Genomic DNA, 72,089 nt, shown 5'->3' on the forward strand with positions numbered 1-72,089 from the left:
CCAAAAGGGACGAAAAATGGGGACTAACGCCCCTGAAGAATATCATCACGAAGTCGATGGAGGAGCGCCAGCATTGTTGCGGTCATTTGTTGAGGTAGGGCCTGCCGCAGTGTCGTCCAAGTCTTCATTTTCATCAGTCTCACGCAATGAAGAATAAGAGCTGGCCACCAAGTGAGGAACTTTGACCTTCTTGAATTTCTTTGAAGGTGGCTGAGACCAGTCAAAGTCCTGCTTGAAGCCCATCTGCTTGAGATCTTCTTCACCGCAGAGGTGAGACAATACAGCCCAGGTGCGACCAAAAACTTCATGGAGGTAGTAATGGTTCTTCTTCACTGTGTTCTGCGTGTTCGTCATGTTCTGAAGAATTGAACCAAACTGTCTCTTGACCCATTTGTGATTGAGATCGACCTTCTGATGAAGACTGAGGAGAAGCTAACGATCAGTCATCACCCTTGGAGCAGTGGCTTGTGGATTTGGCTTTGAAGCATTTGCGGTAGAGTCATGAGTGCCAGAGTCATCATTGGTGGAGTAGGATGCTGCTTTGTGAAACTGTCCATCCAATGGATGTGTGCCTTCATCAATAACAGCGGCCTTGCCTTCTCATCAGCTGAGGAAATAGTCCGCTTGAGGACTTCAATTGGGGGCAAGTAGCTGCCATGGTTAAGAGTATCAGCCTTGTAGTTGATTGAAGACCTTGATCTGATGAATCTCATGATCCAGGGGGCGTAAGGCTTCAATTCAAACGGTGAAAGAGAGACATTGGCCATGGTCCTCATGAAGAAATCATGGTAGTTGACTAGAAATCCATGGATGATATTGAAAAGCAGATTCTTCATGATGCCAACAACCTCTTCTTCATCGGAGTTGTGGCCCTTGATTGGACTAAGGCTTTTGGTCAATATCCTGTATATTGTCCTTGGCACATAGAGCAATTCCTTCACGAGGAATTTGGTTCTTGAAGCTTGGGCAGGCTTCAGAGGCTTCATCAGCACTTGCATGTAATGATCAGATAGCTCAGGTTCATGGTAGATGAGTTGTGCGCCTTCAAGGGGAGGACTGACTGGTAGGGCATGAAGCAATTCAGAGGCCGGTGCTTTGTAGTGAGTGTTCTCAGTCATCCAGTCCAACACCCATGAATTCACATCTTCAGCGTTGCCGGTGATGTGCAACGTAGCATAGAACTGAAGAATTAACTCTTCATTCCAGTCGCAGATGTCAGTGCAGAAATTTAGCAACCCATCGTCATGAAGAACACCAAGGACTGGGGTGAAGCAGGGCAGTGATTCCATATCAACATCAGGAATATGCTCATGGTCAAAGATCTTGTCCTTATCGAATAGCAATGAGGAATAGAAATTCATCTGACTTGATGTCCAGAAGCGCTTCCTTCGAAGACGAGCAGAGTCATAAGGGTTGTAATTAGTGAATAATACATGCTCATGGAAGAAGTCATCAGCTTTGAACGTATGTTTCTTTGATAAGGGATTCTTCGGCTTGGGCTGAGGTGTGTCAGTCAAAGTCTTCACTGCCTCTGGAGTCACAGTCTCAGGAGCCACAGGCTGAGGAATTTCAGTCTCAACTTCATCAGTAGCAGCCTGGGTCTCCATTTCATCAACAACATTTATATCAGCACTAGTGGCTGGAACTTCTTCAGGAATGGTGAGCAGTGAAGCTTGAGGTTCATCAGACCCTATATGAATTTCTTCAGTCTGAACTGGGGACTGAGGAATTTGTTGCAGAGGAGTGAATAGTGGTGAATTGGGGTGATGAATTTCCCAGTAGTCATCATTCAGAATAGGTGTGGAGCACCCAATATCCATGTCTTCATCTTCTTCATCAATTTCCTCGACGCCTGCCTCTTCAGCTGTGAATTGAGCCATGGGCGATGATACCAATGGAGTGGACGTGATGTTCTCCACTTCAATTTCCTCATCCAACTTCTCTAACGAAGCAGTAGAAGGATCTTCTTCATCTGATCCACTTGGAATTTCATATTCCTCACCAAAGGGAACAATTTCCTTTGATGGCATGCTTGAAAAAGGAACATCAATTGGATTTTCAAAAGAGCTTGTCAAAGTCTTCACTTTCTTTGGTGCTGAAGACTCTGAGGTGGCAGGTGCTTTCCTTTTCTTCACTGCTGCTCGTTCCGCAACCTTGGTTTTCTTTGCTTCTGTTGCAGAAGGAAGGATAGGACTTGGCGTTGGTGCAAGAGAAGGGGAATCTGGTGCAGTTTCCTCAGGCGCAACTGATGCAGTTGCCCTGGCTTGTTCAGAGTCTCCAGGCTCAGCAGCAGATGCTTCAGTTGGCCTGTCTTGATCTTCAGGCGCAAGACCAGTGGTTGCTCTGGCAATTTCATCAGCGGCTGGAATACCATCATCAGCCCTGTTACTTTCAGTTTCTTCAGCAATCTGATCTTCATCAGCGGTGCTGGCATGTTCTTCAGTTGGCTGGGCAGATGCTTCAGCCTGAGGAGATTCATGTTGCGTTGGGGCTGCAACATTTGAGGTGAATCTTTCTACTATCTTGACAAATCTAACCTTGGCTCCTAGCCAATCTGCACGGTAGGCATCAAATTCATCACCGAGGTTTTTGATCTCAGCTTGTACATCCACAAGTTCATCAGTTTTCATTTTGACAACATTCTTCTTTAGAAAATGCTCCTTCTTGTACTGAGCTTTCTTCAGCTGCATGGCCTTCTCAAACTTCCACTTTTCTTCGCCTAGGAAGGCGGTCAACATGTGACTTTGTCCAGGTGTGAGCTTGAAGTCAGGCATAGGAGTGTTGGGGTCCTTGTGCGAGAGATCAATGAAGTCTAGGATCAGCTTGGGATCCAAAAGAAGAGGTATATTTGTGCCTTTGGCTCTAGAGGCCCTTTGCTATCTGTCTCTGATGATTTCAGCAAGTTCATCATCATCAGCTTCGTCTTCGCTTGACGGTACTTGGAAGGCAACCTGCTTCTTGTGAGGACTTGGTCTAGTGCCTCGTCCAGCAGTAGCCTTGGTCTTCGGCAAAGTGGGGCCTAACTGAGGACGAGCTGAAGAACTTGCAGAGGCTCCTGAGGCAATTGAGATGCATGTGGTCCTTTGGCAAGAGGCGAGATGCACATGTGCTGAGGACTTTGCAGGAGCAGCTGAAGATTTTGTAGCTGGAGGAACTGGAGCAGCTTTAGGAATTTGTCATGAGGGCATAGATGAGCTTGACCGTGAGGGCATTGCTGAGGAACTTGGTGGTTTGCGAGCTGGCTTCTTAGGCATAGCCTTCTTGGGCTTGCCAGCAGAGGCCTCAGCAGCGGCAACAGCAGAGTCTTCGTTGAACTTCCTCACTCACTACAAAAAAAAGACACATCCGTGACATTTTGGGCCGAACGGATTTTTTCTGTCATGCTTATGACACTTCTATGACGATAATTGTGACAAAACCCGGTATCATCATAGATGTGGTGGGCTCCTACTTCTATGACAAAAAAAATCATGACAGAAAATGGGCTTTTTGTCTTGGGCGGGCCGTAGACGCAGCTGCATAACATTCTTCGGGCCGTCCATGACGGAAAAAACCGTGGTAGAAGTGAGGGCGAGGAAAATATTGGGGAGTTCCCAGTTATGGTGGGTGGTCGGGGGCCGAGCGATGCACGTTTCTCTCGTACACGTATGCGCATGGGTGTGAGGCGTTGGGCTCTAACTGAACCCGAGCGAGGCGTTCGCCTACTGAACCCGAGCGATTGCACTGCAGGCTACGTGTTACTGAACCCGAGTGATCGATCGATGGCTGTTAACTGAACCTGATCGAGCGATTCCTTTGCTTCTGCTGCTAACTCAAGCCGATCGAACCTGATGCCTCTTGATGATCAGTGAGCATTGTTGGGGGGTTTGGATGAACAGTTCCCGGTGGGGGTTGGATGAACAGGACCCCATGGTAGTAGAGGCCATTGCCGCTAGATGAACAGTACCCCGATCGATCGAGCCGGTGGAGGGCTGGATGAACAGGACCCCGTGGAGGGCTGGATGAACATGACCCCATGGAGGGCTGGTTGAACAGTAGTCGGTGGAGGGCTGGATGAACAGTAGCCTGTGGAGGGGTGGTTGAACAGGACCCCGTGGAGAGGGCTGGTTGAACAGTAGCCGGTGGAGGAGCGCGCGGTGGAGGCTGGATGAATAGGAGCCCGTGGATGAACAGTCTCAGGTGGAGGCTGGAGGAGGTCGACGATAGATGAACAGTAGCCCGTGGAGGCTGGAGGAGGTCGACAGTGGAGATGAACAGTATCCCATGGAGTCCCTTTTGCGGTACGCCATTTCAACCGTAGCGCTCCAACACAAGTCCGTTTCCTCCGTTTTGTGGTACGCCACACCCCTCCCGATCAACAGGACCCCATTTCGACTGTAGGAGGTCCAAGAGAAGTCCGTTTCCTCCATTTTGCGGTACGCCAGACCCCTCCCGATGAACAGGATCCCCTTTGGATCATGGTCGGTCGAACACAAGGCCGTTTCCTCCGTTCTGCGGTACGCCGGGCCTCGTTTCCATTGGCTGTTCCGTGCAAGTCGGTTGGCTCCCGATGAACAGCACGCGTTTCGTTGCCTCCCGATGAACACGACGCATTCCGTTGCCTCCCCATGAACACGATGAAGATGCAGTTTCTCCATTCCGACCCAGCCATGTACACGAGACCTGGCCGTACGTATGCGCGAGTAGGCGTTCGAGACCCCGCCTGTATGTGCGTACGTGGCCGTATTTTTTGGCGTGTGGATGTATGTACGTGTACATGGTTTAGACGGGACATCCTGAACTGCTACGTGGGGGGCTCTACTATGACATGTGCCACTACTTACTCGGGCACGGTTCATACTTGCAGAGAGGCCGATCGACCAGTATGTACGTACATGTTCTGACAAGACACACAATGGTACGTACGCTTTGACCGGGTGGGTCCCAGCTGTCAGGGAGGATAAGGACGCACTTCCTTACGTGCGAAGATATAGCTGCTGGGTCCCAGCTATTAGGGGGGATTTTTTTTGCCCGTAATAAGGACGCACTTCCTTGCATGCAAAGATGTAGCTGGTGGGTCCCAGTAGTCAGGGGGAGAAAACATTATTTTCCAGGTAAAAAGGACGCAGTTGCATGCATGCGTCCATGGGCGTGGTGCGTCCCCACTGTCAGCCTCTCACGTACAGTCATCTTCCGGTGACTCTCGTTTGTTGACCATGTTGACCACACCGTGCCGAGCGCACCAAGGCCGGTGGGCGACGGCGAGGCCCTAGACTGGAACGACCCGGCGATGGGGAAGACGCGGCAGTGGAGTTGCAGATGGAGAGGAGTGGGAAACTTGACTGGTTCGGGTGCGCGACAGCACTGCCGCCCACGGAAGACAGGAGCAAGAACAGAGGTTGAAGAAGGCGCACAGCTGTTGGATTAACATCCAATGGTCCAGCTACTAGAATCATTTGTTGATTAAGTTGACAAAGCCCTGCGTACACGCCTTCTTAGTAGGCCCACAAGTCAGCCACCAAATCTGCCGGGTCCCAGCTATCATCGGGAGGAATGGTTTTTTGCATAACAAGGAAGCACTTCCTTTCGTGCAAAGATACAGCTGGTGGGTCCCAGCTGTCAGGGGGAGGAAAAATCTTAATAAGGAGGAACTTTCCTTGCGTGTGACCATGGACCTTGTGGGTCCCAGCCGTCAGGCTCTCCATGTATAGTCCTCTTCCGATGACTCTCGTTTGTTGACCACGGCACGCCGAGCGCAGCGAGGCGGTGGACGACGGTGAGGCCCCAGACTGGAATGACCCGGAGATGGGGAAGACGCGACAGTAGAGTCGCAGACGGAGAGGAGTGGGAAACTTGACTGGTTCGGGTGCGGGGTGCGCCTACACTCGGCAGAGAATAACATGAGGTGCGGAGTGGAGGGATGGCCTGGCCGTCAGCGGGGTAGCGTTTCGCTGCGAGGCGCGCAAAACAATGCCGCTGGACGCCGGAGGTTGGAGCAGGCGGTCCTGGCAGCGCTGGGGGAAGAAGACGAGAGATTGAAGAAGAATGCCGGTCGTTGGATGTAAATCCAACGCCTTGCTTAGGCTTCGACCTACTGGCCCACATGTCAGCCAGTCCATTTGGTGGGTTGGGTGAAACAATGATGTAGCATCTATGCAGACCGTTTATATATATGGTAGAATTTAAAGCCCATTTGCATTTTTCTCGAAATCCGCGGACTTGCTGGGCTGGGTGAAAATATCATGTTGGGCTGGACGGAGAAATGTTATAAAAACATAAACACATGATCGCACGTCTATTACTGCATTGGTCAGTAAAATCTTTGCAAGCTTATATATGCAATCACTAGGAGTTAACTTGCCAAGTTATATATAAACAATTATTATTATTATTTTATAAGAACTTTCAATTTACGAAATAAAATATCATTTTAATTTGATGAGTTAATAGGACGTGGGGTATTATTATTATTTAGGCTAGACGTGGGACAGTTGAGTTGGTTCTAGGGAAAAGTACTGGGTGAAAACTCAGTTTACATCGAAAAAGAAAGTGGGAGAAAATTCAGATATAGGATTAATGAAAACGAAAAATAAAGGAAGTGGGAAGGTCTATAAAATGGTTGGACGAACGACAGGTTTAACGGAACCTTATGTTGTTCCTATTATATATATGTAATAAAATAAGATTTAAATATAGGTTCAATTTTGCATTCTTATAGAAAACATAGGTTCAGTTTTGCATTCTTATAGAAAAATAGAACTGAGCTGTGCGTCGTCTTGAAAAAACAAACATAACTTGGGCTGGTGATGTTATAGACAAGCTAGGTTGGGAGGCCCAGAGGCCGCTTGATACCTGTTGGATCCAAAAAACGTTGAAACATGTCGTGGGCTGCCCATGTTAAACAACAAAACCTAGGCCATAGACCTGGTGGGCCTGGGACTGTCAGCCTCTCGACAAACAGTTGTCTCCCGATTCTCTTCTCAAAAAAAAGTTGTCTCCCGATTCCTCTTGTTTTGCTGACCATGTTGGGAACGACAGAGGGCGGCGCCGCGGCGAGAGCACCAAGGCGGAGGATGACGTCAAGACCTCGGACTGAACGAACTGGAGCGAGGGAAGACGCGGGCGGAGGGGAGTACGAGGGTTGACTTGTTCGGGTGCAGGGTGGGCCGGTGGAGCTGCCGCCGCCAGACAATGTGTGGGAGTAGAGGGATGGCCTGGCCAACGCCATAGGCTATGATGGCCAGCCGCTGTATAGGAAGAGGACGAAAGATTGAACAAAATACGGAAATACAAATGGATAGGTGGTTGGTCCCATATGTCTATGTACGAGACCTGCTGGGTCCACCTGAGAAGGGGAATATGTTGGGAGGAAGGAGATTCAAACCACGGCAGCCGAGTGAACTAGTGTTTTTTGAAATGGACGAGTGAACTAGTTACATACATAAGCAAATAGCCACTAAACAAAGCAAACAGGTTAATGGGTTCTTAATAGACATATTTTGGACAAAACAGATAATTAAGACACATAGGCTAATGCATGAAACACTCAGATGATAAAGGTGCTTAAACAGATAAAGTACAACATCTGGCACGCTTGATCATGACGCCGCGGCTGTCCGTGTACCCGTCGGTTACGGGAAGCAGACACAGCCTCATGTCCAAGATCCGCATGTACATGTCGTACCATGCGTATGCGTCCTTGGCCGCGTAGGTTATGTAGGCTAGATTCAGAGGTACCTCCCATATGTTCAGGTCCTTGCACTACTAGGAAAAGGGCTATAGATGGAATGGCCACTAATGGCGCACCAGACATGTGGTGCGCCACTACTATATAGCGGTGGCGCACCATGTGCTGGTGCGCCATTAGTGTGAAAGACACTAATGGCGCACCAGACACACGGTGCGCCACTAGTAACAATTTTTTTCCCAAACATACTAATGGCGCACCGGCCTCATAGTGCGCCACTACTATATTTTATTTATTTATTTTTATTTTTGCAAAACTACTAATGGCGCACCAGTCTATAGTGTGCCATTACTAGTTTAAACTAGTAATGGCGCACTGTTCCCCGGTGCGCCATTAGTGTATATTTCATGGACACTTGATCTCGATCCCCCTCCATCTCGATCGCTATCCCACCTCGCCAGATCCGGTCCCCCTCGCCGCCGAGCACCCCCCGCACCCTCTACCCCGCTCCACCGGCCGCCGCCGCCGACCCCCCGCACCCTCCCCCGCTCCACCGCCGCCGACGACCCACCGCACCCTCCCCTGCTCCACCACCGACGACGACCCACCACACCCTCCCCGGCCCGCTCCACCGCCGCCGACGACCCCCCGCACCCTCCCCGGCCCACTCCACCGTCACAAATGAATGCAACTAAAATTGCAAAAAAAACATATTCTATTTGGATGGCCCTGCTAACCCTTGACCATAAATACTTGAGATGGATGTAGCAGGCTTAAAGAAAGAAATGTTTTTAGGCCAACTCCACTGGGCCTGGCTGAAAATGCACAAGTGTGCATGACTAACAATATTCTATTGTAAAGCTAAACAGGAAAGAGGAACCACTCATCCTAACCATTTGCTCTCAAAATTACCACTTCACTTCTTACTACTGAAAATCTTAGACCATCTCCATTCACCAATTGCTCAAACCAGTTCGAAGGGCGTGTTTTCACCACACTGTGGATTATCTTATTGGACCCAACAGAGATGATGTAGTTTTGAATTATGAACATAGGAAATGTCGTCATCGGACGACGAAAGTCTCCCGGGGGAGTGCGACTGGTGCCACGACGGTCGAGATCTGTGCGACAGGCCTCACCTGGACGATGATCGGCGCTTCAGTATTAAGCTCGAGGAGACCTCCGAAGTTGAAATGGTACGCAACGACGACAAGTGTTTTTTTCATAATAAAGCATGACTTCAACTATTTCAACGTGTAATTTCATCTTTTACAATTCGAGTATAGTTTATCCCATGCCATGCAAGACGCTATGTCTTGGAGAGGATGGATTTTGAAGATCATGAAAATTTTGAAACAAAGAAAATTCACCTAAGGACACATCATGATGTGGATTTTGATGTAAATCTGTATAATGCTGAGAGTGTAACCCATTTTGGTTGCAAAAATTGGGAAGCGTTTTGCAAGATGTATGGTTTTGATGAGGGTATGCTTGTCACCATGGATCTTGGTGATCCTGACATCGACCAAGACAATATGGACATTTGGGTCCTTGTTGATACGCCTCCAGTTCTACCGCTATGTGAGTTTCTCAAACATAGTTAATTATTAACTAATTTATATTGTTTATTTCAAAATAGTTGACAACTTATTTCCATTGACAGCTTATTTTGATTGTTCACAAAATGTGCGGAACATGGTAGACAAAACCCACCACACCGATGGCTCCGAGTTAACTTATCAGGAGAAAAATCATCTGGTCGGATTTTGTACTGATCTTGAGAATTACAATATCTACAATCAAACTCCTCAACATTATGGTCAATACGTGCCACTAGTGCACGTGTTGAACTACGGTAACTACCATGGAGATACCCTAATAAGATTTTTTACTATTACAACATCCGTGCATCTTTTGCATACTTCTAAAACTAGTACATCATTGCTAACTATGAAGTTATTACTATGTTTTTCAACAGAGAATCCCAGAGGATTGTGTGCCTCATTTGATGTATCAGAATGGCAGCCTTCGTGTTTTGAACTTATATCCAGGTCATCCTACGAATCTCAACTGTCCATACCGGATTTCTAGAAGAAGTGGAGACATGCTAATCAGAGAATGGAAAAAATGTATGGACAGTCGTAAGGAGGTTCTTGGAAGCAAAAGGAAGCGCCGCGCAAGAATTGGAGATAGGATGATCTCCATTCTCCATAATGGAGAGTCAGGGTCTATATTGTTTTATGCTATTTTACCTTAAATAGGGTATTTAGGTCCTGCCTAATACTGATGATCATGTGCTAAGAACAATTAAGTAGGGTTGGTTCGATGACTATCAGGATGATGATCGTATGACTTGTTATTAATAACGAGTAGAAGTTGTATGATGATGATTAGTAGGACTTGTTAGGATTAGTATTACTTTCGACAAACTCGCTACTCGCGGTCTCGAGACTTGTAATGTTCTATCTTTGTTCGGTCTTTTGAATTCGGAGACTAATATGATGAATTGTATTCGGAGACTAATCTTCTATTGTATTCGATGAATCTGTTGTTGCTGTGTGGTGCTGTTTATATTATGTCCAATAATATATTTTGTAATCTGTGCAAATATCAGAAAAGAAAAAAAATCCCTAATATACATACTAATGGCGCATCACCCCAATGTGCGCCATTAGTATGCCAAAGGATACTAATGGCGCATCACCCCGCAGTGCGCCATTAGTATGGCAAAGCACATGGGTAAATATGGCCCCCTGGGAGGCATACTAATGGCGCACCGTGGCCTATACTAATGGCGCACTGCCTGGTGCGCCATTAGTATACCAGATACTAATGGCGCACCAGTGGTGCGCCATTAGTAAAAAATACTAGTGGCGTGGTACTAGTGGCGCACCAGTAGTGCGCCATTAGTAGGCAAAACTGGTGCGCCACTAGTAGGCCTTTTCCTAGTAGTGTTGGTATTGTTGTCTTCTTTCATGTTGGCGTATTAGGGGTCGATGATGGTCTCGACGAGGTCAACCACAGAGTCCTTCTCCTGCCCATTGCCGATGATCTTGTATTTCTTCTGGATGTCGACAAGCTTGTTGCACCAGATGGCCGAATCGTCGCGTTCTTCCTTCTCTCCACCATAGCGAAGGTGCAGCCAGCGCTGCCGATGAAACGAGCGAATGCTCCAGAACCTCTGATGGCCCTACAACAGTGGTAGACAAGAACCTCGCCCCGCACACATACCTGGGTGACGGCGATCCGCTGGTCCCTGTCAGGAGACGAATGGATGGGCACAAGGTCTAGTCCTGCGACCTTGTGCTTTCTCGTCCTGTAGGTACTGCTTGAACTCGGCGAGGCAGAGCTTCACCAAGTCCGAATCATTGGTGTACATCACATTCAACTTGGTGCAGCCATGGGGCTGAACAGCGAACTCAAAGGTGAACTCCTTGCTAAAGTCCATATCTAGCCGGCTCACCCCTCGGATCGCCATTGGATTCTCTTCAAGTGGACGAGTGGGTAGGCGGCGGCAGCAGGTCGTTTTCAGCTCTTGGGGAACTGGATTCAACAATAAACTGAGTGTGTACAGGCGACAACAGTTACTACCCCTCCCTCCCCCGCTGCACGCCCGGCAGAAGATGCACCCTCAGCGCATTCAAACGCCTCCATTAAGAAACCTACTGCGGCCACACGTCGGTTCACGAGCGGGTCTGTATTGGTACTGTAATAACAATAGTTACTGGTCACTTTACTTAAATTTAATTAGCTTTAGTAGAAATTTATACTTAAAACAAGCAATGCATTGGCTAGTTCTATCAGTGCCACATGATCAACATGCACAACAATTAGAATTATTATTCTCAGGACGCACATGATCAGCACATTTGTCGCACTTTCACACAGATAATACTACCAAGTTTGAACTGTTTGTTATGGTTGTTGTCCTCTGCATCATCATGTCGTGTTTCCCAGCTTGCAAGATTCGGAACCAACAAATAAGATCCAAATAATAAGTGCAACAAAGATGCCTACACATCTTATTGATTCCCAGCTTGCAAGATTCAGAACCAACAAATAAGATTCAAATAATAAGTACAACAAAGATGCCTACACATTTCATTGATTCCCAGCTTGCAAGATTAGGAGCCAACACATTAGAGCCATTTGATAAAGTGAATATCGGGATTAAATCCATCTTGGCTAGCCGTGTCATACAACCGAAGAACTTGGCGAATGCTCTTGACCGTCACAACATATGTAGTTGAGTATTCATGTTTGCACAACACAAATAAGAAGAGCGTGATTACTATAATAATGGCACTCCTTGAACTCAACCTGCAGCTCCACTCGGATGAGGCCAGCCTAAAGTTCCATGATTCAATGCATGCACCTTTTCTGCAGTTCACCTGAAATGAAGCAAAGATTGCATCATTCAGCTAGCAAGAAGTACTTGCTCTCGTGAGCTGGCAGGTTCTTCTTTAGTAGTTGCACTAAAATTGAGGAACATTAAGGTTGGCTGTCCGGCTCATGTAAGGTGCAACTATAATTTGCTTATCCTTTTGTGAAGTTCCACTAAAATAAAGTGCCATTGTGGTGACAGTGACGGCTCATCTTGGAAAGGCTAATAAAATGTTGCACGAGATTACTAGCAGAATTTGACGGAGATTTTGGAAACCCCAATCACCATTTTGTGCAGTTCCACCAAAATTAAGAGATGTTGCCCACGTGATATTTTAGTTGAATTGCACAAGACACTCATTCCAAAAAAAAGTGTTTTGTGCAGTTCACCAAAAGGTCACAATAGCAACAAGGTGAAATGGATATCCCTATCTGCACAAAAAGATATAAAGTAAACAGTTGCTAGTCAATAAGAATATATGAAACATACACGAAATGAAAATAAGCATCTTAATTATGTTCACGGCAATCACGCAAGGATGGTAGAAATCTTAAAACGTCAGCAATGCTTCATGTTACCAGAAGCATTACGATCAACAATGACATTCGTCAAATATGGGATTACTTCAATGGTGGCATTGCTTGTTTACCAGATACAGTAAATCAACAGCAGCTAAAGAGTTGGTTTAAGGGCATGGGACCGTGGGGACACCAGGACACTCAGCAGCGTAAAGGAGCAACTTACTTATCATACTGGGGAAAAAGCAGGAGTAACATTTGTAACACAGTTTAATTGCATCATATCACTGGAGGCATTAGATTAACAATAACACTGGTTAGACATGTCCTTAAGGTAACAGTGTGATCGCTTCATTTTACATGCGCCCTTACATTAACAACAGCAAAAGGTTGGTATAAGGACATGCGACAGTGGACGCATCAGCACAATGTACCTACAAGGAGGCATAAAGTGGTGATGCCGAGTTTGTTCATGCTCTGTGAGGGCAGCAAATCTAATCCTAGAGACCTTTTTGCTATATGAGGGCAGCAAATCTAATCCTGGAGACCTTTTACTATGTGAGGGCAGCAAATCTAATCCTGGAGACCTTTTACTATGTGAGGGCAACAAATCTAATCCTGGAGACCTTTTACTATGTGAGGGCAGCAAATCTAATCCTGGAGACCTTTTACTATGTGAGGGCAACAATTTTAATCCTAGAGACCTTTTACTATGTGAGGGCAACAAATCTAATCCTGGACATATTCTGTTGACTTGTCCACCAGCCGCCACTTTCTATCCTTTTTTCAACCAATAATAGATTTGTTCCTTATCCAGTTTGTACTGCGTTTTCCCGTTATTTCCCTTTTCAACCAAGAGACCAGTTGGGTATCCTGTCTCTACTACTTTCACCATATTATTTCCTCTTTGAATCAAGTCCGAGATTCATGCTACAACTTTCCCCCTTTCTTCGTTGTTTGAACCAAGTCCTAGATTCGAATGCATGAAGTAGCTTTACCTCAATAATACTAAAAATTTAGGTGGCTTTGGAAGAGCTGATGGGAGTAGAAAAAGATGCACATGCAGACACGTGGGGAGCTGGGGCAGTAGAGCAAGGCCGCTTTCGAAGAACTTATACCTGAAGGTCGTCGGGATGTCGGCGGCGGCAGGTCGGATCAGCGCACAATACGTCAGGGAGGAAGAAGGGTCGGAGGACCTCCCGAGCCAGCGCTGTGTCGGAGAGAACGACAAGGGCAGAGGATTGGGCCCCTCCGGCAGGTGTGGGTTTCCTCCCTCGCCGGAGATGACCGCGTGAACGATGCACCTAGTCCTCTACACACACTAGCTGAAGGGATCCGGCCGGATCTGTGACCAGCGGTGAGCAGAGAGAAAATGTCGCTACCGCTGTCTTGTTTAGATCTGGAGAGGATGAGAGAATGAAGAGATCAACCCTAGTAAAGCAAGCGCTCGGGCCCCTGCGTACATATATAGTGGAGTGATTATCTTTTTCTCTCCACAACAAGCGTTTCAATTTGTGTACATGGCATTAAAGAAAAGAAACTCTCTATTTAAGGTGACTAAGTGTACTACTCCTACTTACTACTACTAGTAGTAGTATTGTTCACTTGTGCTCCCCGACCCTCCATTCATTGAACAACCCCACGGGTGAATAAACATATAGTACTAGTATTTATACAGAACGAACAAGCTCGAACTATTTTCGCGTAGTTAAAAGTTGAGGGCGGGGCTTTTCCCGGGTAGTACGCGCGGCAGTTTTCGCATAGGCAGTTTCACAGAGAGGCGAGGAGGGTGAGGGAGTAGCGGATTAAACTTACTTACTGCTGGAAAGGTCGGGCTGTGCGATTTGACGGCGCGTTACTGCTGGAAAGACTTGTGATATGACTACTCACTATAGTCGTGAATTACTGGCGGTACGACCGGGGTGATGCCCCCCTTCCGTTCCACACTCTAATCTGGTGCATGACACGTCGACCCGGATGCTGGCTCTCCCACATGTCGGCGAAGTACGTAGTCTAGTAAGGAGCAAAGAATCATGAGGTATATACTAGTAGTACTACTACTCACGTCGGAGGAGTGCGAACCACGGCAGCCCAGTGAACCAGCAGTGCAAACCACGAAAGCCCAGTGAACCAGCAGTAGAAAACAATGTGGTGATATGGCCATAAAAAACAATGTGCTATGGTCCAGACTGTAGCATGTACAGTACTACTCCTCTTTGTTTGGATCCCTGAGTTAGAGCTAGTTTGGGTTGAAATAGGCTCAAATTATCCAAATAGGAGGGGTTAGTTTGAGCTAGTTTGCTCTAACCCAGCTAAAAAAATAGCCCAATGGAGAGGTTCTAATTGGGTTAGTTCTCCTCGGGCCCACTAAAAGAGAACTAAAAAAATCTCCCCTGCCCGCACCAGATCGCTCCCTCTGCCCCCCCTCGCACGACTCATCTTTGTTCCCCATCGGGCCGCTCGCCCTCTCTCTCCTCCGGCCTCCGCCGCCCTCCTCCAACCGCCCTCTCCCTCTGGACTTCGAAGCTCGCCGCGCTCCCCCTTCACCGGTCGTTTTTCTCCCTCTGTCGGTGGCGCATCTACCAGGGAGGTCGCGAGAGGGGTGAGTTTGTTCGTTCCTTCTCTGTCTCGCAGCCATATCATTGATCTTGCTCGCTCTAGCGCTAATTCTGATTTGGAGTAGATCCTGATTAAACTTGGTATAGATTTGTGGTGCATGCATGGAATTGTTTGATGCTGCTTGAGGAGGTAATAAATCTTTCTAGAGGCCCAAAGATTCAATTCACCTTCCTAGGTATTTCAATTTCAGGCTTGCATAATTTCTAGAGGCCCAAAGATTCAGTTCACCTTTCTAGGTATTCCAGTTTCAGGCTTGCATTATTTCTAGAGGCCCAAAGATTCAGTTCACCTTTCTAGGTATTTAAGTTTCAGTCTTGCATTATTTCTAGAGGCCCAAAGATTCGGTTCGCAGTCGTCGGCAAGTGGCCCTGCTACCCATGCCGGTGTCAACCTCAACTCGCAAGCGCCGGCGTCGGAGGGGTTCCCGGGGCTTGGGCTCTACAGAGCCTTCCCCTAGAGCGACGACGACGAGCTCCTCCTTGGGTGCGTGAGGGGCTCCGAGCTCCCTCCCTATCGTGAATGACTTCCGTGATGAGTTAGCTCATGCTTTGTTTCATGGAGTGTATTTTTTGTGAAGCTTGATTGAGGACTTGTATGTTTAAGTGGGATATCTCATTTGTATGGGCAAAGTAATATTTATCATGTTTTGCATGCTTGATTTGTAAAGATGGTTCGCTTATGTCAATTGTGAGCGGGAGGAGGCCACACAAGAGCCGGCCACACCAAATCCGGCAGGAAATAGGGTCCAAAGTAGTCAAATGATTGAGAAAGAAATTTATTGTCAATCTAACCCTGCCATCCATACACCTCTTTGGTTTAGAGTTAGTTCAGGGTTAGAATCTAACTCTAACCTCTAACTGAGTTAGAATTCTTCTCCTCTCGGTTCATCGCCATCATACTTTCCCCATTCTTGTGTTTTCAGTATCCTGCGAATCAAAGAGGCCCTTAGACTGGTTTAGGTCCGGTCGTTTTTTTAAACATGCTATGTCCAAAATTTAATGAACGTGCTCCGGTTTCTACGAAAATAATCCGGTTTCATGTAGTAATTCATTCATTTATTTATTTATTCTTCTAAGGGGGGAGTTGCATGTAATTCATGAGGTGTGAAATGTAAAGTACCCTGGCATATGCTCCGAGTCGTGCATGCACTACGACCTAGATGCTCTATGTCCCACATGTCGGCGAAAGGGAGCACGTGGAAATAGCCTAGGAGTACATATAGGAGGATAAATGCGTGAAAAATATGTACGGTGAAGCGTAGCTGCGGTTCAAAAAGGAGACCTAAAGTGATGACAGGTATAGGTCGCACGCACCCAACTAGTGGTAGTACTAGACATACGACTACTTTTTCCCTAAAAAAAGAGGTATGAGTGCTCAGTACTCCTATTCTATCAACACGAGTCCCACTTGACAACAGCGTCCGTGTTACAGCTAGCTCTTCTCCCTCGTTTCTCTCTTCTAATTCTAAACTCAGCCGACGCCCGGTGGGCAGGGTGGGGATTTGCCGATGGTCGGTTTGTTCAACTGCGGCCCCACCTCACAGTGAAAACGTTATGACTGGAATAAAAATGCCATATACTCCCTCCGTTCCTAAATATAATCCTTTTAGATATTTCAAATGGAATATAACATACGGATGTATGTAGACATATTTTAGAGTGTAGATTCGCTCATTTTGCTCCGTATGTAGTCACTTGCTGGAATCTCTAGAAAGACTTATATTTGGGAAAGGAGGGAGTACTATACTAATAAAACATTAAGGCCACGAGGCGATGCAGTGCTGGTTACAAGAGGCAAGAAGAAGAGATGCATCCATCGACGACGTCCACCTCCTCGACTTAGGGCGCCGGCCCACCGAACGGTGGCTAAGTAGCAGCGGCTTTCGTGGCCAGGTCGACGTGCTTCTGAACAATGGCGTCCAAATATTCCAGCCGCTGGAAGAAGGCCAACGTCTTTCTGTCCTCGCCGGCCTTGTAGTGGCCTATGTAGACGATTTCCTCATAGACGTGGATGTGCATGTCGACGGTTTCTTGCATGGCGAGGCGCTGCGCGGCGAGCACGACCTCGAGGTGCACATTCTTCGACGTTACCTCCGGCACCTGCAGGGCCACTAGGGCTTGAAAGAGTTCATCACCATGGAGGCCGATGATGGTGGCAGGCAATGAGGAGCCTGGGCGCGTGGGCTGGAGCAGTACGGCAAGGTCGTCCGAGCGCTTCTTGACGGCAGTGAACTTGCGGATGGAGTTGACCATCATGTCGTCCACGCGAGAGGCAAAGCCAGTGTCAGCGAGGGCTACGATGCCGGCGGTCGCCAGCACCGTCTGGAAACGCTGCGCGGTGCGGCGCTGCAGGCCGGCGCCTTGGATGATTTGGCACAACCGACTGCCACTCGCGTCCATCGCCTCCATAGGTGCTTGTGGCTTCTAGTCACTTGGTCTTGGATTGGAGTGAGCAGTGTTGCGCAGAGACTAGGAGTAGATGGATTGGAGTGGTGGGGCGCCTTTATATGAGAGTCCAAACTCTGTTGCATTCACATCGTGCTGGCTCTATTCTGCTTCTCCAATTAATTACCTCTGCATGTAATTCAGGATGCATCATTGACCGTTCAACGTCACGGGAACCGCTACCCTCTCCCTCCTTGGCATTCAAGCACCTATGGAGGTGACTGCCGCTCGCGTCTATCGTGTGTCAGGAGACGTTCCCGTCGATGACGACATGCCTATGGTGACGTCGTAAATTTCAAGATGATAGTACTATACCTCCTTTCCTGTTTATAGGGCTCAATTCAAAAATCTCACCAACCAAGGTAGATGGTGAGTGGTGGAACATTTTTTGTAGTTTGCAAAACCACTCAATTAATGCGCTTGTTTTCCTCAAAAATTGTGTTTACCAATGCATTAATTGCAATGCATGCATGCATAAAGTACATGCATTGGTCAATTTTCTCTTAATACTTGCATGCAATGATTTATTGCACCTTGAAATCTGAACATGTGATGGGGAACAACCAAATTGAGACTTATAAAATGGGAAAACTAAAATTTTGAGATAAGCCCTATAAACCGGAAAGGAGGAGTATGCTGGCCCAGTCTTTCGGAGGTGCTCATAGGGGTAGGGTGTGCATGTGTGCATTCATAGGGGTGAGTGTATGCACGTGTATATGAGCGCTTGCGTCTGTACTGTGTTAAAAATACGTAAATGTGTGTCAAAAAGAGACTAGTCAGTAGTAGTATACTCAATATTGTGCACCGCGATCAAGGCGGAGAGGAAAACGAGAGAACTACGTATTTATTTACGGTGTAGATTCACTCATTTTGCTCCATATGTACCCCGTCTCGGTGTTGTCTAGTCACTTGTTGAAATCTCTAGAAAGGCAAATACTCCTTTCTGGTTTACAGGGCTATACTAGCAAGCAAGTACTACAATAGTGGGCTCAGATAGCAATTTTGTCTCATGCAAGTGCCTGGCTATATGCATGCTCCAAGGTTTGCAACTGCCACATTCGGGTTGCGCTTGGCTCTTCGCCTCTTCGAGAAGACGAACAATGATGTTACTACTACTGCTTCTCCAGTATCGAATCCACTGCTGCATGTCCGTCCACCGCGAGCGGGAGGGATAGCTTGTTGTAGTACTATAAGCAAAAGCATGTCCTCGTCTGCGAGCCACCGCGCGCATGGGCGAGAGAGAAGGCGTGTAGTAGTAAAATCAAGCTTCTCCTCGTTGTACGAGTTGACGCGACACATCATAGCACTGGCCCCACATGGTTGCCTCTAAACTTGGCTGAAAGACCCACAGTGTACAATATATTTGCTGCAACCTCTAACATTTGCCCCACCACAAATTAAAATATATATTCCTGTCTTGACTAGATGAGCATGCAAACTACAATCACCAAGATGACAAGTAGGGCCAGAAGATTATTTTAATCAAAAAAAGCTTCGAGACGACCGCATAGCATGGAGCCGACCCCAACGATTTTAAGCTTACAGGCACGATACACGCTATCCTAGACTACTCTACACATGAAACTGCCACACGAGCGTCCGGGCTGCGCTGGGCTCTTTGCCTCTTCGGGAAGTCGAACAATGATGCAGTACTATTGCAGTGGAGGAGTACTCCAGTATGCTTCTGGCCATCTGACACCGATTGAACTGCTGCATGTCCACCGCGTGCGGGAGGGATAGCGTGTAGCGAAAGCTTCTTCTGGTCCTGCCAGCCACCACGCTCATGGGCGAGGGAGGGACGCAGCTTCATTGACTTACTGCTCCTACCTTTGCGTGTATGACAGGTGGCCCCAACATGTGGGTGGACCACCTGTCATGCAGCCAAAGGCAAGTGCATTTAAGGCACCGAAGCTCAGTCCGCGAGGGAGAGGGCATTGTAGTAATCAAACTTCTTGGTCTTGTACAAGTTGACATGACACATCAAAGCACTACACCCGATATATTTCAATAATTTGCGTTTACCGATGCATTAATTACAATGCATGCATGCATGTCATGACTCTCCTTTTGATACTTGCATGTGTTTATTGAATGTACCTTGAAGTAGTATGAATATGTGATGGTAAAGCTTTGTAATGCCCCGGCCTTAAAGTGAGAGATGGTTATGCACGAGGAGGGCGAGATCATGCAGACGGAATAGGACCCGACGATGGAGCTCTCTATGGTCTCGATGGACCTCACCTTGCTCCACTGCCCATTGTGCCTCCGCCCCTTGAAGACTCCAGTGTATGAGGTTTGAATACACCTCGTCCGTTCGGCTGATCGAGCAAGGTGCATGTTTCTTGATTGATGTGCTGTTCGATTGATTTGTGCAGTACAGGGAGGGCACCTGGCCTGCGCGGACTACCGCGTCGAGCGCCCCGGGAACCGGCGGCAATGCCAGAAGTGCGAGTGCGGCGGTGGCTTCGACGTGCGGAACACGGTGGTGGACGCCATCCTCTCCTCGGTGAGGGTGGAATGCCCGCAGGAAGGCTGTGAGCTCTACGTCACTTACCACAAGCTCGCCGATCACCAGAGTGTGTGTCCGCTCACACCCTGCAAATGCCCCGTGCCCGTCTGCGGCTACGAAGGCCCGCCGCCGGCGCTCTCCCACCACATCAGCACCGTGTATCCCATGCCCGTGCATAGGATCCAGTACGACAAGGCGCTCTAGCTGCAAGTGCCACTGTCGGAGCCACGACTCTTGCTTTTCGCGGAGCAGGACGGCCGCGTGTTTTTCTTGGTCGGCGGCCTGCTCGACATCAGCGTGCATATCACCGTGTCGGTCGTCTGCATCAGAGCGAGGGCGTCCCCACTGCCACACTAAGTGGCCAAGCTATGAGGGAACGGCCCGCCGGGGGAGCCCAAAGGCAGGACCGACGCCGTCAAGGTGGAAATGGAGGTGACAAGTAGCAAGGATCCCGGCGACATCGCCATGCAGGAGCTGACCTTCTTCAGAGTTCCGCCCAAGCTATTGGCCGGGGCTAAGCTGGTGTCCCTCCACATTCAGATTGACAAGCTCACTTCCTAAATGATTCTATAGTGCCTTCTGTTTATCTTAGCAATATGCTAATATAGGGTTTAGCTCGGTCTACTTTAGCTTAAGAGATGGTGGGTTTTGGTGGCGATGCAGCAATTACTTCGACATTAGATCAGCAGTTAAAGTAATTTCCAACAGTCGAACGGATATTTTGTCTCTATTGGATATAAAGATCCTTTGGGTAAGAAGTATAACACCTTATATGCTTGTTTGTTCAGGAAGTGTTGCATACTTGTGCGAGTTGACGCGACACATGAAAGTAGTACTACTACTAGTAGTACTCCCTCCGATGCTAATTTCTCTGTGCATGAGTCGAGGTGCAGATACCAAGGAGGGCCTGGTTGTGTCTATACTTGGACAACTCACCTGACTGCGCACCAGGCAGACGAAGCTCGTGTCGTGTTGGTGCCGTGTGCGGCCCGCACATTAACCATAACCTCGCGCCTCTAGCTTAGCCTCCATGTTTTAAACTTCTCAATCTCAAGGCAAAGGAGCAACGTGAACCTATGATAGAGCCAATCGGATGGTTGAGAACACTAGTGTCGGTGTACAAAAGTAGGGGTCCCTTTTTGTACCCCTTTACTTGTGCGCGGGCAGTCGCAACCCCATGCCCCGGGCCACACTTGGCGGGGCAGAGGAAGGAAAGCCACAAGACAACTAGAGCAACGCCAAGACAGAAACACGAAGAGCAGAAGGGCGAGGTGAACCCTCCCGGCAAGGCCCTTGCCGGGGCGGCCTCCACAGCCCCGACAAGAACCTTGCCGGGGCAACTTGCCCAACACCAGCAGGGCTGTCACCCTTGAGCTTAAGAGTTCCGACGCCCTCAACCACATTGGAACCAAGGCTCGGGAGGCGCCTCCATGGTGGCATGCAGATCTTTGTGAAGACCAAGAACATACAAGACTAGGTGAGAATCAGAAGATGGAGATCCTCGGTAAGATCCTTGCCAAGGATACCCACGAGACACCCCGGCAAGACCCTTGCCGGGGACGCCCACGACGCCGTGGCAAGACCCTTGCCGGGGCCTCGGCAAGACTCTTGCCGAAGGCATCCGCGGGGCCACAGCTAGGCCCCCACCAGCCAAGACTCCACCGCCGTTTCCACACAGCTGCCAGCCCATCAACTAGGCGAGCACCTGCGTGGCGACGTGCGGCCTCCAGGCCAACTCAGCAAGCACCTGCGTGGTGGCATGCAGATCTTCGTGAAGACTCTGCCACCGCGCCAACTCAGCAGCCAGCCAGCCAGCGTGGCACTACACGCCTCGTCTGCTCGGACACGCGTCGAAGCCAGGCGAGGCGGCGACAGCTGGGATGAGCTTCCTTGACGTCCCCGATAAAGCATGAAGGACACGTCGGCAGCGCATTAAATGTGTTTGTCCTACGGTGCCAGGAGATAGACTCGACTACTGTACAACTTTCCACCTCCTGTGTGCCACTATGGCAGCCCCTTTTGACTATAAAAGGAGGCCCGCAGTGTACTGAGGAAGGATTCGGACTTTTTGGACCCTACACGCTTTGTAGCTAGTCCAAGAACACCAGATAAACAAAAACCAGCAGGAGTAGGGTATTACGCATCACTTGCGGCCCGAACCTGGATAATCCCCCTGCATTGATCTTCTAATCCCGCTCTTTCCACAACCCCGCGCCCGCCAACCATAGCAAAAGGGATTCTACGTGATCCCGTAGGTGTCGTTTCCCCCGACATCTTTGGCGCGCCACGTAGGGGGCGCAAGCTGTGAAAATCAGGTTTGGAGGTTAGCACACCGACTTCATCATCACCATGGCCCCCAAGAGAAAGGGGATCACAGCGTTCGGTTTGTCCAGGGCCAGCCTGTCCGCGCCAGCACGAGCAGGCGGTCGGGTGGCCACGGATGGGGCCGGAGACGTGGCCCGCGAGCATCCACGACATTTTGGCGATCAGAGCTAGGCGAGCGGCATCGTCCGAATCCGAGACGACAAGCCACGCGTTGCTGGGTCCGGGGGTAGGGCCGTGCTACCCACGGGCGGCGCGGCAGCCTCTACGGCACACCAGCTGGCACCCACGCCGCGCCCTTCCCAGGCCGCGCGCGATGAGCAACACCATGATGCCGGAGCCCCCGAGCACCACCGCGGAAAGAGCCCTGTGCGCCACACGCAGGACGAACCAGGCCGGCGTGCGCGCTCAGATGCCGGTGCAGGCGGCGTGCGACCGCGAGACCGCGACAGAGCCCCTTCTAACACGGCTAGAAGTTAGAGCGCGTCACGGTCTACGCAGTTCTTGCCGCCGCCTACGCCAGCAGAAGCGCTGGCGTGCGTGCAGCTGCTCCTCGACTTCCCCCCTGCTGCGGAGAAGCTCGACGAGTGGAGAGCCACCATCCGAAGCCTTGTCAGCTTCGCCAACAAAGACGAGCCGCTCCCAACAGGACCCTCACACCGGCGTCCTGACGAGCCGGTGCATGCCGGCGGTGGGGGGACCAGAGATGCTGCAACCACGGTGCGCTCTCCCCCCCCCCACGGCCGCGACAACAGCCACCGCCCGTCGACCTGACGTCTGTGACAACGTTTCCACAGCGTCGTCCGACGCGCGAACCCGCCGCGACCAACGTCAAGTCCTTCGGGAACGGGCCCAGGAAGACGCTCAGACTACCATCGAATGACGACAGGAGACGCGCCATCAGTCAGATCGGCGTGCGGGGCCTACTATGGACCACCTGGTGCCGGGGGGGCCCGGCGACCTGCCTTACGAGGTGGGTTGTCCAGCCTTTACCCGAGAGCTACGACAGTTCTAGTGGCCCTCCCACCGCACGTTCAAGCCCGATGTTGGCGAGAAGTACAATGGCAAGACCCACCCGTCAGAGTTCCTCAGCATCTACACCATCGCGATGCAAGCTGCTGGAGCTCGCGACGACAAGGTGCTTGCCAATTACTTCCCGTTGGCACTCAAACCCAACATCATGTCGTGGTTGATGCACTTGCAAGTGGATTCCATTTCTTCTTGGTCAGATTTGTGTCATGAGTTTGTTGGCGCCTTCACTGGAGGCCACCAAGCTCATGGCCAGGCAAGTGATTTGCATATCATCCCCCAGAAAGAAGGTGAAAAACTGCGCAAGTACATACAGAGGTTCATCCAGGTGCAGTACAACATCCCAGATGTTCATCCCGCCGCTGTCATCAGCGTGTTCCATCAGAATGTGCGCAACCGCAAGATGCACGAAGAGTTCACGATGAACAAGGTCAAGGACGTGGCCGAACTTTACGTTCTGGTCGATAGATGTGCTCGAGCTGAAGAGGGGAGGAAGTACCCCAGCAAAGATGCCGGTGCGAAAACCGACTCCATAGACGAAGATACCGCCGCCCCGACAAAGAAGGGCCGGCGCCGCAACAGGAAGCGCAAAGGCAAGAATGTGCTTGCCGTTGAGGGATCCGGCGAGCCCGGCGCCGCCAAAAAAGCCAAGGCTGATGACCCCGGCAAGGAGGTTGCCGGGTGTGCCGCCTGCTTGGCCCTGGCAGCCGCCGGCAAGCCAGGAGGCTCCGACAAGCAGTACTGCAAGATCCACCGCACCAAGGGCCGTGACCTCCAGAACTGCCGACAGGTTGAGCTTCTTGCAGAAAAGCAGAAGGCTGAATATGATAGGCGAGACAAGGAGAAGGGTCAGGATGGTGCTGAGGTGTCCGGCAAGAAGCATGGCGGCCAAGGGGGTCGCCGCGGCTAAGATAACCAAAAAGAGAGGCCCGCTCAGGGCCGCGACAAGAAATACGAAGATGATGATCACGACGAGGACGGCGAGTCCAGCGAGAATGAGTTCCAGAAGGCTACAGAGGCCATGTGCGTCGACGGTGGCACCTTGTTGCACACCTCACACCGCCAGCTGAAGCAGTGGGCGCGTGAGGTCACTGCGCCGGAGCCATCGTTCGATGCCCAGAAGCCACTGAAGTGGTCCTGCACGCCCATCGTTTTTGACACCGAGGATCAGCCTGACCGCACAACTGCAGTCAGGTATTTGCCGTTGTTGGTTTCACCAACAATACGCAACCTCAAGGTGACCAAAGTGCTGGTTGACGGTGGGGCCGGTCTGAATTTGATCTCACCCGCTGTGACCAAGAAGCTGCAGATTCCTGATGGAGATCTCGAGGAGCCGGGCACGTTCTAAGGGGTTAACCCGGGAAGGAGTCAGCCGAAAGGTAAAATCACGCTGCCAGTTACGTTCGGGGGCGAGCTGAACTACAGGACGAAGAAGATCGTTTTTGATGTTGCCGAGATCCCCCTGCCGTACAACGGGATCCTTGGCCGCCCAGCGCTGGCCAAGTTCATGGCGGCGTCACACTACGCCTACAACACATTGAAGATGCCGGGGCCGCTGACCATCATCACCGTCCCCTCTGACAAGAAAGACGCGCTCATCTGCACCGACCAACTCTACCGAGAGGCAGTTGCAGCAGCTGCCGCCAGGGCACTTGCTCCTGTCGCTGAAGCCCCGGGAAGGAAGAAGGCTGGCAAGACCTCTTGCACCCACTCCGGCAAGCGCACCTCTTCGGAGTGCTCTACTCCCGTTGAGGACGTGCCAGAGAGCTCCACCGGCAAGAGCAAGAAGTCCATGGCTGCACCACCAGAAACCAAGAAGGTGTCCGTCAAGGAGGACGGCACGGGCGGGGCTTTTACTATAAGCTCCACCCTCGACAGCAAATAGGAAAGCGCGCTCATCGCCTTCCTGCGGGCGAATGTCGATGTATTTGCATGGCAGGCATCTGACATCCCTGGCGTTCCCAGGGAGGTGATTGAGCACCATCTTGTTGTTTGTCCTCACGCGCGGCCCGTCAAGCAGAAGGTCAGGAAGCAAGCTTTGGAGCGACAAGAGTTCATCATTGAAGAGATCAGGAAGTTGGAGGTGGCAGGCCTGCTAAGAGGAGTACTCCACTCCACGTGGTTGGCCAATCCGGTGGTGGTGCGTAAGGCAAATGGGAAGTGGAGGCTGTGTATTGACTACACAGACATCAATAAAGCTTGTCCAAAGGATCCTTTCCCTATACCACGCATCGACCAGATTGTAGACTCCACTGTCGGGTGTGACCTGCTGTCATTCCTCGATGCATATTCAGGATACCACCAGATCTTCATGATGAAGGAAGACGAAGAGAAGACCGCGTTCATCACCCCATGTGGTACGTACTGTTTTGTACGAATGCCTTTCGGGTTGAAGAGTGCTGGTTCAACATTTACCCAAGCAGTCCAGATTGGTTTTGAGCCCCAGCTACATAGAAATATGGAAGCTTATATGGATGACATAGTGGTCAAAACCAAGGACAGGGCCACGCTCGTGCAAGATTTAGAAGAAACATTCGCAAATCTGCGCAAGATCAACCTCAAGCTCAACCCAGAGAAGTGCGTGTTCGGTGTCCCCTCGGGCAAACTTCTCGGGTTCTTTGTGTCTCAACGCAAAATCGAAGTAAATCACAACAAGATCAAGGCGATCGAGCAGATTGAAGCACCGAAACGGGTCAAAGACGCCCGTAGGCTCGCTAGCTGCGTTGCTGCCCTGAGTAGCTTCATCTCCAAATCTGCTGAGTGCGCTCTCCCCTTTTTCAAAGTTTTGAAAAAGGTGGGTCCAGTAAAATGGACTCCGGAGGCAGAGTCATCACTGCAAGAATTGAAGAGGTACCTCTCCTCCACGCCAATACTAGTCGCGCCTAAACCACGGGAGCCGTTGCTGCTGTACTTAGCAGCAACGAATCAAGTGGTCAGTGCTACGTTGGTGGCGCAGAGGGAACTTGAGGGAGGAGCAGCAGTTGCAGCAGAGCCGTCGGTTGGCGAGCCGGGGTCCTCCCCGGCAGAGCCTGACACCGGCAAACCAGAACCCCCGGCAAGGCCCGGTCCCAGTGAGGCAGAGTTTGAGCGGATGGGCGAAGTGGGACAGAAGAAGAAGATGGTGGAGCACCCAGTGTATTTTGTCAGTTCCCTCTTGCAGGGGGCTAGGTCAAGATATTGTGGAATGCAGAAGCTGCTTTTCAGCCTCCTCATGGTCTCGAGAAAGTTGCGCCACTATTTCCAAGCGCACGAGATCACCGTCATCACCCTCCTCCCTTTGCAACGGATTTTGCACAACCCAGATGGACAGGGAGGATTGTGGAGTGGGCATTGGAGCTGTCAAGCTTTGGCCTCAGGTTTGAAAGTACTTCAACGATCAAGAGCCGAGCTTTGGCAGAGTTCATAGCAGAGTGGACCGCAACACCCGACGAGGAGATTCAAGAGTCCACCCTTCCCGGCTAGGAGACGAGCAGTGAGTGGATTATGTACTTTGATGGAGCTTTCTCACTCCAAGGTGCTGGTGCTGGCGTGCAACTCATCGTACCCACCGGAGAGCACCCCAAGTACGTAATCCAGATGCACTTTCCCTGGGAAAAATCAATGAACAATACGGCGGAGTATGAGGGGTTGCTTACCGGTCTCAGGATCGTGGCAGACCTTGGAATCAAGAGGCTCATCATCAGAGGTGATTCGCAGCTCGTTGTCAAGCAAGTTAACAAGGATTACTAGAGCCCGCTGATGGAGGCCTACGTGAATGAAGTGAGGAAGTTGGAAGAACGTTTCAACGGCCTACAAGCAGAGCATGTTCCCCGAGCGGAGAACGGCGTTGCCGATGAGTTGTCGAAACGCGCTGCCCTCAAGTTGCTTGTGGAACCAGGTACCTTTGTACTTCAGTTAACTCAGCCATCCGTTGAGCCATCAGCAGGGCAGAACAAGCGAAGGAAGACAAGCCCCGACAAGTACCTCCCCGCCGAGCTCCCAGGAGCCGCCGGCAAGGAGGTTGCCGGGTACCCCAAGCTTGCCGAGGGGCAACTACCTCCGACAGGGCCCCAGGCCCTGACCGTAGAGGCAGCTGCCCCTGCGGCCGAAGATGTGCCTTTTGTCCTTACCGTCGAGCCCCAGGCTCCGGCATGGGCGCAGACCACCGTCCATTTCCTCCAAACAGGAGAGCTCCCCGAGGAGCAGGAAGAAGCAGAGAAAGTAGCCCGTCGTTCCAACATGTACCAGTTTGTGGATGATACCCTGTATAGAAGGAGGCCAAACGGTGTGAGGCTGAAGTGCATTCCTCAAGAGGACGGACTAGAGCTGTTGGCAGAGATACATGGAGGTGTATGTGGCTCCCACATAGGGTCAAGAGCCCTTGCCGGCAAGGTTTCTTCTGGCCCACAGCCCTCCAGGATGCAGCTGCGCTAGTAACCAAGTGTGAAGCGTGTCAGCTCCATTCGAAGAAGCTTCATCAACCAACTCAAGCCCTTAAAACAGTCCCTCTCTCCTGGTCATTTTCGGTTTGGGGGCTCGACATACTGGGCCCCTTCCCCCGTGCTGTTGAGGGCTTTGAGTACTTGTACGTCGCAATCGACAAGTTCACAAAGTGGCCTGAAGTGGAAGCAGTGAGGAAGGTGACGGCACAGTCAGCCGTCAAGTTCTTCAAGGGGCTAGTTTGCCATTTTTGTGTGCCGAACAGGGTCATCACCAACAACGGCATGCAGTTCACAAGCCGCACCTTCATGCAATACATGCAGGACCTCAGTAGCAAGGTTTGTTTCGCTTCAATGGCACACCCACGGAGCAACGGCCAGGCGGAGAGGGCAAATGCTGAAGTATTGCGAGGCCTAAGGACAAAGACTTTTGACAGGCTGCACAAGTGTGGAAGGCACTGGATTGATGAGTTGCCGACACTTCTTTGGTCGATCAGAACGACGCTGAATCGAGCCACCGGCCAGACACCCTTTGCCCTGGTATACGGGGCAGAAGCAGTTCTCCCAACGGAACTCACATACGGGTCACCTCAAGTGCTCGCTTATGACGAGCTTGAGCAAGAGCAGTTGCGGCAAGATGACACGGCGCTCCTTGAGGAAGATCGTCTTCGGGCGGCTGTGTGAGCTGCACGCTACCAGCAAGCCTTGCGCCGCTACCATAGCCGCAAGGTTCATGCCCGAAGTCTTGAGGAAGGCGACCTTGTTCTTCGGCGCATTCAGTCAGCCACCAACAAGTTGACACCGAAGTGGGAAGGCCCTTACCGGGTAATACGAGTCACCAGGCCTGGCGCAGTCCGCCTGGAGACTGAAGATAGTATCCCAGTGAGCAACTCCTGGAACATCGAACATCTTCGTAAGTTTTACCCATGAGGCGCGGTTGCCGGGCCTCCCGGCAACCCACCTTTTGTATGAGCCTTGCCGACAAAGCATGTAACCCTTTGTACAGAGCCAGGCGCAGACCCTGAGCATAAATAAATGAAGCGCTGACGCCCTAAGTTTTAGCATGCATGCTAGGTTAAGTCTCTCTCTCTCTCTCTGATAGGGTTGATAGTGCTCAGCAGCAACTAACCCCTAGCATAGAGGTCGTGTGTGTGTCTTTCCGTCCTTTCCAGTCCTTTCTTTGGTTCGCAGGCTGCACAGGCGTTTCTGCCAATCCATTTAAGGGCAGGGAGATGGATCGACATCCTCGACCCCGGCAAGCCATTGCCGGGGGCTGCAGATTCAAGTATCCAACCATGGCAAGCCAAGGTTGCCGGGGGCTGCAGATTCAGATAAGTCTTTTATCCCCTGTTATGCATTTCCGTATGGAACTGGGACGTATGAAGCCTCGTTTATTCCTAGGCCACCGTGCTCCCCCTTTCCTGTGCGCAAGAACTATTCTCTGGGCCGGAACTTGGTTGTAGTTGCGGTGACAAGGAAGCAAACCAAGGGCCTAATCGTACTTCGCCCCTGCCTCCGCCGAGAGTGTGAGTATGGTCGTGCCATGAAGTGAGGGGACGGCAAGGCCTATTGCCGGGCGACAATGTTTATCTTAAAAATAACAAGGATTCATTCCTTGGCATGGGCCTCGCTCACGCACAAAGAACCCGGCAAGCACCCTTTTTCATTAATACGTTCCAAACAGGTACAGTTCGTACGGAATGTAAACATGAGTAAGGGGATTACAAGGTTTAAATCTAACAAGTGCCCGCAGGCTTAAAAACTAAAAAGATAAGTGCCCCGTGATCCCCGTTCTTGCCCCTTTCCTCCCAGGTGCGGCAGGTGAAGGCAAAAAGGAGGCGGCGGGGAACACACCGTTGGAGAGCTTGACGGGGAAGACCCTCGGCAGGGCGCGTGGCCGAGGGAGGAGGGCGGCGCGGTCAGTCGGAGTCGGCATCCTCCCGCTTGACGCCCTCGTCGTCGCTGTCGCTGTCCTCCTCATCACTCCCGCTTGAGGAGGAGTCTTCATCATCGGAGGAGCTCTCCACGCAACACCTTAGGCGAGTTCCCAAGTTCCCAAAGACCATGATGGAGAGCAGGCCGTTATCCATTAATTTGAAGTGGAGAACGAGCCCCTCCGATAGGGTGTGGACACGAGCGAAGGTCTTCCATCCACGACGAAGATACATGACGTGAGGGGCGGGGAAGTCGACGTCGACCCGCATGCTGCCATTCCTGCAGCCCCTCATATGCAGCCTCAAAGCCTGTGGCGGGTTGAGCTCCATCTCCCGAGAGAGCGGAGTGGGGAGACGAAGACGACGACGCACTGGCCTGTGCATCCTGGTGAAGAATTCACGAGGCTGGTCTCCGACATGGATCTCCATTGGCGGAGGGGCCGCTGGCGGAGGCGAGGCCGGTGCGCCGCCCCGTCCTCCTCTTCCCCGAGCGCCGCGGCGGCCTCGGCCTCGCCCCCTCCCCCTTCCTCTCACGGCCGGCTCCGCTGCCGCGAGCTCTTGGGAAGGAGGGGCACGCTATCGAGCAGAGACCCTCGTCGCCGCCATCGGAGTGCCAGCGCGCCCTCTCGCCATAGCAGAAGGAAGGAAGGAGCCAAGGTGGAAGGAGATGAACGATGAAGGATTGAGGGTGCCATCCCCCTCCCTTTCATATAAAGGGGCGGGGTCGGGGCTTGGCCGCCCCACTTAACCAATCCGGCTGCCAGGGGCGCAGGGAATCGAGACCGACCCGCTGCTCCAATCAGCGACGACCTGGTTTCCCGCCTCGCCATTTGAGGCCTGTGCCCCCCGCGTCCACCGCCTACCATCTTTGAGGCATTGGGGACACGTGGCGAGCAAGCCAAAATCGGGAAGACAAGTGAAGCGATTCTTTTCCACCCCGTGATCGTGGGGCACGGGCGCCTTGAAGGCCACGACTCGAGTCCACTTAGTAAATGAGCCGCGCCCCTGCGTTTTCCTCTTTTTGTGGGGAAGGCGCGAGCCGCCTCTTTACCACGGTGTGATGCATGTGTGCAGCAACCGCCCCACGCACGACCCCCACGTCACGCATTCAACGCAGGTCATGGGGAAGCGCAACAAGGAAGGGAGTTGACGGTGTCCTGGACTAGGGGGTACTCATCACGTCGTCTCCCGATCAGTTGGATTGGGCCGAGGACCCCCATGGCCGTATGCTCATGGGCCAGTTCGGACAGCTGCCGCATACAAGGAAGATTCCACAAGACTTGGTGATCAAGACACGGACTCCTCCCCACCGGTGTATTCGGCTAGGACTCTTGTTATCGTAGGCCTCTGGTGCATTATATAAACCGAGGCCAGGCTAGTTGATAGATCATATATAACAATCATACCATAGGCTAGCTTCTAGGGTTTAGCCTCTACGATCTCGTGGTAGATCAACTCTTGTAATACTCATATCATCAAGATCAATCAAGTAGGAAGTAGGGTATTACCTCCATCGAGAGGGCCCGAACATGGGTAAACATTGTGTCCCCCGCCTCCTGTTACCATCCACCTTAGACGCACAGTTCGGGACCCCTACCCGAGATCCACCGGTTTTGACACCGACATTGGTGCTTTCATTGAGAGTTCCGCTGTGTGATCGGCAAAAGGATCAATGGCTCGACTGCAGATCAACTGCGACGTCGGCTTCTTCGTCACCGGCTCGGCTGGTCACCTTCGCTGGACCGAGGGCTGTGCCCTACCTCCGATCGTCATGTTCGGATGAGGGCCTTCATCAACATCAACTCCGATCTCTATCAAGATCATGGAGGAATCATCCAGGGAGCCCGGGGGCTCAACGTCAACATTGCCCTCGGGCGACCGTGCTGTTTTTCTGGATAGCGAACTTGTATCCACCGCCACCGCCTCCTCAAGTGTCGTTTTAACGATTGCTTCGGTGAAATTGTGCGGAATTGAGTCCACAACAACCCTGGAAAAGTTCGTTGAGTTCCGATGGAGGAATCTCTGGCAATCCGCGATATACCGGAGCCCTGTCAAATATGGACGGGAATCTGGACGAGTTTACGGCGTGGTGTCCAGCTTCTAGCTCGGACGTCCTTTGGAAGATCCAACCGTTGATCGGCTGCGGAATTCCTATATATACCACCCCTCAAAATTTCAGCTCGATCCGACCGTCCAAACTTCGGGAACCTTCCGATTAGTGCATCACTTTTCGGATCTGTTTTCTGCGCAAAAACGAATCCGACCCGAGTTCGTCTTTTTTATGAACGGGATTTCGGACATCCTTTTTGAAGGAAGTTTTGTATGGGGTATTGTGTTTTGTTCCCGAACACATCCCACTAACTTTAAAATCTTTTGAACATGATCTTCACCATCATGTTGGTGTCAAACCAGTCCGGCAATATTGCTCCACGGCTGCCGACCTGCGCTAGACACGTCGTCACTTTGTTGAGCCGAGCTCAACTTCTTCGGATCATCATCTCGGCGAGCCGAACAGGAGTTCGGCATCGCGAAGGATAAATCATCGCCAACATCGCTGCCCCATGGATTACACGGAGCAGGCACACCGGCATCGCCGCACGGTCACTTCATCAAGCCGACATTGACCACGTCACGAGTCACGACCTGCATCGGCAGGGCCGCACTGTTGCTTTTTCAAGCCGATGTCCATCACGCCGACCTACTTCGACTCATCGGCTGACATCGAGGCTTCAACACCTCGGCTGGACCGGGGGCTTTGCCATCTCTTCATCAACCTACTCCGGAGACTTCGGCATCACCAGTCAACCGGCTTTGTCACCTTAGCTGGACCGGGGGCTTTGCCTCGGCGAGCCAACCTTTACCAGCATCGCCATGCCATCGCTTCACCGCCCATCAGGCAATGAGAATGCGGATCGAGTCCCAATTTTGGGAGTTACTTTTCTTTGGATTGCTACAACAAATAAACCAGGTGCTATTAATCCTAGTATTTTTTGCTTGTTTGGGTTTATTTTTCCCAAGGAATTATTACTTTGGTTTGTCCATCATCTGTACACAGGTCTATCAAATGATGGTCGCATTAACGACGGTTGCGTGGTGGTTCGGTCAGTCTCCGTACATAGTCCGGCGAACGCCGCATCCGGAACCCGGACCGACCTGTGAATTCAGGCTTTGCCACACCTTTACCGCATCACGCCGACGCCCTGCATCGACATTGACTTCGGCACCAGGCCATATTTCTTTTATTACTCACTTTGCATAAATTATTTATTATGCAACCTTTTTTAATTTATCATTATTATTATTATCTCCGGTTTGCACTATTTTTTGTGCACAGGTAAATGATTCGGGTCGGGCAGTCTTGTCACCTCGGCGCACTGACATACCACGTCACCTCGGTGGGACGGGGGGCTTCGTCAACACCTCATTAACCCACGCCGGGGACTTCGGCGGCCTGCATTGGTCGCGCTATGTCACCACTTCGTAGTGCCGAGCTCTTCGCTCCGCCACCTCGGGACCGGCTTGGGGGATGGAATCTTGTCCCGCATCAAGCTCGGACCGCGTCATCAATGCCGAACACATTAATCAGCTAAGTCGCTTTCATGCTCAAAGTTTTACAATTTTTAAATTGTGTTCGGTTCGACCAAGCATTACACTTTTTGACAAAAAGTTGTTTGTGAAAAACTTCCTTGTCATAACTTTGTTTGTGACACACAAATTTAAATACCCAGTTCACTTGGGGGCTTCCTTCATGAAGCCTTTCCTCTTGCATATAATTATACTTGTACGGCTTCATTCCTTATTCATGTATTACGCCACAATATGCACCATATTGACTTAAGCGATTTGCAAGCTGGGTTGCCTCGCTCCTGTTTTTACCCCTACATTCCCGATTGTTCAGCTAGGGAGTAAAGGGAGCACCTCTGCGATTGTCACGATCGGGTCATCTGAGCCGGACCTCAGACTGGGTGAAGCCAAAAGCTAGCGCTCTTATTGTTTTCAATTATGGTCGGCACACAACGGAACTCATGAGTACAAAAAATCTATTGCACAAGTCTCATAGTAACAATGAGCACCGAAGAAAGGTATCGGTGGGGGTACTATTTTCTTCGAAGATGCTTCTTACACTTCGTCAATAATATAGCATAAGTTCCCTGAGCGCGCTTTGTCTGTTGCAGCCTTATGGCCTGATTGCCTGGTTATCGGAAACACCGTCGATATTCTCGACAGGTGGAGTACATAACACTTTTCGGCCCTTGACCGAAGAGGGAGAAGCCGACGGTCGGTTAAGACGCGTTTAAAGTTCGGGTGAACACAGATATGACATAAGTACTTCGGTACATACAATCATTATACATAAAATTCTTTTACCCAAGTCACATGGGGGCTCTTAAATTTATATGAGCTATAATAAGTGTTCTTCTTCTTAGTCGTTGCAAAGTTTTTATTATTATTTATCACTCCTTTTTTCGACACGAGTGTGTGGTCACTAGCCGGGGAGCATAATTTCTCTGTCAAAGCCGCTAGAGTTTAGTTTGCTAAACTGGCCTAACGAGAAGTACTCCGCCTTCGGGATAGGAGGTTGAAGCCGTAGGCTGACCCACTTGAGGTCTTGAGATAAGATGTGTCATGATAAAGCACGACAGAAGCACCTTTTTTTCTAAGACCAATTTTCGATTTGGCACCGAACACTTGATCTAGTTCAGGCGTCCAGTTTTTACTGAAGTTTTCGGATTTCCAAGCCTATGGCACTTTTAAACTATTTGTGTGTTTCCAGCATTAGTCTCGTAGTGCGGTGCCAGACACCTTTAGGGATTCGGCAAAAACATTCTCGGACATTGCTGTATATGCATCGGTTTCGAATTGCGTCTTTGGTCAATAGTTGGGTTGCCCGGCTCCTGTGCTTGCCTCCTACGTTCCGCTTTGTTCGGCTAGGTGCGCAACGGGAGAACCACTGCGATTGTGCTTCCAGCTAGCATGGTTAAGCGCCTCAGTGGAGAAAGCCGAAAACTGACTGTCACAATAAGCGTAAACTGGTCAGCGATCCGATGACTGTGTTAAATGACGGGCCGTTCATAATATTGGCCGAAGTGTTTATGGCTTGACCTCGACTATCGCCGAACACTAACCGGAGGCTAGTAACTGGCCTTCCAACTTTAAGCTCCTATGACTAAGTGAAAGTTATAAAGCCGGCATATCTGATTGCCCCGTTTCTGCTAACACAACCGCCTCCAGGTACCGAGACGTCGGCTAAGGGTTGTTTTGTTAGTGCAGAAACACCCTGCGTAGTATCTACCAAGGGGTAGAAGCCGACGATGGGCCACTTTCAACTGATAAACGGTCGCAATGGAGTCAAAATAATGATGCAAAGTACTTGGATACATAGAATCATTACACATAATCTGCGATTTTACTCTGGATATCGATCCTTAATTCGGCCACCCGTGCCCACATTAAGGCTCGGGGGCTACTGGGCTTCGTGCTCATTATTTATAAATATTAAAGGGGCACATCGATCCCCTAATCTGGTGTTGCCACCCGACCAGTGTCTCGGGGCTACTGCATTTTCCTATTCAATGCAGAAAATCCAAAGGGCTCAGTGTTCGGCTTGATCGAACTATGGGAAAGCGCGTCTTCGGACAACAATAAGTACCATCTGGACCTATCTAGCATCAAGCTAATATATCACGGCGACTTCTCACGACCCTCTCTCAGGGGCCCGTCTGCTGATCTTTATTATATATTACACTGCGTTTCTATTCCTACGTATGCTGCCGACCTAGGAGTTGATCCTCAGGCCGATTTCGCAAATCGACCTGAGTCTCAGGGGCTACTAGGATCAGCAGTTTTATGTTTTCCTTCAGGTGCATCTCGGGTTTTAGACCGACACACACCTTGAGGACTACTGGATATACATATACTGGCTATATATCTCGGCAGAGAATAAATTGCACCAATCAAAAATATTCGCAAAAAATCAGCCTGCGGTCGGGGTGGTGCACCACTTTGGAAGCAGTCCGGCATAAAGCTCGGGCGCCAGTGGCTGGCTCCATAGAGGGCATTTCCGGCATTAGGCACAACTAAACTCCTTCAACTTTTAAGAACCAAGGTGGTCTATGACACCTCGGATACAGTCCGGCGTTGGAGCTTGGATATAGTCCGGCGTTGGGGCTCGGATACAGCCCGGCGTTGGTGCTCGGCTGCAAAATATACCTCGAATACAGTCCGATGTTGGGGCTTGGACGCAAGAGGACACTGCCGCCCGGGAACAACTTCAAACCCGAGGTGTGGCATAAAAATAACAAGGCATTGATAAAGGCCGGAAACTTAAAGGGGCTCCTTGGATACCCGACGTGTAGACTCGTCGAATGCATTTCGGCGATCCTCAAGATCGAAGATGAGAAGATTTGTTGAACCAGTTTTCAAGACCAACAACCGAAGATGAAGAACAGTTCGGAAGAATCGAGGAGCATCCCCAACTTGAAGACCGGTTCAGGGGGCTACTGACGGTGTCCTGGACTAGAGGGTACTCATCACGTCGTCTCCCGGTCAGTTGGATTGGGCCGAGGACCCCCATGGCCGTATACTCATGGGCCAGTTCGGACAGCTGCCGCATACAAGGAAGATTCCACAAGACTTGGTGATCAAGACACGGACTCCTCCCCACCGGCGTAGTCGGCTAGGACTCTTGTTATCCTAGGCCTCTGGTGCATTATATAAACTGAGGCTAGGCTAGTCGATAGATCATATATAACAATCATACCATAGGCTAGCTTCTAGGGTTTAGCCTCTACGATCTCGTGGTAGATCAACTCTTGTAATACTCATATCATCAAGATCAATCAAGCAGGAAGTAGGGTATTACCTCCATCGAGAGGGCCTGAACCTGGGTAAACATTGTGTCCCCCGCCTCCTGTTACCATCCGCCTTAGACACACAGTTCGGGACCCCCTACCCGAGATCCGCCGGTTTTGACACCGACAGGAGTCACTGCGGTAAAAACTCCGCCGCGCGTGCATCCGCGCACTGTTGTTGGCCTGGCCCAATAACGCCCCGCGCTTATATGTGTCCCAGGCCCGGGGGCTCCTGTCGGTGTACAAAAGTAGGGGTCCCTTTTTGTACCCCTTTACTTGTGCGTGGGCAGTCGCAGCCCCACGCCCCTGGCCACGCTTGGCGGGGCATAGGAAGCAAAGCCACAAGAAAACCAGAGCAACGCCAAGCCAGAAACACGAAGAGCGGAAGGGCGAGGTGAACTCCCTCGGCAAGGCCCTTGCCGGGGCGGCCTCCACAGCCCTGGCAAGAACCTTGCCAGGGCAACTTGCGCAACACCAGCAGGGCTGTCACCCTTGAGCCGAAGAGTTCCGACGCCCTCAACCAGATTGGAACCAAGGCTCAGGAGGCGCCTCCATGGTGGCATGCAGATCTTTGTGAAGACCAAGAACATACAAGACTAGGTGAGAATCAGAAGACGGAGATCCTCGGTAAGATCCTTGCCAAGGATACCCACGAGACCCCCCGGCAAGACCCTTGCCGGGGACGCCCACGACACCGTGGCAAGACCCTTGTCGGGGCCCCGGCAAGACTCTTGCCGAAGACATCCGCGGGGCCACAGCCAGGCCCCCACCAGCCAAGACTCCACCATCGTTTCCACACAGCTGCCAGCCCACCAACTAGGCGAGCACCTGCGTGGCGACGTGCGGTCTCCAGGCCAACTCAGCAAGCACCTGCGTGGTGGCATGCAGATCTTCGTGAAGACTCTGCCACTGCGCGAACTCAGCAGCCAGCTAGCCAGCGTGGCACTACACGCCTCGTCGGCTCGGACGCGCGTCGAAGCCAGGTGAGGCGGTGACAGCTGGGACGAGCTTCCTTGCCATCCCCGATAAGGCATGAAGGACACGTCGGCAGCACATTTAATGTGTTTGTCCTACGGTGCCAGGAGATAGACTCGACTATTGTACAACTTTCCACCTCATGTGTGCCACTATGGCAGCCTCTTTTGACTATAAAAGGAGGCCTGTAGCGTACTGAGGAAGGATTTGGACTTTTTGGACCCTACATGCTTTGTAGCTAGTCCAAGAACACCAGATAAACATAAACCAGCAGGAGTAGGGTACTACACATCACTTGCGGCCCGAACCTGGATAATCCCCCTGTGTTGATCTTCTAATCCCGCTCTTTCCACAGCCCCGCGCCCGCCAACCGTAGCAAAAGGGATTCTACGTGATCCCGTAGGTGTCGTTTCCCCCGACAACTAGAATTCGTAGCTACAGATGCGTGTATGAGAGAGGACGAGTGCGTGCGTGCACCTCTTCTCTTCCTGTATAACGTACTAAACTCAGAGTACAAGTGTATGTGCATGGCATCGACCTGGGGAGCAAGAGATGGTGCGTGCGAGAAGTCCCGAGAGATAGGTGTGTGCATGGGAAAGAGGGAGAGAGATGATATGTGTCGATGTAATGCGTATGAAAAAAGACTAGTCTATAGCTCACATGAGGCTATTCCTGTCGAACACCCCAATAACCGTAAGGTATGTATCCGACGGTGCCAGTTATTGCACGTACACAGTAGTAGAAAAAGAAGTACCATGGCATATGCTACACCACGGCCGAGAACACGTGCCCACGTTACGCCATCCGGGAATAGTGCCGCACTTCGAAACTAGAACCGTCAATAAATTTTGAGCTTGCGTTCGTCACATTCCAAATTACTACCACGCTTTATTTAATTGAAAACCTATTCACATCAATCACAACATAAACAGTTTCCCACTTAGGAGCGTATTAGTACTCGGTTATAAATACTACTATGCCAAGATGACTGCACATTCCTCCTCAACTCCTCATCCACAAAAAACAATCAAGTCATTCAGCATCGTTCCCTTGCGTCTGCCATGGCCAGCGTGAGTTTTGGGTTGAGAGATTTCCACCAGGGAGAGGCATCCACTAGGGAGAGGCGAGCACGGAAGAGGAAGCATGAGAGATGTCCCGCCTCGCCGCGAAAGCAGCCGAGATGTCCAGTCGCGCAGCAGTAGCAGCACAGAGGTCCCGCCGCGCCGTCGATGTAGCAGACTGGTTCGGCCGCGCCGCGGAAGCAGCAGAGATGTCCCACCGCGCCGCCGAAGCAGCACGGAGGTCCCGCCGTGCCGCGGCAGCCTGGGAAAATTTCTCGCGGGCAGGCGAGGACTCTTACAGACGCATGCATGCGATCATCCATAGCCAGATGGATCAGATCTCCGGCCGGGCGAGGTTGCAGGACGAGGCTACCGGCGTCATCCGGCAACTAGGGGAGAGCAATGCGAAGCTCCGGGCCGAGCGTGACCTGCTGAGGGCGAAGATCGCCGGAAGGGCGAAGCAGGCGGAGGAGACCGCTACCTTGTTGCAGAGGACGGGCATTCGTCAAGAAACTTATGGACGAGAATGCCATGCTCCGCATCGAGCACAAAAGGCTGGTGGAGGGATCCGTGGATGCTGCCAAGCAGCGTATTAAGGACATGAAACTGATGAAAGAGATCATCGCTGCTCGCCGCAAGAACTAGTCTCCGCGACCTACAATGCATAAAGAAAGTAGAGATCAGTGAGCCAGATCATTGTATGCGTCTTCCTTCTTCTTTTGCCCTTGTGTATTTCGAGCGTAGCCGCATGTGGCTTTTTTAATTATCTTCCTAATTATGTAAGACAATTATTATCCACTCTCGTCGTCCTTATATATATTCATCAGTCTTGCTATAAGTCGCAGTAGATGCTATATAGGTTCGTCGGATCTTACATCAAGATCCGTGCAAAATTTTCTTTTCAAATTTTCTTTTCTCTCTCTTAAATCTCAGTCAAGTGAGACATAACCATGCCATTAAACAAAGGCTCGGGCACCATTAATGGAGACCTTGGGAGAGAGGTGGACGGCAGATGGAGGTCAAAGGCTCTCCTCCCGATAAGCATGCGCAGGGGTCTGATCGCACGCCTCCCATACTCAAATAGCTACCCTGCCCGACGCCTCCTCGCTAATAAAAAAAGGGGATGTGTGGCGGCACGTAAATGGTAAATAGAACACCCACGGTTTCAATAATACTTGTGTTTCTGATTGTAACGTGACAACACTTGTTCCAAAATGACTTTGTTGATTGTTAATGTGTGCGCCTTCGCAAATCAGACAGCAAAATTACCACAGCATGTTGGTGCCATGTCATGACACCAAGCCAAGTTTCATGATTTTCATGCATGTTTTGGATTTACAGGAATTATAAAAACAAGTTTCTCAATGTTTCTAGCCGAGCCACGATGCCCAGATGTTTGAATTTGATTCCCATTTCTTGCATGGGGCCTAGAAATTTACCCGAGGATGCACATGTGATTTTTCAACCAACTTTGGTGCACTGGAGCATGTGCTTGTATTTCAAATTTGAATTATGCACACAAAGGTGACACCTTCCCTCTCAGAACCACGAACATTGAGAAGCTCTGGTTTGCAAGAAACTTATACCAAATCTTGTTCCTATTCTGCCAATTTTTTTACCACAACATGGTAGCACCATGACATGACACCATGCCAAGTTTCATGATTTTCAGGCGTGTTTGGGAATTACAAGAATTTTAAAACCAAGTTTCTCAATGTTCTCGGCCGAGCCACGATGCCTAGATGTTTGAATTTCATTCCCATTTCTTGCATGGGACCTAGAAATTCACCCGAGGACACACATGTGACTTTTCAACCAACTTTGGTGCACGGGAGCATGTGCTTGTAGTTCAAATTTGAATTATGCACATTAAATGACCAGAAACGCAATTAATGTATAAAAAAGGCCAAACGAACCCGGAATAATTCCAAAATTTGACAGGGCACTCATGTAGTTCTATGTTGCCTCTGTAAAGAAACTCAAGGGGGGCGGCGTATATTGTTTCGCACTCAAAGGTGACACGTTCCCTCTCAGAACCACGAGCCTTCTTGAGAGAAGCTCCAGTTTGCAAGAAGCTTATACAAAAACTTGTTCCTATTCGGCATTCTTTTACCACAGCATGGTAGTACCATGACATGACACCATGCCAAGTTTCATGATTTTCAGGCGTGTTTTGGATTTACAAGAATTTTAAAACCAAGTTTCTCAATGTTCTCGGCCGAGCCACGATGCCCAGATGTTTGAATTTCATTCCCATTTCTTGCATGGGACCTAGAAATTCACCCGACGACACACATGTGATTTTTCAACCAACTTTGGTGCACGGGAGCAGGTGCTTGTAGTTCACATTTAAATTATGCACGTTAAATGACCAGAACTCAATTTATGTATAAAAAAGGCCAAACGAACCCGAAATAATATCAAAATTTAATAGGGCACTCATGTAGTTCTATGTTGCCTATGTAAAGAAACTCAAGGGGGCAGCATGTATCATTTCACAGTCAAAGGTGACACGTTCCCTCTCAGAACCACGAGCCTTCTTGAGAGAAGCTCCGGTTTGCAAGAAGCTTATACCAAAACTTGTTCCAAATCGGCCCATTTTTTTACCACAGCATGTTAGTGCCCTGACATGACACCATGCCAAGTTTCATGATTTCCAGGCGAGCTTTGGATTTACATGAATTTAAAAACCAAGTTTCTCGGTGTTCTCGGCTGAGTCACGACGCCCAGATGTTTGAATTTCATTCCCATTTCTTGCATGGGACCTAGAAATTCACCAAGGACACACATGTGATTTTTCAACCAACTTTGGTGTACCGGAGCATGTGCTTGCAGTTCAAATTTGGATTATGCACAATAAATGTCCAGAAACTCAATTAATGTATAAAAAAGGCCAAACGAACCCGGAATAATTCCAAAATTTAATAGGTCACTCATATAGTTCTATGTTGCCTCTGTAAAGAAAATCAGGGGGGAGGTAGCATATATCGTTTTGCACACAAAGGTGGCACGTTCCCTCTCGGAACCACGAGGCTTGTTGAGAGAATCTCTGGTTTTGCAAGAAGCTTATACCAAAACTTGTCCCAATTCAGCCAAAAATTATACATATGAAAACAGGGTTTAGATTATCCCGAACATCTCGCCACCTATACCAATGTACTCTGATTTGAATTCAACATAAAATGGATACAAATATTTGAATTGGAGATCGTATGTTACATGTAGTTCATAGTGAATATGATTACTGCTATATGCATGTTTTTTTGTTATCAAGATAATATTTAAATGATTGTATAACTTGACAACAATCGTATTCAAATAAGGAAAATTGATTCAAATTTAGTCCATATGGTAGACGACAATATATATGTTCATAGGGTGTTGTAAAATGTTCATATATGATGGAAGATCAAAATGTAGGACTATATCCATTATAAACCGCAAGGTCACCTAACGATATATTTGAATTCAACATGATGTGGATTCAAAAATTGAAATTCGAGATCCTGGCATTTGTAATCATATAAAAGGGGACATGACTCTTTCTTTTGGTGGGAATTGATTTGTTCTTTGTTGTTGTTGAGGGAAGTGCGAATCGATTTGGTACTGTACAGGGTAATCTTGTTCTCCTGATTTTTTTTACATTTTTATTGTAGTTTTTTCAATGACATTTATAGCAATATAGTAAAAGGGGACATGACTCTCTTGTGTCTTGTATGAATTGTTTTTTTGTACACATTAAGTTTGTTCTGCCGAAAGAAATCCGCGCCTTCTTATCCTGAAATTTTCAAGCTCGAGTATCTTTTGTCTCATCTGCTTTGAAAGTCCCACCTCTTCAACCCGCGCCGCGCCTTGTTATCTCGAAATTTTGACGCAAGCGAAAACTCCCTCCTCATCCGAAATCGTTCCTGCAGCCCAGACACGTGAAATCCCCCTTCTACCCCTCAGCCAGAAATGCCGGCTCGACGTCGCGGTGTCAAAACCGGTGGGGGTATGCTGGTAACTTACCCTACATTTCGGACAAGCGCGTCCCTAAGCCATGGCTCCCCACTACCTTCCCCTTCGTCCCCCCATTCATACATCGAGGCCGCCAAAACCCACGAAACCCCACTCTCCTCGGTCGGCCTCCCGACCGCCGCCCAGCCGGAGACTCTTCCCCGACGACGTCGTCCACCGCAACAGCTCGCCGTCCCTCATCTACCACACCATATGAGGATCCTTCGACGATCTCGTCGTCCCGCCGGATCAGCCGCCCCGTCCTCCACCTCCAAGGAGCTGCCCCGATGTTTGCCTCGTCTATCGCGCCACCTCCATCCCCACAACGCCGTCTTGACCTGCCCCACCGGAACCGCAGCACCCTCACCAATTCCTTCGATGAAGCCGAGGCCAACTCGGCTCCACCAAGGAGGTTCTGCACTCACCGCTGCATTTTATCTTTTGTTCGATCTCACGGGGCTGCCAGTGCTCGATACCGAGCAGCCATGGCGGGTCTCCATCGACGGCACCGTCACCGACCACTTCATCCATGGCGTCTCTCCCCCATGTCATTGCTTCCTCGGCGGTGACTTCCACACCGGCACTAGCTGCAGCTGCTCCGGCTCTCACTTGCGCTGCAGCTCTGTTCTTGCTGTCGGTCACGCTGCTGCACTGCTCTTGCTTTCGTTCATGCTGCTGCTCTGCTCTGCTATTGGTGTTGGTCGCGCTGCTGCTCCGCTCTTGCTCTTGTTCGTGCTGCTGCTCTACTCTTGCTCTCACTCGTGCTGTTGCTGCTGCTGCACGACCTCCGGCAGCTACAGGAGTTGCTGCTTTAGCACTCGCTCGCAGTTCTACTGCACAACTTGCTCTCTGCTAGTGCGTTCCCTGCTCGAGCGTCTGCTATTTTAGATCACTGCTTCTCTGCTACTAGTGCTCGAACGCCCTAAACATCTATTGCAATGCTCTTCTACTAGTTCAATCAGTTTCGACAATAAAATTCAGTTTCGACTGTAAAGTTCAGTTTCTTTAGTTAAGTTTAGAGTAAACAATATTTACAACATCTGTCAGAGCGGCCGTGGTGCGGCTGATGCGTTTTACATCTAGCACTTTTTGATGATGTATTTTACATCATCTATTGCAGATGATATTAGAGTCCCACTTCAGATTAACGTTGTATGTCTTGTCCTGCTTCAGCCTCGCCGCCGTACACCTCACCGGAGCTGCTCCAATGACGGAACCGTCCATCACAGCGGAGCAGTACCCTCGGTGCCATTTCCAGAGGCCTTAGATCTTCTTCCCCGCCTCCGACAGTCACACCACCATCACCATCCTCCACGTCCAACCCAATGATGCTGAGGTCGACAAGGCAGAGGTTGTACAATCGTTGCATCACTTTGTTACTCTGCATTCATGTCAATCCCTCAGGGATCCTTTGCTATGGAACTACTATGGTACTACTATTCGTGCATTTGGTTAGGAGTGGAGCAAAGCAAAACTAGAGGATTTTTTTCCTTTGGTGTCTCTTTCAAAGAAAAAATGTAGGAATTTTAATATCCAGTTGGACGTCCTTTTCAAATTAATATGCATGAAGAATAGGACTAATTGCATTACTGGCATAATAAGATTCTTATTTTGCATTTTCACGTGGTTTGACTTTAATTTGGCCATGTTTCTCCATTCCTGTGTTCTTCCAATTCATGTGAACCAAACACCGAGGTTCACAGAAATCCTATGTTTCCAAATGCTCTGTTTTGCATGTGCATTCCTATCCTATTCCTGTGTTTTCCTGTCCCCACGTTTATAGAATCCTCCATTTCTAAGGAGCCCTTACAGATTTACTTCATTTTCAGATAGGCGTCAAGGAAAACTCTGTGTGTTATGTCCTACTCCTACCGTGCCGTCATCCACCCCACCTGAGGTGCACCATCGACAGAAGCGTTCACTGCAGCAGAGATTCCCCCTGCAGACTTTCTTTCGCCGCCTCATATCATCTTCCCCGTTGCCGGCAGCCACGCCAACTGCAATACTATCATCGACTGAGCAGATGAACCTGAGGACTACACAGTTCTGGAAGAGAGGTCGCAGTCTTTCGTGTTTGCTTACGTTATACATCAGTTATTATTACCTGCTACTTTATCGTTCAAACTTGAGTTTTAAAATGCCCGTGGGTCTCATATCGAGGCAGCAACGAATAGTATCTATCTACTATCTGGTTCATCTGGGGTCTTCTATGTGGTTCATGTTGGATGGGCAACAAACAGTAGATGATCCATTGTCTATCTTTTTAAACTGGAGCTATAATCTACCTGCTATCATTAGTTTTGGATCTATCCACTCGTTTGCTACCATCAGTCTTGATTTCTGCATGCACCCCTTAGGCCTTACAAAATCTAACTAATTTTTTTATTATGCATGTCAGTTATTGTACACAATCGTACTGAACATGTAGAGAAAAGGAGAAGAGCGTTGCGTGGGAATATAATGTCATGCAGACGCCGCTCCATGGTGGGCGAAGTGGGCCCCCCCTCCCGCCATTCCAGATTGTATTCCAAAGGAAGATAACTGTTTAGATGGGAATTGAGAGGGAGCCGACCACTCATATTTACCACCTGAGGTGTTTGCTCCAACCTGGCATGCTGATGTTGGTCATATCATGCATATGGCGCCTTGCATTGCTTACATTATACATCTTATATGTCATCAGCTTAGTTTAGATTTGCTTTGTGTGAATGCCACCTGTTAGGTTTCTATATCATACTCCCACCGTTCCTAAATATTTGTCCTTTTAGAGGTTTCAACAAGTGACTACATACGGAGCAAAATGAGTGAACTACACTCTAAAATATGTCTATATACATCCGTATGTGGTAGTCCATTTGAAATATCTAAAAAGACAAATATTTAGGAACGGAGGGAGTACACGGGGATTATGCAATGCCATCTTCTTTAGCCAGGCATCATATACGTGAAGCATGCAATGCCATCCTGTTTAGCCAGTCATCGTATATGTGAATTGTATCGTGCCATTTTCTTCATAATGTATTCCATTTGTCAACAATGTTTATACATTCATCTACTCTTCCTGTGCATCAGCCATTTGAGTCGGTCATGGGAAAATCTGGAGTGAAAACAAGGTCTTCTGAGCAGTCAGTGCTACCTGTCGATGCAGATTTCTTGCTAGTTACAGATAGCTCCTCAGAGGAGGATTCAGAGACAGATGACCAATCGTATCCCCCCCGAGGTGCATGCTCTAACTTGGCGGGTTATATTGCTCATATCATGCATATGGTGTCTTGCATTGCCATGCCATCTGCTTAGATTAGACATGCTTTGTGTGAATGCCTCCTATTTGCTTTCTATATCAGATATGTGAATTATGCAATGCCATGTTTTTCAGCAAGTTATCATATATGTGAATTATGCACCGCCATGTAGCCAGGCATTGTTGGGGAACGTAGTATTTCAAAAAATTTGCCTACGATCATGCAAGATCTATCTAGGAGAAGCATAGCAACGAGCGGGGAGAGTGTGTCCACGTACCCTCGTAGACTGAAAGCAGAAGCGTTTAGTAACGCGGTTGATGTACTCGAACGTCTTCGCGATCCAACCGATCAAGTACCAAACGCACGGCACCGCCGCGATCTGCACACGTACAGCTCGGTGACGTCCCTTGAACTCTTGATCCAGCTGAGGCCGAGGGAGAGTTTCGTCAGCATGACGGTGTGGTGACGGTGATGATGAAGTTACCGGCGCAGGGCTTCGCCTAAGAACTATGACAATATGACTGAGGTGTAAAACTGTGGAGGGAGGCACCACACACGGCTAAAGATCAACTTCTGTGTCTTTGGGGTGCTCCCCTCCCCCGTATATAAAGGAGGGAGGGAGGAGGCAGCCGGCCTAGGGGGCACACCAAGCATAGGGAGTTCTACTAGGACTCCCAAGTCCTAGTAGGATCCCCTTTCCTATTCGGAGTAGGAGAGAAGGAAAGAGAGGGAGAGGGAGAAGGAAGGAGGGGCTGCGCCCCCACCCCTTGCCAATTCGGTTTGGGCAGGGGGGAGACGTGCGCCACCTTTTGGCCCTTCTCCCCTCTCTCCACTAAAGCCCAATAAGGCCCATTACTTCTCCCGGTGAATTCTCATAACTCCCCGGTACTCCGAAAAATACCCGAATCACTCGGAACCTTTCCGATGTCGGAATATAGCCTTCCAATATATGAATCTTTACCTCTCGACCATTCGAGACTCCTCATCATGTCCGTGATCTCATCCGGGACTCTAAACAAACTTCGGTCATCAAATCACATAAACTCATAATACAAATCGTCATCGAACGTTAAACGTGCGGACCCTACGGGTTCGAGAACTATGTAGACATGACCGAGACACATCTCCGGTGTAACATCCCAATTGTTCAATTTGGATGTTATACATAGATCATCATATGCATATCATATTTTTATTTGCAATTTGGTTGTGATCCTAGAAATCTTAACCAACTCAAGGACCCAAGGAGAGAGTTGGAGGTTTCACAGATTTTCATATTTGAATTTAGTTCATATTTGAAAAGAGGATCAATTTGATTTTAACATTTTCTCTCCAATTATTTGCAATAATAAAAATAAATGAGAGAAGATAATATGACATCTTCAACAGAAGAGAAATATTGGAGAAGAAATTTTAAAATAAAATTATTATTTTTTATTTGCTATTTTATTTGGATTAGAGAAAAAAATAATTTTTTAAAAATTGCATTTTAGTCCAAAAAATGTTCATCTTGTCCTAAATATTAGGTTTGGACGGTGAAAATTATTTCTGGAATTTTTTTAGATTTTTTATATTTTATTAGGATTTTTGTTCGCGGCGAAATTTATTTATTTAAATAAACTTCTTCCTGGGCCGGCCCAGCCGCAGCCGGGCCACGGCCATCGCGCCGTCGCCTTCCTCCAGCTCGGGGCCGGAGTCCCGAGTTCGCCCGCCGCCGCCGCCACCGCCGCCGTGTCCGACCAGGACACGGGGACCCCGCCCCTCCCGCTAGCCACCCCGCCGCCTCCTTCCCCCCTTTAAATAATGACCCCGGGGACCCCTTGGAGCCCGAGTCAGCCGCCGCGCCGCCTTTAGCCGGTGTCGCCACCCGCCTCTAGCCGCGCCGCCACTGCTGCCCCGCGCCGCGTAGCCGCCGCCGCCCGCGCCGCCCTACCCCGCAGCCCCGCCGTTTGCCGGAGCCACTGCAACCGTCGCCGTCCGGATCCACCGCCGGTTTCCCGTCGAAAACCGTCAAACCGGTAAAAACCGTGAAAACCCGCCCTAGTTTTTTTTGTTATTCTTTTAGATCGGTTTTATTTTTTAGGGTTCGCTAATTTGCGAACGTTCACCCGAGTCTCTCTGTTAGCGAACGTATTCGTTCGTTAGGTTCTGTTAACGAACGTTCATTTGTTAGGCTTTTCTTTTTAGTTTTATTTTCGGCCAGGGACCTATCCGCGAATATTTTTCTTATAGTTTAGTCCCTAAACTTCCAACCCTCGTTACTTTTTGCTCGTTTGTCCAAATCTAGTGAAACCAGCGCCAAAATCTTCGTCTTGTTCCCCTCTGTCTAGATAAGCAACTTGAACATGATTTTGAAAATTTAAAATTTGGTTCCAAGCAGATTTGAATTTGGACTTCGTTTGATCGTAGTTTGAGTTTCGTAGCTTCGATTCAATTGATTATTTTTGCAAATCGAAGTTCTTCTCTTGAACTTTCTGTTCAGATCTTTTCTCTTGGTTTTATCTTTGCATCTTATGCTTGAGTGCTTATGTATGCTATTGTTTGTTCACGACAGAGTTTCCGGAGTGCGAGGCTTGCTACTACGAATCTCTAGGGTTTTCCGATCGTCAGCAAGGCAAGTAACACTTTGATCATACCCATTTATTACCCAGTTTTTGATGAAGCACGGACTAGCAAGATGGTAATTCGTGCGTGTAGATGGCCCGATCTTTCACAGCGATACTCGATCAACACCTCGTCTCCCCGTTCCTCCTTGTAACCTCCAAGAACAATTTTCACCTGTGTACAAAAATACACAAACGAAAATAATGACCCCCTCGGATCAGCACGTATGTGTCGATGTGATGATCAACCCTCCGTTGCTAGTAAATTTCCACGATGGGAAAATCACAGATAATACACAAGATATGGTCGCCCATAACTCGGACGTTTTTCTGTATATCTCATACTCGGAATAAAACTCAAAACTAATCTCCTCCCGTACACGGCCGTAGCCCGGCCCTTAAAATAGCCAACTTACGCCCCTTCCAACAAGCAAAATAACTAACAAGAATATCTTGCCTAAACAAGTCGTACAAGACTTGGACTATGAAAGGAAACAAAAATAAATCTTAGCTAACTAGCCAAACTGTGACTGATACTCCATATAGAAAACCTTCTAATAAAATATTCTAGACAATCCTGTACGCATGCATGTACTTTTCAGATTGCATGCACCATGGACACCTTGCTCCACCGCAATTAAAATTGCACCGATCCTGACCCATCCTGGTGGAGTTCTGAACGTTGGTCGCACCTCTTCTGGTTCTAGTTCATTGCTCTTCATCGGTTGAACAATGTTGTAGTGAACCCCTGACGCCTGTACACATTTAACCCCTCGTGGATGTATATATTTATTTTCATCTTTTATTGTCGGACCGCATAATGCTCGCAACTTTCCGTCTGTTCCATGATGAATTTTATGTGGCACCACACTAGGTCTGCTCTGAAAAGCGGGTGTCACCGTGGTCCTATCATCCTCTCGCCCTTGAAGCGAAACCGTCCCTGGTTTCGTATCAATTTTCTGCAGCTCCTTCTCCGTAGTTTGTTGCTCTACCTTGATTGCCTTGTCTGCCATCGGTTTCAACATGTGTCTTCTTCCATCATGCATAAACATGTAAGTGTTGGATTTCCCCGCATGTACATCATCATGATCATACTGCCATGGTCTTCCTAATAGTAACTGACACGCGTCCATTGGCAAAACGTCACAATCAACCTTGTCAATATAATCTACAACCGCAAATGTTACACGTACCTTCTGTGTGATTTTTAATTTACCGGAATTCTACAACCACTCCACATGGTGCGGATGCGGATGCCGCCACATAGACAAGCCCAAAGTTTGCAGTAGATCTTTGCTAATGGCGTTGGTGAAGCTACCACCATCAATGATCATCTTGCATGTACGGTCTTTGATTTTGCACTATGTTTTAAATACACTCCATTGCTGCCCTTTCACATCACCGTCTTGTACCTTCTGTACCAAAAGATTCAGCCCCTCTGCTGGTGCAACAACTTCTTCCTTTCTTTCCTCCTGTTGCTCTCTTCTTTTTAGCAAACGATTTTTCCAATCTGCGTTGAACACATCCGTTGGCATGGGAATAAAACAGATTTGCTGGCCTTCCAAGATACAGAGTAACTATTTTTCTTGGAATTCCTAACAGCCCCAACACGTTTGCACCATGGGTTCCCAAGTAGCAGATGACATGACACCATGGGCACAGGACAAACGTGAAAAAAAATCTGCACAACAATATTTCCCCAAAGTAAAAATTAGCAAAATCTAGTGCGTAATTTGGATTTCACCTTCAAACCACTTCAGTGTGTATGGTCTTTCAAGAGGTGTCATCTTCAGCCCCAATTTTTCCACCACCTCGATGCTCACCATATTGACTATAGTACTCTCATCGATTGTCAGATTGACGCATCGTTCGTTCACAACGCAACGAGTGTGAAAAAGAATGATCTCGCCAATGCCTTCCTCCTCCATCAATATGTTCCTGCTCAACATGTTGATGCTTGCCTCCGCAGACGACATTGCAAAACTGAATCGCCGTGACTAACCTTTGCTCTGAATACCACTTGATGAAGCACGGACTAGCAAGATGCTAATTCGTGCATGTAGATGGCCCGATCTTTCACAGTGATACTCGATCAACACCTCATCTCCCTATTCCTCCTTGTAACCTCCAAGAACAATTTTCACCTGTGTACAAAAATACACAAACAAAAATAATGACCCCCTCAGATCAGCACGTAGGCGTCGATGTAATGATCAACCCTCCGTTGCTAGTAAATTTCCACAATGGGAGAATCACAGATAATACACAAGATATGGTCGCCCGTAACTCGGACGTTTTTCTGTATATCTCATACTCGGAATAAAACTTAAAACTACTCTCCTCCCGTACACGGCCATAGCCTGGCCTTTAAAATAGCCAACTTACGCCCCTTCCAACAAGCAAAATAACTAACAAGAATATCTTGCCTAAACAAGTCGTACAAGACTTGGACTATGAAAGGAAACAAAAATAAATCTTAGCTAACTAGCCAAACCGTGACTAATACTCCATATAGAAAACCTTCTAATAAAATATTCTAGACAATCCTGTACGCGTGCATGTACTTTTCAGATTGCATGGACCATGGACACCTTGCTCCACCGCAATTAAAATTGCACCGATCCTGACCCATCCTGGTGGAGTTCTGAACGTTGGTCGCACCACTTCTGGTTCTGGTTCATTGCTCTTCATCGGTTGAACAATGTTGTAGTGAACCCTTGACGCCTGTACACATTTAACCCCTCGCGGATGTATATATTTATTTTCATCTTTTATTGTCGGACCGCATAATGCTCGCAACTTTCCGTCTGTTCCACGACGAATTTTATGTGGCACCACACTAGGTCTGCTCTAAAAAGCGGGTGTCACCGTGGTCCTATCATTTTTTATGCATTAGCTTCAATCCTCAAACATTGCATGAGTAGGATTCGATTAACATGTGGGTATTGGGAAATAGTTGATGAGGTAGCACCTATTGTCCTATATCAAACCCTGGGTATTTACTACGTTATGCTTATACTGCTATGTTATGCTCGTAGACGTGGTTTGCTTTTGAGAGAATTCATGGAAGATGTGAGAGATTATTGTTAACTAAGGTTTAACTTAAGGTGGCTACTTTAATACATATCTGGGTGGATTGGTTTGTGGGCACCTGGGGAATCCAGTGTTGTCCAAGGAGATCCCGGGGTATCCGTGTGATTTTCCTATGGTTTGCCACCCAGACTCAAAGGGATCATTATGTTATTCATGCTGGAAACTTCCGTGTGCAGCCACAAGCCATTATGGGCTCTGGCATAGTTGATTATGTTGTGTGACCTCTTAGAGTGGTAGACTAGCATATGTTGGGGATGTAGGTGGTACTGTCTACCCGTCGTAACGAGCTAACGCTTCTGAAAGACTATGTCTCGGTAATCCATTTCTCAAACATCATGCAGTTCGAGAAATTTAATGGAGGAGATCGAGTCGTGTGGGGAAAAGTGTGCAAACCTCTGCAGTGTACAAACTAATCATGGTTAGCCGTGTCCCGGTTATGGACATCTTGAGTATCTGGTGCTTGAATTATTAACTTGATCTCATCACTTTACTTAATTAATTTGTGGGGGTTATTAACTTTTAATTGGGATTTAGTTGGGGTTACCTTCTCAATGTTTTCAACCAACTTTGTAGTTAAATAAAATATATTCCGTTGTTGTAGGGAAAAACTAGCTTTATGCAAAATGATAACCATAGAGCCTCCACCAGCCATATATGCATGTAGTGATAGCTGTTATTTGTTCACTGCTCTATAGTGTTATTTTGCCAGCATATTCCATGTGCTGACCTACACAGGCTGCAACGTATTATGTTGCAGAGTTTTCAGATGAAGAGTAAGGTGTGCTAGGTCGTTGTCATGCACTCAGTTTTGTCGTGGAGTTGGATGGACTTTTCTACCTTGGAAGCTTCCGATGTTATCTTATTTAGATGGCCTTTAGCCATATTATTGTAATAAGTTCTCTTTTGAGACATTCGGTGTACTAAGTGTGTGATTGAACTCTGTTAAAATTGCTCGAGTACTATGTGTGTCAGCAATACCGATCCAAGGATGACACTTAAGTATAGATACTTGACCATCTGTGGTCGGGTCGCTACAAGATGGTATCAGAGCAGGGGGAGGCGCCCGCCACCTTTTGGCCCTTCTCCCTTCTCTCCACTAAAGCCCAATAAGGCTCATTACTTCTCCCGGTGAATTCCCATAAGTCCCCGGTACTCCAAAAATACCCGAATCACAGGGAACCTTTCCGATGTCCGAATATAGCCTTCCAATATATTAATCTTTACTACTCGACCATTCGAGACTCCTCGTCATGTCCGTGATCTCATCCGGGACTCTGAACAAACTTTGGTCATCAAATCAAATAAACTCATAATACAAATCGTCATCGAATGTTAACCGTGCGGACCCTGCGGGTTCGAGAACTATGTAGACATGACCGAGACACATCTCCAGTCAATAACCAATAGCGAAACCTGGATGCTCATATTGGCTCCTACATATTCTATGAAGATCTTTATCGGTCAAAGCGCATAACAACATACGTTGTTCCCGTTGTCATCGGTATGTTACTTGCCCGAGATTCGATCGTCGGTATCATCATACATAGTTCAATATCGTTACCGGCAAGTCTCTTTACTCGTTTCGTAATGCATCATCCCGCAACTAAATCATTCGTCACATTGCTTGCAAGGCTTATAGTGATGACCATTACCGAGAGGGCCCAGAGATACCTCTTCGATACACGGTGTGACAAATCCTAATCTCGATCTATGCCAACTCAACAAACACCATCGGAGACACCTGTAGAGCATCTTTATAATCACCCAATTATGTTGTGACGTTTGATAGCACACTAAGTGTTCCTCCGGTATTCGGGAGTTGCATAATCTCATAGTCAGAGGAACATGTATAAGTCATGAAGAAAGCAATAGCAATAAACTAAACGATCATAGTGCTAAGCTAACAGATGGGTCTTGTCCATCACATCATTCTCTAATGATGTGATCCCGTTCATCAAATGACAACACATGTCTATGGCTAGGAAACTTAGCCATCTCTGATTAACGAGCTAGTCAAGTAGAGGCATACTAGGGACACTCTGTTTGTCTATGTATTCACACGTGTACTAAGTTTCCGGTTAATACAATTCTAGCATGAATAATAAACAGTTATCATGATATAAGGAAATATAAAATAAAAACTTTATTATTGCCTCTAGGGCATATTTCCTTTAGTCTCCCACTTGCACTAGAGTCAATAATCTAGTTCACATCGCCATGTGATTTAACACCAATAGTTCGCATCACCATGTGATTAACACCCATACTTCACATCGCCATGTGACCAAAACCCAAAGGGAGCTACTAGAGTCAGTAATCTAGTTCACATCAACATGTGATTAACACCCAAACAGTACTAAGGTGTGATCATGTTTTGCTTGTGAGAGAGGTTTAGTCAACGGGTCTGCCTCATTCAGATCCGTATATATTTTGCAAATTTCTATGTCTACAATGCTCTGCACAGAGCTACTCTAGCTAAATGCTTCCACTTTCAATATGTATCCAGATCGAGACTCGGAGTCATCCAGATCGGTGTCAAAGCGTGTATCGACGTAACTCTTTACGACGAACTCTTTATCACCTCCATAACCGAGAAATATTTCCTTAGTCCTCTAAGGATAATTTTGACCAATGTCCAATGACCTACTCCTAAATCACTATTGTACTCCCTTGCCAAACTCAGGGCAGGGTATACAATAGGTTTGGTACACAGCATGGCATACTTTATAAAGAACCTATGGCTGAGGCATAGGGAATGAGTTTCATTCTCTCTCTATCTTCTGTTGTGGTCGGGCTTTGAGTCTTACTCAACTTCACACCTTGCAACATAGGCAAGAACTCCTTCTTTGACTGTTCCATTTTTGAACTACTTCAAAAACTTGTCAAGGTATGTACTCATTGAAAAAAACTTATCAAGCATCCTGATCTATCTCTATAGATCTTAGATGCTCAATATGTAAGCAGCTTCACCGAGGTTTTTCTTTGAAAAAATCCTTTCAAACATTCCTTTATGCTTACCAGAATGTTCTACATCATTTCTAATCAACAATATGTCATTTACGTATACTTATCAGAAAAGCTGTAGTGCTCCCACTCACTTTCTTGTAAATACAGGCTTCACCGCAAGTCTGTATAAAACCATATGCTTTGATCAACTCATCAAAGCGTACATTCCAACTTCGAGATGCTTGCACGAGTCCATGAATGGATCGCTGGAGCTTTGCACACTTTGTTAGCACCTTTAGGAACGACAAAACTTTCTGGTTGCATCATATACAACTCTTCTTTAAGAAATCCATTAAGGATTGTAGTTTTGACATCCATTTGCCAGATTTCATAAATGCGGCAATTGCTAACATGATTCGGACAGACTTAAGCATCGATACGAGTGAGAAAATCTCATGGATCAACACCTTGAACTTGTCGAAAACCTTTTTCGAAAATTCGAGCTTTGTAGATAGTAACACTACTATCAGTGTTCGTCTTCCTCTTGAAGATCCATTTATTCTCTATGGATTGCCGATCATCGGGCAAGTCAACCAAAGTCCACACTTTGTTCTCATACATGGATCCCATCTCAGATTTCATGGCCTCAAGCCATTTTGCGGAATCTGGGCTCATCATCGCTTCCTCATAGTTTGTAGGTTCGTCATGGTCAAGTAACATGACCTCCAGAACAGGATTACCGTACCACTCTGGTGCGGACCTTACTCTAGTTGACCTACGAGGTTCGGTAGTAACTTGATATAAAATTTCATGAACATCATCATTAGCTTCCTCACTAATTGGTGTAGGAATCACTGGAACTGATTTCTATGATAAACTACTTTCCAATTCGGGAGCAGGTACAATTACATCATCAAGTTCTACTTTCCTCCTACTCACTTCTTTCGAGAGAAACTCCTTCTCTAGAAAGGATCCATTCTTAGCAACAAAGATCTTGCCTTCGGATCTGTGATAGAAGGTGTACCCAACAATTACTTTTGGGTATCCTATGAAGACGCACTTCTCCGGTTTGGGTTTGAGCTTATCAGGCTGAAATTTTTCACATAAGCATCACAACCCCACACTTTAAGAAACGATAGCTTAGGTTTCTTGCTAAACCACAGTTCATAGTGTGTCGTCTTAACGGATTTAGACGGTGCCCTATTTAACGTGAATGTAGCTGTCTCTAATGCATAACCCCAAAACGATAGTGGTAAATCGGTAAGAGACATCATAGATTGCACTATATCCAATAAAGTACGATTATGACGTTCGGACACACCATTATGTTGTGGTGTTCTAGGTGGCATGAGTTTGTGAAACTATTCCACAATGTTTTAATTGAAGACCAAACTCGTAACTCAAATATTCGTCTCTGTGATCAGATCGTAGAAACTCTATTTTCTTGTTACGATGATTCTCTTACTTCACTATGAAATTCTTTGAACTTTTCAAATGTTTCAGACTTATGTTTCATCAAGTAGATATACCCATATCTGCTCAAATCATCTGTGAAGGTCAGAAAACAATGATACCCGCCGTGAGCCTCAACACTCATCGGACCGCATACATCGGTATGTATTATTTCCAATAAGTCAGTGGCTCGCTCCATTGTTCCGGAGAACGGAGTCTTAGTCATCTTGCCCATGAGGCATAGTTCGCAAGCATCAAATGATTCATAATCAAGTGATTCCAAAAGTCCATCCGCATGGAGTTTCTTCATGCGCTTTACACCAATATGACCTAAACGGCAGTGCCACAAGTATGTTGCACTATCATTATCAACTACGCATCTTTTGCCATCAATATTATGTGTATCACTACGATCGAGATTTAATAAACCATTTATATTAAGTGTATGACCATAGAAGGTTTTATTCATGTAAACAGAACAACAATTATTCTTTGACTTCAATGAATAACCATATTGCAATAAACATGATCCAATCATATTCATGCTCAACGCAAACACCAAATAACATTTATTTTAGGTTCAACACTAATCCCGAAGGTAAAAGGAGTGTGCGATGGTGATCTTATCAACCTTGGAATTATTTCCAACATACATCGTCACCTTGTCCTTAACTAGTCTCTATTCATTTTGCAACTCCTGTTTCGAGTTACTACTCTTAGTAACTGAACCAGTATCAAATACCGAGGGGTTGCTATAAACACTAGTAAATTACACATCAATAACATATATCAAATATACATTTGTTCACTTTGCCATCCTTCTTATCCGCCAAGTATCTAGGGTAGTTCCACTTCCAGTGAACGTTCCCTTTGCAGTAGAAGCACTCAGTTTCAGGCTTAGGTCTAGCTTTGGGCTTCTTCACGGGATTGGAAACTTGCTTGCCATTCGTCTTGAAGTTCCCTTTCTTTCCCTTGCCCTTTTACTTGAAACTAGTGGTCTTGTCAACCATCAACGCTTGATGCTTTTTCTTGATTTCTACCTTCGCCGATTTTAGCATCGCGAAGAGCTTGGGAATCGTTTCCGTTATCCCTTGCATATTATAGTTCATCACGAAGTTCTAGTAACTTGGTGATAGTGACTAGAGAACTCTGTCAATCACTATCTTATCTGGAAAATTAACTCCCACTTGATTCAAGTGATTGTAGTACTCAGACATTCTGAGCACATGCTCACTGGTTGAGCTATTCTCCTCCATCTTGTAGGCAAAATACTTGTCAGAGGTCTCATACCTCTCGACTCGGGCATGAGTCTGAAATACCAATTTCAGCTCTTGGAACATCTTATATGCTCCGTATCATTCAAAATGTTCATGAAGTCCCGATTCTAAGCCGTAAAGCATGGTGCACTAAACTATCAAGTAGTCATCATACCGAGCTTTGTCAAACATTCATAACGTCTGTATCTGCTCCTACAATAGGTCTGTCACCTAGCGGTGCATCAAGGACATAATTCTTCTATGCAGCAATGAGGATAATCCTCAGATCATGGACAAAGTCCGCATCATTGCTACTATCATCTTTCAACTTATTTTTCTCTAGGAACATATCAAAAAATAAACGGGGAGCTACATCGCGAGCTATTGATCTACAACATAGTTTGCAAATACTATCAAGACTAAGTTCATGATAAATTAAAGTTCAATTAATCATATTACTTAAGAACTCCCACTTAGATAGACATCCCTCTAGTCGTCTAAATGATCACGTGATCCATATCAACTAAACAATGTCCGATCATCACGTGAGATGCAGTAGTTTTCAATGGTGAACATCACTATGTTGATCATATCTACTATATGATTCATGTTCGATCTTTCGATCTCAGTGTTCCGAGGCCATATCTGCATATGCTAGGCTCGTCAAGTTTAACCCAAGTATTCTGCATGTGCAAAACTGGCTTGCACCCATTATATGTGAACGTAGAGCTTATCACACCCGATCATCACGTGGTGTCTCAGCACGAAGAACTGTCGCAACGGTGCATACTCAGGGAGAACACTTATACCTTGAAATTTTAGTAAGGGGTCATCTTATAAAGCTACCGCCGAACTAAGCAAAATAAGATGTATAAAAGATAAACATCACATGCAATCAATATAAGTGATATGATATGGCCATCATCATCTTGTGCCTTTGATCTCCATCTCCAAAGCACCGTCATGATCACCATCGTCACCGGCTTGACACCTTGATCTCCATCGTAGCATTGTTGTCGTCTCGCCAACTATTCCTTCTACGACTATTGCTACCGCTTAGTGATAAAGTAAAGCAATTACATGGCGATTGCATTTCATACAATAAAGCGACAACCATAAGGCTCCTGCCAGTTGCCGATAACTTTTACAAAACATGATCATCTCATACAACAATTTATATATCATCACGTCTTGACCATATCACATCACAGCAAGCCTTGCAAAAACAAGTTAGACGTCCTCTACTTTGTTGTTGCAAGTTTTACGTGGCTGCTACGGGCTTAGCAAGAACCGTTCTTACCTACGCATCAAAACCACAACAATTTTTTCGTCAAGTGTGCTGTTTTAACCTTCAACAAGGACCGGGCGTAGTCAAACTCGATTCAAGTAAAGTTGGAGAAACAGACACCCACTAGCTACCTGTGTGCGAAGCACGTCGGTAGAACCAGTCTCATGAACGCGGTCATGTAATGTCGGTCTGGGCCGCTTCATCCAACAATACTGCAAATCAAAGTAAGGCGTTGCTGGTAAGCAGTATGACTATTATCGCCCACAACTCTTTGTGTTCTACTCGTGCATATAACATCTACGCATAGACCTGGCTCGGATGCCACTGTTGGGGAACGTAGTATTTCAAAAAAATTGCCTACGATCACGCAAGATCTATCTAGGAGAAGCATAGCAATGAGTGGGGAGAGTGTGTCCACGTACCCTCGTAGACCGAAAGCGGAAGCGTTTAGTAACGCGGTTGATGTAGTCGAATGTCTTCGCGATCCAACCGATCAAGTACCGAACGCACGACACCTCCGCGACCTGCACACGTACAGCTCAGTGACGTCCCTCGAACTCTTGATCCAGCTGAGGCCGAGGGAGAGTTTCGTCAGCACGACGACGTGGTGACGGTGATGATAAAGTTACCGGCGCAGGGCTTCGCCTAAGCACTAAGACAATATGACCGAGGTGTAAAACTGTGGAGGGGGCAACGCACATGGCTAAATATCAACTTGTGTGTCTTTGGGGTGCTCCCTCCCCCGTATATAAATGAGGGAGGGAGGAGGCGGCCAGCCTAGGGGGCGCGCCAAGCATAGGGAGTTCTACTAGGACTCCCAAGTCCTAATAGGATTCCCTTTCCTATTCGGAGTAGGAGAGAAGGAAAGAGAGGGAGAGGGAGAAGGAAGGAAGGGCTGCGCCCCCACCCCTTGTCCAATTCGGTTTGGGCAGGGGAGGCGCGCGCCACCTTCTGGCCCTTCTCCCCTCTCTCCACTAAAGCCCAATAAGGCCCATTACTTCTCCCGGTGAATTCCCGTAACTCCCCGGTACTCCGAAAAATACCCGAATCACTCGGAACCTTTCCGATGTCCGAATATAGCCTTCCAATATATGAATCTTTACCTCTCGACCATTCGAGACTCCTCGTCATATCCGTGATCTCATCCGGGACTTCGAACAAACTTCGGTCATCAAATCACATAAACTCATAATACAAATCGTCATCGAACGTTAAGCGTGCGGACCCTACGGGTTTGAGAACTATGTAGACATGATCGAGACACATCTCCGCTCAATAACCAATAGCGGAACCTGGATGCTCATATTGGCTCCTACATATTCTATGAAGATCTTTATCGGTCAAACCGCATAACAACATATGTTGTTCCCTTTGTCATCGGTATGTTACTTGCCCGAGATTCGATCGTCGGTATCATCATACCTAGTTCAATCTCGTTACCGGGAAGTCTCTTTACTCGTTCTGTAATGCATCATCCTGCAACTAACTCATTAGTCAGATTGCTTGCAAGGCTTATAGTGATGATCATTATCGAGAGGGCACAGAGATACCTCTCTGATACATGGAGTGACAAATCCTAATCTCGATCTATGCCAACTCAACAAACACCATCAGAGACACCTGTAGAGCATCTTTATAATCACCCAATTACGTTGTGACATTTGATAGCACACTAAGTGTTTATCCGGTATTCGGGAGTTGCATAATCTCATAGTCAGAGGAACATTTATAAGTCATGAAGAAAGCAATAGCAATAAACTAAATGATCATAGTGCTAAGCTAACGGATGGGTCTTGTCCATCACATCATTCTCTAATGATGCGATCCCATTCATCAAATGACAACACATGTCTATGGCTAGGAAACTTAGCCATCTTTGATTAAAGAGCTAGTCAAGTAGAGGCTTACTAGGGACACTCTGTTTGTCTATGTATCCTTGAGGTATTTCTCCTGAGATATGAAGATGTCGTTGCGCTGTTCACGAATTTGAAGACCTAAGAAGAATTTCAATTCTCCCATCATAGACATTTGATATTCCTCACTCATCATATTAGCAAATTCGTCACTGTAACATTGGTCAGTACAGCCAAAGATAATATCATCAACATATATTTGGCACATGAATAATTCATCATCATAGGTTTTGGTGAAAAGAGTTGGGTCAAGTGAACCGGTTTTGAAGCCTTTCTTCATGAGGAATTCCTTCAAAGTATCATACCACGCCCGAGGGGCCTGCTTGAGACCATAGAGGGCCTTATTGAGTCTGAAGACTTTGTCAGGATGCTTGGGATCTTCAAAACCTGGGGGTTGAGCAACATATACTTCTTACTCAAGCTTACCATTGAGGAATGCACTTTTCACATCCATTTGATATAAGATGATATTGTGATGGTTAGCATAAGCATGCAATATGCGAATAGCCTCAAGTCTAGCAACAGGTGCAAAAGTTTCATCGAAATCAATTCCTTCAACCTGTGTGTAGCCTTGAGCTACAACCGTACCTTATTCCTCACCACAAGGCCATTTTCATCTTGCTTGTTGCGGTAGATCCATTTGGTGCCGATGATATTGTGCTTACGAGGGTCTGGTCGCTTGACAAGTTCCCAGACATTGTTGAGCTCGAACTGATGTAATTCCTCTTGCATAGCTTGAATCCACGTAGGCACCAGAAATGCCTCATCTACCTTAGTGGGCTCTGTGATAGAGACGAAAGCAAAGTTCCCACAAAAGTTAGACAAATGTGAAGCTTTTGAGCGTGTGAGAGGACCTGGTGCGTTGATGTCGCTGATGATTTTCTCAATCTGCACTTCATTTTCGACGCGAGAATGAGCGGGTTGACGACGAGGAATTTGCTCGGCATTTTCTTCAGAGCCATTTTCTTCAGGTGCACCAGCATGATGTTCTTCACGATCTGGAATGACTTCTTCAGTAGATTCTTTGGTAGGAATGACATCCTCAGTAGCCTTGAACTTGATGGTTTCCTCAGGTGACTTTTCATCTAGCACAGGACGTAGGTGCTCTCTTTGCGAGCCATTAGTTTCATCGAACCGCACATCTACAGTTTCAACAACCTTGTGGTGAATACTTTGTAGGTGTGCGAGTCATTTCTGTAACCAAGCATAAAACCTTCATGTGCTTTCGGTGCAAATTTTGAATTGTGATGACGATCTCTAATCCAACATTTAGCACCGAAGACTTTAAAATAACTCACATTGGGTTTCTTGTCAGTGAGGAGTTCATATGAGGTCCTTTTGAAGAATTTGTGAAGATATACCCTGTTGATGATGTGGCACGCAGTATCAATTGCCTCAATCCAGAAGTGACGAGGCGTCTTGTATTCATCAAGCATAGTGCGAGCCATCTCAACCAGAGTCTGGTTCTTGCGGTCCACGACGCCATTCTGCTGAGGAGTATAAGGTGCAGATAACTCATGAGTAATACCAAGTTCATGAAGATAGTCATCAAGACCAGTATTCTTGAACTCAGTTCCATTGTCACTTCTGGTGTGCTTGATCTTCACACCAAAGTTGGTTGAAGCCCTCGAGGAAAATCGTTTGAAGACTTCCTACACTTCACGTTTGTAAGTGACGATATGCACCCATGTGTAACGAGAATAATCATCAACAATAACAAAGCCATATAGAGATGCTTCATTTGTGAACGAGGAATAATGATTGGGGCCAAAGAGATCCATGTGAAGCAATTCAAATGGACGAGTGGTAGTCATGATAGTCTTTGAGGGATGCTTGGCCTTGGTCATATTTCCAGCTTCACAGGCTCCGCACAGGTGATCCTTGAGGAATTTGACATTCTCAATGCCAATGACATGCTTCTTCCTCACGAGTGTGTGCAAGTTCCTCATGCCAGCATGACCAAGTCGTCGATGCCATAGCCAGCCTTCTGAAGCTTTTGCAAGTAGACATATAGCAGGTTGTGGTCCTATAGAGAAATCAAAAATATACAGATCTCCTCTCCTAAAGCCTTTGAAGACTTTGGAATGGTCAGCTTCCATGATCACAACACAATGATACTTGCCAAAGATAACAACCATATCAAGATCACAAAGCATTGAGACTGACATGAGGTTGAATCCTAAGGACTGGACAAGCATGACTTTGTCCATGTGTCGATCCTTTGAGATCGCAACCTTACCTAGACCCAATACCTTGATTTTGCCTTTGTTAGCGTAGGTGATATGCTTCAGATGCGATGGTGATAAAGCAGTGTCCATCAATAAGTTCTTGTCACCAGTCATGTGATTTGTACATCCACTATCGAGGACCCACTCAGTGGCTTTGGGTTGATCATCCTGCAGATGAATTAGTGTAACTTACGAACTCATATACTTCATCAGTGAAGAATATGACATCAAATTCATCAGATCAATTTCATCAAGCAATAGAACAGATATAGTAGTATGAGGATGTGAGAAATGAATATTCATTTCTTCATGATTAGCTTGTGTCCTTTCAAGCATATTCAGGTCTCCAGCAAATTCTTCAGACGTTTAAGATCGTCTGGAGACCTGACCCTGCATAAGAGATTAGTTCTTCTTCTTCACCATCCACATCTGGAGGGGTGGCAAAGAGTTCATCATTCTGCGAGCTCCATAAGAGAAAGGTGGCATAGATGCCAGTCCACTTCGTTTCACATAAGAGGAGTTAGGGTAAGCATATGAATAAGCAGAGAAATTCTTCGAGGACTTATGAACATAATGGTTTGAAGAATAATGCACATATTCATAGCCCTTAGATCTTCCCTGCGAAACAGAAGTGTTAGCACGATGATGTTCATATGAGGACTTTGATCCATTTGAGGAATTTGATCCACGTGAGGAATTTGGTCCATATGAGGACTTGGATCCATATGAAGAATTTGATCTGGGGTTCCTATTCTTCACAGGTGGTGTCATGATGACATTCACCTGAAGACTTTTAAGGCACCTTTTGGGAACCCAGATTTTCTTCATAGGGGGACCATTCCTGCAGTTAGTGCCAACATATCTAGCAAATACTTCACCATTCTAATTTTACAGCTTATAGTTGGAGTCAAATGACTTATCAGAAGAATATGAAGATTCACATGTAAAGCCAGATAAAGTAGATGGATCTACAGGAGGTCCCTTTGTAGCAACCCACGAGGTTTTGGGATACTGCTCAGGTTTCCGATAGGTCCCATCAGCATTAAGTTTCCTCTCAAAGGCAATACCCTCTTTCCTAGGGTTCCTGTTGAGGATCTGCTTTTTAAGCACATCACAAAGAGCCGGATGCCCTTTGAGGCTTTTGTACATGCCTTTCATATATAATTCCTTCAGCCCTGCATTGTCAGTGATACTAGCAGCATCCTCAGATGAGGAATTAGTGATAGCAGAGATAGTTGAAGAATTTGCAGAAATAGAAGCATTTGAACTTTCATGTGAAGAATTAGCAGATTCATGTTCAATGCACTTCAAACATGGTGGAATGAATTCTTCTTGAGCAGCACTGATCTGCTGAGCAAGCAATGAATCACGTTCCTTCTGAAGATCTTCATAACTCTCCCTTAGCTTCTCAAGATCTTGCTTTCTTTGAAGAAATTCATAAGAAAGCTTCTCATGATCAGATAAGAGAGTGTTATGATGACCCTGAAGGTTATCAAACTACGACTGAAGTCTCTGAAGATTATCAGTCAAGGTTTGTGTCGGGGATATACCCCGCGGTATGACCCGGCCGGAAGTATGACCCGGCCGCACTTGGCGCTTCACCATGACCCGCCGGAGGACTGGCGACTCACGGGTCTGGCGGCTCACTGTCAGATGACTCATGAGCCTGACGACTCACGGATGACCCCGATGGCGGGTCAGATAGAAGACAAGGCCCAAGGCCCAGAAGGCCGGCTCACGTTTATGATGGGTCGGCTTAAGAAGAAAGGGATGACGAATATTTCCTTTACGAGGAAGCAAGACCCGGACTTGTAATTAACTTGTAAGAGAAGATAGACTAGTCCTAGTCCTACTAGGACTCCGCATGTAACCCGCCCCTCTAACTTGTATAAGGAGGGGCAAGGCACCTCAAAGAGGGACAAGGAACAATAAACAATCTTTAGGGCTAGACACAAAGAGCCGGCTTACCGGCGATTCACTCATGATCATAATGAGACCTAGCCTCAAACAGCATGTAGGGTTATTACCGGATGATGTTTCCTGGGGCCCGAAGCTGTCTAAACCCTTGTCTTGTGCGTTGATCCGCCCTGCATCTCTCGACTCCGCTCAACCCCTCTCAAGCTACTACATAGATGCGCTGGCCTCACGACTAAGTCCTCACCCTAGGACATCTGCCGTGACAATTCCACGATAGTTGGCGCCCACCGTGGGGCCTGCGCACGATGGTGTTGAGTTCTTGAAGGGATCTGTCACAGGGAGTGAGAAGTTTGCAATTTTTCCGGTTCAACAAGCCGGCGTGGAAAAAGTCACATTAACTATGAGTTCATTGGTCAAGATTGACGAAGTGTGCTGCGATGGCGGGCATGAGATTGAAGACAATTTTAGGGTTAATTGTTGTGCGGCCGCCTCACGGGCAGTGGAGGTTCCGCCGAGTCCGAGTTAGCCTTGTGCGATTCATCATGATGCAGGTCGATGGATAAGGAATTTTTGGCTACGGCGCTACAAGTCCAGGGGCCGTCAATCAAAGCTATTGTTTATTCTAGGAAGACACGCTGCCGATCGGATCCACATGCGCGCAGTCAAACACTAAATCAGAAATCAACCACGACTGAGACGGATTGGTCAATCCGGCCATGACTTGGAGAAGGACCCAAGCATGAGCACGGACTCGGACGACTCTGGTTGCGCGTTGAGTCGTCGTCGCCTGCTCCAAGCTGTCACCGTCCAAACTGACTGCCGCCGTTGCCGTATCTCGCTCTGACCTTGAGCCGCCCGCGTCTGTTGTGAGCCGCCGTCGCCGCGCCTCACTCCGGCTTTGAGTCGCCTCGCAAGCCGCTTGCCTCTGCTGTAAGCCCAAAGATAAGAAGAGCTAGCATGAAATACTCTTGGACAGAGCTAGCGCATTCAACGTTTGTAATCAAAAGTGTGATTAAACTTTAAGCCGACAGCTGGCATGAAATACTCTTGGACAGAGCTAGTGCTCCGAAGGAAACTCCAACTAGCCATGCATGTGCGCGATAGAGCATGTTTGCCAAAAGCGGTGGATTAGAAAGCATCTTTTCAAGCAAAAGCAAATCAATGGGATAAGTCCATGAGGAAAACCCTGAAGTCAATGCCTGTACGGGTTGCCTAGGATACACGTGACTGGGGATATACCAAAATCATGTTGAGACTATCAATATTGCTGCTCCAAACCGGATTCAATTCAGATGGATACGACCCAGACACGGATGGTCTGCGGGCTCGTACTCCACCTATGGCCTGCTTTGTGACCCGCCGTCTCGGCCGCGCCACGGGCCGGCCGTACCTCTACTCCTCGAGCCGCCCGTCCGCACTGATCCGCGTAACAATTCCACTTGTGCCCTCAAGCCTCCTCAGCCGCCTCTGATGACTGGCCACTTCCGGCACTGCAACACGCCGTCCCTGTTCAACTTGCTCCGCCGGCTGCCGGAGTGCTAATGGGTTCCAGCACCCGCGGCCCATGGGCGTCTCAAGTCGCTGCGGTCCACGGCCACCTGGAGCTGCCCCCGCGCAAGCTCGCACCCACGGCCCTGAGCCGCCGCGCTGAGAGTCGACGCCCGCCTTGCCGCACGAATCGCCTTCGCTACTGTAAGTCACCGCCGGCTCAAACGCAGCAGCGCCAAGCCACGGTCCGCCTCAAGTCGCTGGTGCCCTTCTGACATGGCCACCTGTCTGCCGCTGGTGTGCCCTCGCGCCTGCATGAGCCGCCGTCGCACGGATTCGCCTCATCAACCGCGTATTGCCGTTGCTGCGGGTCGCCGGTACTATGATCTGGACAAAACCGGCGACGTGCACAGTACTGACCATCGGCCGTCCGAGCAAATTAGGTGATATCCATCTGAGTCTATTTTGTCATATATTTTTTCATCAAAGAACAATTACTCTGGCCTATAATATTTTTACGCGGGACGACTATTAAAAAAAGGGGATGTGTTATACCGCGGATGCACGTTCGGCGGTGCTGCATGGCTTCACGGGCACGCGTGTGTTGCGGTCCAGTTTACATCAAACGCGCCAGCTGACTCGCCCGTCCGCACCACCTTACAATGCCACGGACGACTCGCCGTCCGCCCTCGCGGCCGGTTCACGTGTCCGCGCCGGCTTACAAATGTCACGGCCGACTCACCCGTCCACACTGGTTTACCACGCCGTGGCCGGTTCACCCATGAGCGACTTCAACTTCACCTAGCGATCATCAATTTCATGGCGGATTATTTCCGGCCTGGTACATCAGGTGATATCCATCTAAAATATATTTTATTGGTACATATTATTTTTTTGTCAAAGAGCAGTTTATCTTTGTCTTGGTCTGCAATATTGTTGATGCAGGACAATTGTTCACTACATCAAAACGACATGGTTAACTCGCCCGACCGCGCCGGTTTACAACACCGCGGCCGGTTCATCTGTCTGAGCCGCCTCTGATGCTGAGGTCATCTTTTCCGTCCGCCTCTTGCGGCCTGGTCTACATCAACACACTGAGCCGCACCTGTCTGCATGAGCTGTGTATTGAGTATGAGCAGGTCACTACTTGGGAAGCCCGGTTTTCTTCCAACAAATTGGAGGCAAATTATCATATGTTATCAGCCACCGTCTGCACTGGATGGTTCAATGGGCAGGCGCACAAATCGCCGCCACTATAGTTCAGGTTAACTTCAAACAGCCAGTTGGAAGGATCCATTGGCCGAGTTGCTGACATGGCTCATACGGGATCATTTATAACCCACCGCAGTCACTTCAACCTTCTGTGGATTCACATCGCGCTATCAATACCAATGATATACACCTTATGCTATGAACAATATGGAGAATCTCAAAGCCAACTCCTCGAGTCGTCTTGAGACTCGGGGGCTACAATGATATGACTCGGCAGCATTGGTCGGTTTCAATGCATTCAAGAACTCCGGGTCATTGGAGGAAAAAAAATAACCCGGCCCTGGAGATTACTGCTCTATCGATGCAAATTTAAAGGCCATCAGAAAAATATCCGGCTTAAAATAAAGATTCCGGTTTAAAATCCGGTTCAAGAGACATCTCTCTCCCACAAAGCTTTGAAGCTCTCAAATCCGGTTCAAACATCCGGCTCAAGGTAAATTTTTCTCTTACAAAGCTTTTAAGCTCTCAAGTCCGGTTCAAAGTTTCGGTTCGAAAAGAATTAATCTCTCGCAAGATTCGAGTTCTCAGAAAAAATTAAAGGTTGCCAAAAAGAACTTGTTGCCATGATGCGCGGTTCAAACATAGGTATCCTGCCTTACGGCTTATCTTATTATGGTCACTTGGGGGCTTCCTGCTCATCGGGCATAGCTATCAGTACCCTCTTGATCGGTGCAATGCTTAAACTTATATGGTTACTTGGGGGCTTCCTGTTCAAACATAGGTCATATTTGAACCAAAGAGAACATAGCTGTCGATACCCTTTTGATTGGCAAACTGCTGAACCTACTTGGGGGCTTCTTGATCGTATCCGAATCATAGCTCAACCCCTTTGGGAATCGACGTGGATCGTATTCGAATCAGCGTCGCTAAACAACTCTTAAGGTCATTTGGGGGCTTCCTGTTCAAACATAGGTCGTATTCGAACCAAAGAGAACATAGTTGTCGATACCCACTTTGATCGGCAACGCCAAAGCCACTGGGGGCTATATGATCGTATTCGAATCTTAGCTTAACCCCTTTGGAACGGTTTTCTGATCGTATTCGAATCAGAAGCCTCAAAATTTTTGAAGTCTCTTTTTGCGAACAATTTTTTGGATTTTACTTGAGGCTTTTTTTGATCATATCTAAAGTATATAAGTGTGGTTTAAATTTAACCCGGCTTGGCTTTGGACGATAAGTCGCCAGCATGTGACAATCATCATATATTTGGAAGTATTGGCTTCTAAGGATTGGGTTATCACCCTTACTGCACAGGTCATGTAAACCGGCAGTACAAATTCAATATCAGAGTGGTTATATGTGAGATATTATGACCCGCCCTGCGGTAAACCGCCAAAGGATCTTGTGATCTACTTGTGTGCAGGATAAGACTACATTTGGGTGGTGACCCGCCCTGGCTTTTGACGTTAAGTCGCCAGGGCATATGTTGTTTAAACTCTGTGCAGGATTTACAGAGCTATGACTTACATAAATGATTCAGTTCAAGCCCATCATCGAAAGATTGACATTGGTGTCTCAAAAGGGTTATCAATTCTTGGTTTTCTCAAAGGCTATAAATAGCCGGGTTATAAAAATTCCGGCTTACAATGGAGGCGTAATAAATCGCCATCGGCCAAGAGCCGCCGGGTATTTAAACTCCGGATTTACTTGTCAACAGATAAGGTATTTGAAATCTTTAAATAGCCAAACTTGGCTGGATTTTCATTATGATTTGAATAATTGAGGTTTTCAAACCGGGTTAGTCAAATCTTTAATAGCCAACATGGCTGGATTTTTATTATGGTTATCAGAAGCTAATATTATGATTGAGGTTTTCAAAGTCGCTTCAGCGCAATGGCTATTATTTTATCAATGGATATGATTTATTCTACAATGGAAGGAATAGTCCTGAGTCGCTGCAGGCTTACAACCCGGCACTTGGGGGCTACATTATTCAAATTGATATTACATCAAATATGCAAGTCCCATGTCACTGCCAGCATGCACCGTGGCACTTGGGGGCTAATGCAAAGTCATTTTTTTGCTCAACTTATTGAAGACCCGACTCATCACATTCTAAATGAGCCGGCCCTTGGGGGCTACCAATTGGTCCTGTCAAAAATTCAAGACAATTCTAGGATGACCCGGCTACACTACTATGACTGTAGCCGACTCATGGGGGCTACACAACTGGATTTTATTTAAAGCCATGGTGATAAGTCCCGGCTTATTCATGCTGATTAAACCGGCCCTTGGGGGCTACACGTAATATGGATATAAGGGAGAAATATCTTCAAATTCTCAGTTTGAGTGTGATCCATTTCTTCACCCAATAGGTCATCGCTTTTGTCTAGCATATTTTGAACCTTTTCAAAAGCCTTTTGTTGTTTCACAGCAATCTTAGCAAGTTTAGAGTCGCTAGGCTTGAGGTTGTCATCAGATTCATCCTCATTTGATTCAGAGGAGGGATATTTAAGTACCTTGGCACCCTTTGCCATAAAGCAATAGGTGGGAGCGTAGTCATCATCACCGTCGTCAACCTTGTTGGGGAAGCCATTCTCCTCAGAGTTGAAGACGGACTTGCCGATGAACGCAGTAGCGAGGGCTAGGCTCGCCACACTAGATTCTGACTCCTCAGATGCCTTCTCTTCTTCATTTTCCTCATATTCAGCTTCAGAGTCCATTTCCTTGCCAATGAATGCCCGAGCCTTTTTGGAGCTGCCCTTCTTGTGAGATGAAGACTTCGAGGATTTTGATGGTGAGGACTTTGAAGATTTCTTCTTCTTCTTTGAGTCATCAGAACTGTAATCCTTGTATTTCTTCTTCCTTGATTCCTTTTCCCACAGAGGACAATCTTGAATGTAGTGATCAGGTTTCTTGCATTTGTGGCAAGTTCTCTTCTTGTAGTCACGGGATGAGGAATATGATCTTACGTCATCACTTCTTGAGGATTTGCCAAAGCGACCACGCCTTGACAACTTCTGGAATTTCCTCACGAGCATTGCTAGCTCCTGGCTCAGCTCTTCAGGATCACCAAGGCTGCTACCAGAGTCCTCACCTTCAGATTCAGATACAGCCTTGGCCTTCAGAGCGCGTGATCTGCATAGCTCGGACCATAGAGATCTCTCTTCTCAGCAAGTTGGAATTCATGAGTGTTTAGCCTCTCGAGGATATCAGCGGGATCAAGTGACTTGTAGTCTCCACGTTCTTGTATCATCAGTGCAAGAGTACCAAATGAAGAATCAAGCGATCTCAACAATTTCTTCACCACCTCATGGTCGGTGATGTCAGTGGCACCAAGTGCTTGAAGCTCATTTGAGATGCCAGTGAGGCGGTCGAAGGTTTGCTGAACATTTTCATTGTCGAGTCTTTTGAGGCGGTTGAAGAGATTGCGAAGAACGTCAACTCGAGAGTCACGCTGTGTTGAGACTCCTTCATTGACCTTGGACAGCCTATCCCAGATAAGCTTAGCTGTCTCCAAAGCACTCACTCTGCCATACTGCCCTTTGCCCAGATGGCCACATATGATGTTCTTCGCTTGTGAGTCGAGTTGCTTGAAACTCTTCACATCACAAGCACTCACAGAAGGTGTGACAAAGGGAACTCCATTTTCCACAACGTACCTAAGATCGTTGTCAATTGCCTCAAGATGCATTCGCATCTTATTCTTCTAGTAGGGGTAGTCCGTCCCATCGAAGGTAGGACACCCAGCAGAGATCTTGATCATACCTGCAGTCGACATAACTAAAACTCCAGGCGGTCAAACCAAAATCACACAGAATAAGGGAGTACCTCGCTCTGATACCAATTGAAAGTGCGTTATATCGACTAGAGGGGGGTGAATATGCGATTTTTACAAATTCGTCACTGAGGAATTTCAGGGTGAGGAAATTCCTAAGTCACGAACAACTAGCAGCGGAATAAGTACTCAGATGCAAGCATAACAGAACAGAAGCACACTCATCATGATGAAATGAAAACAAGCACAGAGTACAGAAAGCGTAAACACATGATAAGCAGGCTGAAGACAAACTTACTGAAGAAATTGAACTGAGGAAATTGAGAAAGTCTTCAGTCAAAGTCTTCAAACAGTACGAGCCACGAAGAATGTCCACATGATATCATTTTTTTGATGAAATTCTTGAGATACCATTTTTCCGATAAAATTCTCAAGATATCATTAGTTTTTACACATGGATTACTCCTGCAAGGGTCAATCACAATAGGTGTTTTGTAAAAATAATGCATCTTGATGTTCCCTGCAATGCATGGGCATCTTGCTAGTTATAGAAGAAGCCCACATGGGCATCTTGCCGCAGGGTGTGCCACTGACCAAAACTCATTTTTTTTCAGCGCGGCGTGGCCATAGTTTGGCACACCCCTATCCACATTTGCAAATAAGGCCTTCCCTCGTTCATCCTTCTCTCTCATAAGATAAACTACACATACAAATGCATCTTGATGTTCCGTGCAATGCACGAGGATGTTTCCTTGGGGGTCTCTCCAGTGCGGCGTGGACGTAGTTGCAAGTTGACGCCCCTTAAGATGCCGACGTTGAGGGGCACTCGGATTTTTTCTGATGAGCGGGTAAGATGAGTTTGATCACATAGTAAATGCATTCTAAAGACTACTTCCGTGTCCATTTCCTAATTCTCCCCCTGCCCACTGTTTCACAAGTTAGGCTCG

This window comes from Aegilops tauschii, chromosome 3 (assembly GCF_002575655.3).
Source record: "Aegilops tauschii subsp. strangulata cultivar AL8/78 chromosome 3, Aet v6.0, whole genome shotgun sequence".
NCBI lineage: Eukaryota > Viridiplantae > Streptophyta > Magnoliopsida > Poales > Poaceae > Aegilops > Aegilops tauschii.